The sequence below is a fragment of the Myotis yumanensis genome, unplaced genomic scaffold (genome assembly GCF_028538775.1).
Source record: "Myotis yumanensis isolate MYYU_CA2020_CCGP unplaced genomic scaffold, mMyoYum1.0.hap1 SCAF_23, whole genome shotgun sequence".
In the NCBI taxonomy this organism is placed as follows: Eukaryota; Metazoa; Chordata; class Mammalia; order Chiroptera; family Vespertilionidae; genus Myotis; species Myotis yumanensis.
In genome coordinates, this window is record NW_027223774.1 from 2988692 (window position 1) to 3049479 (window position 60788).

Consider the following 60788-nt stretch of genomic DNA (forward strand, 5'->3'; position numbering starts at 1 on the left):
TCCTGACTGCCCCCCTTTGGTCCACAGGACCAGCCCCGCAAGAGACGCTCAGGTGAGCAGGCTGCCTCCCTCGGGTTTCTGCATCTCAGCTTCTCCTCCAGGAGGCCAGGCGGGCGGGGCTTCCAGCGCTGGTGACAGTCCCAGTCCTTCCCTCTGGGCCCTGGCTCAGCCCCCACGCGCCTCCTCCCAGCCTCTCCCGCAGCGGGGACCCTGACACCGGTGTCCCCCTCTCCCTCCAGCCGTGGCTGCGGCTCTTCCCAAGAAGCCGACGTCGCCCAAGCAGAAGAAGGCCAAGGCCAGCAAGCGCCCGCCTCCGGACCGAGGGGCTGCGTGCTGTGCCCCCTCTCCGGCCGGCGCCCCCTCCAAGCCCCTCAAGAGCAGGTTCAAGTCCCAGGCCGTGGGCGACTCGGTGCCCCTCATCTGGTCGCAGCTGGAGCCCCCCAGCGCCAGGAAGAAAGCCTCGGAGAAAAAGTAGGCTCGGCCCGGTGGCCCGCGGCCTTGGGAGGGGGATGGGGACCGAGCCCAGTCCCACCGCCCTGTGCCCACAGGTCCCGCCCCGGCCCCGGCAGGCAAGGCTCTCAGACCAAAACCTCCGTCTCTGGTGAGCACACCCTCCCCTCGCCTCTGAGGATGGACCCCGAGGTGCTGGTCCTTCCCCAGAGCTCAGGCTGCTTCTCCCCCCTCCTCTCGCCACCCCCTCCCCACAGTGAGGGGCCCGGTCCCCTCCGCCCCAGTGAAGCCCAGCGTCACCATCAAGACCATCTTCAGCATCTTTTCCAGAACTTTCAGCTCACAGCTGTCCTCTCCCAAGGCACCTATATACTGGGGGCCAGGAGCCCAACTCTTAGATCTGAAGGGGGAAGGGGCTGGGCTCCTGGGTCTGAGGGAGGAGGGGCTGGGGGCCTGGGCTCCTGGGTCTGAGGGAGGAGGGGTTGGGTTCCCGGGTCTGAGGGAGGAGGGGCTGGGGGCCTGGGCTCCTGGGTCTGAGGGAGGAGGGGCTGGGGGCCTGGACTCCTGGGTCTGAGAGAGGAGGGGCTGGGGGCTTGGACTCCTGGGTCTGAGGGAGGAGGGGCTGGGGGCCTGGGCTCCTGGGTCTGAGGGAGGAGGGGCTGGGGGCTTGGACTCCTGGGTCTGAGGGAGGAGGGGCTGGGGGCCTGGACTCCTGGGGCTGAGGGAGGAGGCTGGGGGCTTGGACTCCTGGGTCTGAGGGAGGAGGAGCTGGGGGCCTGGACTCCTGGGTCTGAGGGAGGAGGGGCTGGGGGCCTGGACTCCTGGGTCTGAGGGAGGAGGGCTGGGGGCCTGGGTCTGAGGGAGGAGGGGCTGGGCTCCTGGGTCTGAGGGAGGAGGGGCTGGGGGCCTGGGCTCCTGGGTCTGAGGGAGGAGGGCTGGGGGCCTGGACTCCTGGGTCTGAGGGAGGAGGAGGTCTGGGGGCCTGGACTCCTGGGTCTGAGGGAGGAGGGCTGGGGGCCTGGACTCCTGGGTCTGAGGGAGGAGGAGGTCTGGGGGCCTGGACTCCTGGGTCTGAGGGAGGAGGGGCTGGGCTCCTGGGTCTGAGGGAGGAGGGGCTGGACTCCTGGGTCTGAGGGAGGAGGGCTGGTGGCCTGGACTCCTGGGTCTGAGGGAGGAGGAGGTCTGGGGGCCTGGACTCCTGGGTCTGAGGGAGGAGGGGCTGGGCTCCTGGGTCTGAGGGAGGAGGGCTGGTGGCCTGGACTCCTGGGTCTGAGGGAGGAGGGCTGGTGGCCTGGACTCCTGGGTCTGAGGGAGGAGGAGGTCTGGGGGCCTGGACTCCTGGGTCTGAGGGAGGAGGGGCTGGGCTCCTGGGTCTGAGGGAGGAGGGGCTGGACTCCTGGGTCTGAGGGAGGAGGGGCTGGACTCCTGGGTCTGAGGGAGGAGGGGCTGGGCTCCTGGGTCTGAGGGAGGAGGGCTGGGGGCTGGGCTGTGTCTGAGAGGCTGCCGGCCTGACCGCCCTCTCCCTGGCCTCCCTCTGTCTCCAGGGATGCTCACCGGCCGGGGCCATGGTGCTTGGCAGGTTAGTTGAGGCCCCTTCACACTGTGTCTCGAACAGCACTGACCTGTCCTTGCTGGTCTCCTACAAGCACCTGTATATGCGAGAGGCCCTGGGGGACCTGGCGGACCCCAACTCCAGCACCCTGTCCTCCAGCACCCTCTACCCGGCCACCCCCACCCCCAGCCTCTGCCAGACCGGCCGCACCTCCGGCCCCAGTCAGGACAGCCAGGCCTGGCCCCAGGACCCCGCGCACAGGCCACGGCCCCCGCCCTCCCCGAAGGCCCCCTCGGCCCAGGCCGCCTCCCGGAAGGCTCCGGCCACCCGTGAGCACCCCCAGAAGGTCCCAGCGGAACTGGCTCCATCTCGGGAGGCCCCGGCGGGACCTGCTGCCCCCAAGAAGACCCCAGCTCTAGCCTCTGCCCCCCGGAAAGCCCCAGCTGGCCGGGCCCCATGGAAGACCCCCCGGTTTGCGGCCATTCACCGGAAGGCCGAGTCTCGTCCTGTCCCCTGCCGGGACCCAGGGTCCCTGCCGTCCCCATCGCCACAGGCGCTGACCCCGGGCACCTGCTACCACATGGCCTGCGACTCTGCCCACTTGGGCGCGGGGGCCGGCGGGGATGGTGCTGGAGAGCAGCCAGCTCGAAGGGAAGACAGAGCCGCGGGTGCTGGTGGGCACCGGGGAGACCCAGGTCATGGAGGTGCGGGCCCAGAAGATGTCGCTGGAGCTGCCCAGCCACAGGGCCCGGAGGGAGATGGAGGAGGTGGTGGTGGGCAGGGCCCACGAGGTCGCCCTGGACGGCCTGAAGGGCAGGGCCCAGGCGGAGGACAGGCTCCGCAGCTCCAAGGGCGAGAGGCTGGTGGACCTGCCCGGCTTCAGGTCCCAGGCGACGGGGCAGCGGAGGAAGTGGGTGAAGACGCAGCAGCTGGCGGTGGAGGGAGCCCCGGGGGCGCCCAGGACCCCCTTCTCCGTGGAGGACCTCACCCTGGCCAGGATGGCGATCGTGGCCAAGGCCAAGGAGCCGCCTTTGAGACCGAGACTGTTCGGGCTGCCGTCCTGGCTCTGGTTCTCCCAGATGTTGGCCAGGTCAACCGGGGGCCCAAAGCCCCTCCGCCCCCGACAGGCGGCCCCGGTGGTGGCCCCGGAGCGGCCCCGGCTGGGGCCCTGGGTGAAGGGGGGCGTGGGCCTGTTGGTGGAGGAGACATTGAGCGCGCAGGCGGCGGCAGAGCCGGAGAAGCTGCCCTCGGTCCAGAGGGGCCCCTCCAAGGTGCGCCCCCGCTCCCCGCGCGTCCCCAGAAGCCCCAAGATGGACAGAGACTCCCAGACCCCCATCCCTCTGCCCGCGACGAGGTGGGAGGACGTTCCATCGCCCACCGTGCCCTCGCCCATCTCCGAGATGGAGGCCAGGGTGTCCCAAAAGCTCCACAGAGAAGCTGCGGAGGCCGAGGCGGGGTCGTCCTTGGAGAGCCTGGCGCCCACGCTCCTGGAACTTGAGAAGAGGAGGAACACGGCCAGCGCGGCAGAGCAGACAAAGGCGAGACGGGCTGTCTTCACGCCGTGGCCCAGGTACGTGGCGGTGGAGACCAGAGGGGCAGGCTTAGGGCCCCCGGAGAGCGGGGACTCACACTGCCACCCACCCTTGCAAACAGGACGCCCAGCCCTAGCCGGTTTGGCTCCGTGGAGAGAGCGTCAGATTCCGGTCAAGGGCACATGCCCGGAATGGAGGCTCCATCCCCAGTAGGGGCCGGGCAAAAATCAATAAAATAGATTTTAAAAAATATTTTTATTGATTTCAGAGAGGAAGGGAGAGGGAGAGAAAGAAACATCAAGGATGAGAGAGAATCATGGATCGGCTGCCTCCTGCGCGCCCCCTACTGGGGATGGAGCCCGAAACTCTGGCGTGTGCCCTGACCAGGAGTCCAACCGTGACCTCCTGGTTCATGGATGGACGCTCAACCACTGAGCCACGCCTGTCGGGCCATTGAGAATATTCTTAATGCCACTTTACACGGGTTACCATGGTCAATGTTATGTAATATGTATTTCCCGACCAGGCGTAGACACGTGGAGGGGACACCCGGACCAGCTCTGTCCCTGGAGTTTGCGGGGAGGGTGGGGGAGGGCGGGGGGCCTTGGAGAGGCCACTGGTGTACGGCGTGGGCGCAAGAGGGGCTTCTGAAGAGGAAAGAGATATTCGTGCACTTGGATGTGGGGGTGAAGGCTGCAGAGTCAGGCTTGACAAGAGCGAGGCAGGAGGACGAGCGCCCTCGGAGGGGACACGGCGAGGCGGTGGAAGCCCGATCCCAGCTCAGGCTTGCCTGTTCCTCCATTCAGTGTGCTTACTGAGCGCGCACTGTCCTCTCCCCAGCAAGCACGGAGCTCAGCGCTTTCAGTAGCAGGATCCGGGATCGCACTCAGTCGCTACAAGGTCCGGAGGGATCCAACGTGGCCAGGTAGCCCCCGACACCCGCAGACCCGCCTTCCCCCCGGCGCGGAGTCCCGGCGGCCGGACCCCACCCGCGCGCTCTTGGCTCTTCCCCGCAGGCCCCCGGCGCCGTGGGCGCTACGCTAAGAAGACGGATGCCGGCCAGGCCGGACGGGGGCGCCTCGGCTCCAGTAGAGAACAGAGCTCTTTGTACATTTATTTATTGGGGGGCGGGGGACGGGCCGGGGGAGCACCCGCGGGGCGGCCCCGCTTCGCAGACATTAAAAGCCCGAGTCGGAGACGCGGCAAACGTTGAGCCTCGAGCTTGTGTGCGCACCGGGTCCCCGGGAGCCGGCGCGGGGCTGGAGGCGGGGGGAGCGGGGAGGAGGCGGGGGGAGGGGCCACGCGGCGCAGCTGCTCCCATTGGCTGGGGTTCCGACGTCTCAGCCAATAAGGTGGAGGGGGCGTGGTTTGCCTGGACTGGGACCCTCGAGACTCAGAAACAAGGGGCGTCCTGGACGCAGCCACAGCCGCCAGCGACCCATCAGCCTAGTTAGGACGGGGGGGATGTGGAGTGGGGGGGCCGGGGCTGGGTTTCGGGGTGGCGGGGTGGGGTCAGGAGGTGAGTGCGATTCGGAGCGAGGGGCTCCCCCTGGGCCCCACGAAGCCCCTCCTCCCCGCAGGAGCATGCCCGACGCGGACAAGACCTCCAAGTGGCGAAGGCCCACGCCGCCCTTCGACCCGCGCTTCCCCAACCAGAACCAGACCCGCAACTGCTACCAGAACTTCCTGGGTGAGCCCGGGCGGGCCGGGGAGGGGAGCGGGGGGAGGCGGGGAGGCAGGAAGGGGGGCGCTCCCCAACTCCTGAGCACGGGATAGGGGCCGGGGCTCCCGGTGGGAGCGGAGACCGTTGGGGTGGGAGGCGGAGCGAGCCCGAAGGGGCGGGGACGATCGGTTAGGGGAGGGACCGCGTGGGCGGGGCTTGGCCGGGTGGGCGGGGCCTAGGAAGTAGAGCGGGAGATGGGGCCTGGCCAGGAGGGGTGAGGCCTGGTCGCGAGCAGGCGGGGCCTGTTGTGGAGGCGTGGCTGAGTCCCGTGGGGGCGGGGCCATGGGGAGCTGGGGCGGGGCCTATTCTGGAGGCACGTGACCAAGTCATGGCGGGGCGGGGCCTGGTCCTGGGACCGACCGAGGGGGCGGGGCTTGGGGTGGAGCCGGTAGGGATGGAGAAGGGGGCTCTGTCCTGGAGTGAAAAGAAGGGGTCCGGACGCGAGGGGTAGGGATCTGGTCAGGAGGGGCGGGGACCTGCTGGTGTGGCTCAGATGGTTGAGCATCAACCTACGAACCAGGAGGTCACGGTTCCATTCCGTCAGGGCACATGCGCTGGTTGTGCGCTCCATCCCCAGTACGGGGCGTGCAGGCAGCAGCCCATCAATAATTTTTTTTTCTTTATTTTTAAAAATATGTATTTGTATTGATTTCGAGAGGAAGGGAGAGAGAGAGAGAAAAACGTCAATGATGAGAGACAATCATTGATCGGCTGCCTCCTGCACGATTGGAGATGGAGCCTGCACCCCGGGCATGTGCCCTGACCAGGAATCCAACTGTGACTTCCTGGTTCATAGGTAGATGCTCAACCATTGGGCCACTGTGGCGGGCATCAGTGATTTCCTTTCACTTCTCCCTTCCTCTCTGAAATCAATTAAAAAATATATTTTGCCCTAACTGGTGTGGCTCAGTGGATAGAGCGTCCGCCTGCGGACTGAAGGGTCCCAGGTTCTATTCCCGTCAAGGGCATGTACCTTGGTTGCGGGCATATCCCCAGTAGGGAGTGTGCAGGAGGCAGCTGATCGATGTTTCTCTCTCATCGATGTTTCTTTTTTTTTTTTTTAATATATTTTATTGATTTTTTACAGAGAGGAAGGGAGAGAGATAGTTAGAAACATCGATGAGAGAGAAACATCGATCAGCTGCCTCCTGCACATCTCCTACTGGGGATGTGCCCGAAACCCAGATACATGCCCTTGTCCGGAATCGAACCTGGGACCTTTCAGTCCGCAGGCCGACGCTCTATCCACTGAGCCAAACCGGTTTCGGCTCTCATCGATGTTTCTAACTCTCTATCCCTCTCCCTTCCTTTCTGTAAAAAATAAAAATATATTTTAAAATATATATATTTTTTAAAGAAAGAAGGTGTCTGGTCGGGAGGGGGCGGGACCTGGTCAGGAGGGGCGGGGAGTTTGGCCCGGCACCCACGCCGTCTCCCCCGCAGACTTCCACCGCTGCGTCCACAAGATGAACCGCCGCGGGAAGAGCACGCAGCCCTGCGAGTACTACTACCACGTGTTCCACTCGCTGTGCCCCGTCAGCTGGGTGAGCGGGCAGAGCTGCCGCGGCGGCGGGTGCGACCCGGCGAGGGAGGCGGGCGGAGCTGAGCGACCCGGTGAGGGAGGCGGGCGGAGCTGAGCGGTGCCCTGTCTCCCGCCCGCGCCTCCCCAGGTGCAGCGCTGGACGGAGCAGATCCAGGACGGGACCTTCCCGGGGAAAATCTGATCGTCTGCGCGCGGCTCCTTCGAGGGACCGGCCAAGGGCCCCATCCCTTCGTCTCCCCGAGACCCGGCCCCGGCCCCCACCCCCAGGTCTCTGAGCCACAAATAAAGCTGTGCCGTTGCCGCCGGTTCTTCCTCTGTCTGCTCACCCCGCAGCCCCAGTTCTGATGATGAGGGCCGGCGGCGGGCTGGGATGAAGGGAGGACTGTCGGATCTCTGGGGTAGGAGCAAACCCGCCCGCCCCCCGCCCCCAGGCAGCAGCCGCCAGCTCTCCCGGTGCAACACTCGCCCACCAGCACGGCCGCAGGTGCTCCCGCCTCCCCACCGCCACACCTTCCGGTCACCTGAACCCGCCATCCCGGTCCTCAGCAGCTTCTCCTCTTACCTGGACTGCCTCCCCGACTCCGCCAGGCTTTCTCCCCAGGCCCCCCACCTCAGGTCCACCCGGCGCTAAGAACCCCATTCTCCTCCCCCACCCCCCACCCTTGCCCTGCTCCCAACCTGTTCCGGGCTCTCCTGCCCCCATGACTCCACTTCGCTCTCTGCGCCCCAATCCCCGCAGGTGAGCCCTCCTCACAGCTCCTCCCCCTGCTGGCCGCTCCCACAGCACCCTCCGCGGCCAGGCCAGCCTCCTCCCACCCGCTCCCACGTCACTCCCTTCCTCCCGCAGACCCTTGCAGACTGCGCTCCCGGACGCTCAGAGGCCCCACCGGAATTATTTTTTAAAAATATTTTTATTGATGTCAGAGAGGGAGAGATAGAAACATCAGTGATGAGAGGGAATCATGGATCAGCTGCCTCCTGCACGCCCCCCACTGGGGATGGAGCCCGCTACCTCCCAGCGTGGGCCCTGACCCGGAATTGAACCGTGACCCCCTGGTTCACAGCGACGCTCATCCACGGAGCCAGCCGGCGGGCCCCCTGAATTAGCCTTTGCTTCCCGCAGCCAGGCTCTCGGGTGACAATGCGGTGATGTGATTCCTCCTGACTTAGACACCCCCTCGCAATGTCACCTCTGCAGCCCCCTTCACCCCGGGCCCCAGGCTGAGGAGGGACCCTTGCCGGGACTGGGCGAGCCCCTGCCCCACCCCCGGAACATTGAATGGCAGTTTCTGCCTGCACCATGGCCTCCTCAGAGGCCCCTTCGATCCCAGCGTTCAAAGGTGGCTGTTGCTAATCACACAACTTTCTGGGTGACCCTGGACCAGCCCGTTGACCTGCCTGCACCTCAGCTGTAACCTGACCCAGTTTCCCCAGCTGTAAAGGAGATACTGCCAAGTCCCATGATCCAGAGAGACGACGGGGAGAGCCAGCTCCGTCCGGGCCCTTCACCCCCTCCATGCCCTCATCACCCCACCCTGGGCACACCCCAGGTGTGCCATCTCCCAGATGCCCCACCCCCGCGACCTTGGCCCCCAGGGATCCTCTCGGACCAGGACCAGAGAGGCAGGAGGACGAGGGCGCGGGGTAGGGTGCGCACTGGGCCACACAGACCTGGCCCCTTCCACAGGAGGGGCCTCCTGGGAACTCCCCGCACGGAGGCCACAGGGCTGCAGAAGGAAGCAGGCAGCGGTGCCACGCGGGCAAGGCAGCTCTGAGTCACAGGACGGGTGACGGCTGTCTGAGCACCCGGTGAGGTCACCCAGGTGGTGTGTGAGCACAGGGCAGACACCTGTGCCGCCCAGCCCGGCTCCGGACCTCAGAGCACAGGCCTCCAGCGCACCTGGCCCCGTTAGCCAGCAGCCCCTCCCAGTCTCCTCCTGTCACTCCTTCTTGGGCCAGGGACCCTCCCCACACCATCCCTCCATCACCTCTGGGACATTTAATTTTAAAGTGATTTATTTTTAAAATATACATCTAAAGCCATGTTATTGATTTCAGAGAGAAAGGGAGAGGGGAGAAAGAGAGAGAAACATCAATGATGAGAATCATTGATCGGCTGCCTCCTGCAGGCCCCACACTGAGGATCCAGCCCACAAGCGGGGCATGTGCCCTGACCGAGAATCGAACCGTGACCTCCTGGTTCATAGGTCAGCGCTCAACCACTGAGCCACACTGGCTGGGCTGGGCTATGATGTGCTGCTCTCACGTGAATGTTTCTCTTCCTCCCTTCCTCTCTCTCTAAAAATCAATAAAAAGTTTTAAAAACATAAAATGTGTTTCACCGACGCTGGGGGGAGGACGAGGTGGGTCCTCTTGCAGGGCGTGTAGGGTCTCTGTCTATACCAGTGATGGGGAAGTCTTTGTTTGACTATGGTTGCAATTATCAAAACATTTCTATATGTGACACGGCACCAGAGTTAAGTTAGGGTTTTTCAAAATGCTGACAGGCCGAGCTCAAAAGGTTCGCCATCACTGCTCTAGTGGGTGGAGGCCAGCAGCTGCTCCTCACCCTGGGAGAAGGAGCAGCTCGGATGGCAGCCGGGCCGGGGCCAGGCCTAACCGCCGGTGTCTAACCTGGCCTTTGGGTTCCAGACACTTGTGAGAATCGAAGGCCCCACACCCCCTCATCCCAGGACGCGAATGTGAGTGTGCGGTTCCCGCAGATAAAATAGGGTTTCGGGGTTCTCGGAAGCCCCTGCTCACGGAGGCCAGGGAACGCTTGCTGCCTATCATCTCTGCGTAGAAGCCAGGGATGGCTTGAGTTCTGGCTTGTTCGGAGGGACCAGATCTTTAGTGACTGCCTGTTGGCAACCTCTCCTCCTCCTCCTCCTCCCCGGCTTGCAGACTGGGAGGCCCCCCTCCTCATTTCTAACTTCACCGTGAAAACGAACAGGGTTCAGTGGGATTTGCGTGGGAGACACACCTTCTCAGTCCGAAAGGTACGCAACAGGCTGGCTGCCGGCAAACACCAGGAATTTCAAAGTCAGATGTTATGAGCCCTGGCCAGTGTTGCTCAGTGGTCAGAGTGCCGGCTCACACACCGAAAGGTCATGGGTTCGATTCCCGGTCAAGGGCACATACCTGGGTTACAGGTTCGATCCCCAGTCCCAGTTCGGGGCGCTTGCGGCAGGCAATTGATCCACGTGTCTCTCTCCCATCCACGTTTCTCTCTCTCCCTCTTTTTCACTCTCTCTCTAAAAATCAATGCAATAAGACATCCTCGGGTGAGAATTAACAGCAACAAAGTCAGCTGCTCAGAACCACGCAGGTCTTCCTGTGGCCTCACTCCCCCTGCTGAGGTCCCCGGTGCCTCAGGCACATGGCCTGGCCTCGCCAACCTCCAGCGTCAGCTTTTGCGAGGCCGGCCCACACGGAGGAGGTGGACAGGGCCTGCAGCCCACCCCTGCCCTCAGAAGGCTGCGGCCTGTCCTCCGTGAGGCCAGGGAGCCCTGGCTGGTTGTTCGCGGTTAGTATTTCCTTCTGTAAAACGGGGGTGAGGTGAGAATGAAAAGACAATGATGAAATCAAGATACTGAACCGGGCCCTGGACAAGCAGCTCAGTTGGAGCATCAACCCGATACGCCAAGGTTGCAGGTACTATCCCTGCTGATGGCACCTACATTCAACCAATGAATGCATGAGTGAGTGAGTGGAACAACAAACTGATCTCTACAAATCAGTTAAAAAGAAAAAAGAGCCCTGGTTGGTTTGGCTCAGTGGATAGAGCGTCGGCCTCCGGGCTGAAGGGTCCTGGGTTCGATTCCGGTCAAGGGCACATGCCATGTTGTGGGTTCTATCCCCAGTGGGGGGGCATGCAGGAGGCGGCCGATCAATGATTCTCTCTCATCATTGATGTCTCTTATCTCTCTCTATCCCTCTCCCTTCTGCTCTGAAATCAATAAAAATATATTTTTAAAAAAAGAGCCCTGTCCAGTATGCTTAATGGTTAGAGCATCGGCCCACACACCGAAGCGTCTTGGGTTCGAACCCCATCTGGGCTTGCGCAAGAGGCAACCAGTCGATGTATCTCTCTCACATCGATGTTTCTCTCTCTCTTTCCCCCTCCCTCCCTCCCTTCTTCCCTTCCTCTCTTTCTGAAAAAGCAATGGAAAAAACATCCTCCGGTGAGGATTAACAAAACATAGATACAGTATATACTGAACTGGATCTGAAGACACTTGAGAGGGTCTGTGTGGTCCCACCGAGCCAGGCCAACCAGGACGACACAGGTGGGGTGAGGGAGGGGCGCCTGACTCTGCTGGACCTGCTATCTCCCCTGGGAGACGGGGAGACCCCCTCCCGCTGGGGGTGGGGGGTCTGGAAGCATGCTTTCTCAGTGTGATCCGCAGGGGGTGGGATGCTGGCCGTCCCCAGTCATCGCCCCTTCACACGCCCAAGCTCTCGGGGCCCAAAGCCTGGACTGCCTCCTCTGGGCCTGGCGCCCCCAGCCGGGCTGAGGGCCGCGCCCTACCGATGGACACGCCCTCGAAATAGGAATAAAAAGGAAAGGCTTCCGCGGGTGTAGCTTGTAACAAGGTTTTAATAAAATAAAAAGTTCAAGTGCTTCCAATCCCCCAACATACCCCGTTCTGGTGTGGGGGAGGGGAGGGAGCCCCCCACACCCCAGTAGCACCAGGGATAGCACCATGAGAAAGATGAGGTCACACCCGGCCTCCCTGAGACCCACGGGGGTGGCGAGGGTGCGTGGACACCCCCACCTTGCCCCCCACCTCAGACAGTCACAAAGCTGAGAGCAGACCCACTCCCCCCGTGGGGCAGTCTCCACCCCCAAGTCAGTCCCCCTCCGCCAGAGGCTGGGCTTCTGGGGAGATGCCAGGGGTGGCCCCCACCCCTATGGCTTTGCTCCCTGGGCAGGAGAAGGTGGCGGGGGAGGGAATGGCATCTTCAGTCCTGAGGCTAGGGTGGGGGGCGGGGGGGGGGAGGGGCAGCAATGGCCAGGGCTCCCTGCTGGGGTTGGGGTGGCTCAGGGGTCAGCAGTCACAACAGGTCAGGGGTCTGATCCCCGGGGGTGTCCAACGCAACCCCACCCCCGGGTCAGAGCTGTGCTGGGGTCAAGGGTCAGCGGCCTCTTAGAGGCCCGAGAGCTCCTTCTGGAGATCAGTGAGTCCCGAGAACTCGGGCTGGGAAGCCAGGCGAGGGCCGCCCAGCCCCTCAGGGCCCGTCACTGTTGACATCCAGGTCGATGGAGCCGTGGCTGACCACCAGCCGCAGGCGCTTGGGTGGGGAGAAGGGGGCGAAGGCCAGGGCCTGCTTGGGGATGGGGATGGGGCCGGGGGGCCGGGCGGGGGCAGGGCGGGAGGTGGCAGTGGCGGGTGGGGCTGGGACCACGCGGCTCAGGCCCACCCGGCGCAGGTCCACCCGGCTCAGGTCCACCCGCAACACGTAAGGCAGCCCGTACCGCCGGGCCCAGTGCCAGTCCTGCTGGGGGCTCCAGCGGGCGCGGGGGGCAGGGCCCAGGGCCACCAGGGCCTCTGCCTGCAGGCAGCAGTGGGGGCCACAGCCTCCCCACCGGTGCAGGGACACGCGGGCAGCTCGGAGCACAGGGCTTGTGGAGGCCCGCCGGGGCTGGGGGCGCCTGCGCCTCCGGGGGCGCACCCATAGCTGGGGCTGCGGCAGCCACTGGACCCAGAGGGGCGCAGCGTCGGAGCCGGTGCCACAGGGCAGGGGGCGCAGGGGCTGGCAGGCAGCTGTGGAGGCGGGGGAGGGGGAGAGAAAGGGCGACCCTGTGAGCAGGCCCCCGGGAGAGGGGGAGAGGTCCTGGTCGGGCCATTCTCCACCCCACCGGGCGCCCAGGAACAGGACAGGAGGGCAGGCAAGGGATGGGGGCCACGGGGGTGGGGGGTACTGATAGAGACAGGCCGACGGGATGGGGGGTGCCCCGTGCTCACCGCAGAACGGGTTCTGGCGCGGCGGAGACGAGTGCGCACAGGCCCAGGGGCTCAGCCGGCCGCCCAGGCTCTGCAGCAGCCGCCGCTTGGTCTCGCGGAGCTGGTACTTGTCCAGGGACTGCGGCGGGCAGGGCTTCCGCGGCCTCAGGCGGAAGGCTCCCTCCCCTCTCCTGGGGGACGTGACGTGGGCCTTGAGGTTGTCCTTCCGGCCCGGCGGGATCCCCGCTCCCCTCCTGCCCCCCGCCCCCCACGCCTGCCCACCTCTCGCAGGTGTAGCATTCACAGTGTTCGTTCTTTTCCCCAAAGAAGCCTTCACCGTAGAAGCAGGTCACCTCGTCGCCGGGCTCGATGTCCCGCAGCACCTTCACGCAGGCTGCGTTCCCGTCTGCGGGCACAAACTGGGGGCCGGGCCGCTCAGTGCCCTGGCCCGCGGACCCCCTGGCCCCGAGGGTCTTCCCCGGGCACGGACAGCGGCCAGGAGCCCCCGGGGGGCGGCCGCCCTGCCCAGGGCCTGCCCTCTTCACGCCATCTCTGACCCCCTGTCCTCTGTGGCTTCCTCCCCTCCGGTGGGCAGTGCACAGCACCCTGGCCCTCCCACACACCCCCCTGGCTTCTGAGCCAAATGCCAGCCCCCCCGACCCTCCTCACCCGCCCCCTTGCTCCCTGCCGGTCTGCACCCTGCGGCCACCCCCTTCCTGGAAGCCACTCCACAGCCCCTACCTGCCTGCTCCTGCCTCCCAGGGGCCTGTCTCCGAGGGGCATGACTTCCAGCCATCTGTCTGTCCACCCACCCACCCACCGTCCACTCTAGACTGACACAAGCCACCTGCCTGACCCCAGGCCAACCGGCCGGGGTCTCCCCAGTGCACCGTGTCTTCTCCGTCCCTGAGACCTGCCTGGGCCCCACCCGCATCACCTCTCGCTCAGGATAAACCAGGCCGCACACCAGCCTCCTGTCCCTCCGCCTCCTGCCAAGCCGCCAGCTCACCAGCTGGCAGGACAGCTGAACACCGAGTCCCTCATTCACAGAGTGGGCGCTCCCAGGGGGCAGACCCGAGCTCACGCAGAACAACAGAGCGGAGTCGCCTCGCTTGTCACACGCCCCCTGACCCTCCCGTGACGGGTCCTGTCCGGGACACCCTAACCTGCCCCCGTTTTCCTGCGACCCCTGGGCCACCCTGCTCCCCCTGCAGCGCCTGCCCCTGTGCCCCAGGTGGCTGTCACCTGCCTCGGCACAGAGCCTCTCATGCAGCCTTGCCCGTGCCTAGGGCAGTGATGGCGAACCTATGACACGCGTGTCAGAGGTGACACGTGAACTCATTTTTTTGGTTGATTTTTCTTTGTTCAATGGCATTTAAATATATAAAATAAATATCAAAAATATAAGTCTTTGTTTTACTATGGTTGCAAATATCAAAAATTTTTACATGTGACACGGCACCAGAGTTAAGTTAGGGTTTTTCAAAATGCGGACACGCCGAGCTCAAAAGGTTCGCCATCACTGGTCTAGGGCCAGACTGGGGCCCCACGTCACGCACCCCGAAATCTATGTGATTACGGGGGGGCCTGCAGAATCACAGGAACACTTCCAACAACCATGCCTGGGCACCGTGCACCTGACCCTCACAGCCTGCTGGGAGGCAGGTTCTCTCTGGGTCCCGTCTCAGAAACCCGGCCCAGGACAGGGGGCTGGGGCTCAAACCCAGCTCCAACTCCAGCACCTGGGCCCCCACCATGCCTCCGGGCTCCTGCAGAGGCCCAGGCTTGGCAGGGAGCACCCCAGGGGCTGTCTCCCCTCCACTCCCACTCTTTTGGGCTCCGCCGCAGCAGCCACCAACCCCGCCTCACCCCCAACCTCATCCCCTGCGCAGGGAGCCCCGCCGCCTCGAGGGCTCTCAGGCCTCACCCCAGGGAGCATGGGCCCCAGGTTCCTGCCACTCAGTCCCCTGCTCCTGTGACCACCACTGCACCGGCGCTGCCGTGAGCGGCTCCTTGGGAGGCCCAGGGCTCCAGGCGCCTGCCCCTCCCTTTCTGTCTCCCATCACCACACACCTCCCTCCAACCGGCCCAGCCCCCAGCTCAGCGCAGAGAGGGAACAACACCGCCAGCAGGTGGCAGCCCGCGTCCCAAGGTGACTCTAGACCAGTGGTTCTCAACCTTCCTAATGCCGCGACCCTTTCATACAGTTCCTCATGTTGTGGTGACCCCCAATTTCATTGTTACAAATTGAACAAAATGAAAGCATAGTGATTCATCACAAAAACAATATGTAATTACATATGTGTTTCCCGATGGTCTTAGGCGACCCCTGCAAAAGGGTCGTTTGACCCCCAAAGGGGTCGCGACCCACAGGTTGAGAACCGCTGCTCTAGACAATCCCCCCCCTCCCCCTCCTCCCACAAGAACCGGCCTTGGGGAGACAGGGGACAGTGTGTGGCTATGCACCGGCCAGAAAAGCACACCCCCCCCCCCATTCTCCGCTGCCCATTCCTCCCAGGAGCCCCCCAGGTCTCACCTTGCAGTTGGGTTTGCAGTCTGGAGACAGTGGGGTGTGGGCGCAGGGGGAGAGAGAAGAGACTGTGAACCGAGCCGGGGGGGGGGGGGGGGGGGGGGCGCGCGTCACCCTCCCGGCCCCGCCCCTCGCCCGCCGGGCCCCGCCCCCGCACCGTGGTTGATGAAGGCGGCGGGGCCGAGCCACAGCTGCGCGCTGCGCTTGCGGGTGGAGTACATGATGCTGAAGTCGTTCTCGCCGGCCCGGAGCAGCCCCTCGTCCGCCTCGCGCAGCTCCGCGATGCAGCCCACCAGCAGCTCCAGCTTCTCGTTCTTCTTCCTGCCGAGAGGCCGGCCCGTGAGCGGCGCCTCCGTGACCCCCGGGCGCAGCCCGCCTACTAAATCTCACACCTGCCGGGCGGGGCGGGGCTTCCCAGCCAGAGGGCCCACGTGGGCAGCATCCCGCATCCGCTCCCCCCTCCCCTCCTCTCCGCTCCTCCAGGCCCCCCTCCTGCCTGGGACAGCCGGCCCTCCTGCCTGGACTCAAGGCCGCGACAGCCGCTGACAGCCCGTCTTCACCAGACCCTCATCCTTGGGGTCCGAGCTTAAGCCGGGCTCCCCTGAGCACCCACAATTCCTTGGCCGGCTCCTGAAGCTCGAGGCAGCTATGGTCAGTGCCTGCTTGTCCACTCGGCTACCATCTAGCTTCCCCTACAATGAGCGCGGGCAGCCCCCCCTCCCCCACACACACCTGCTCCATCCTGTTCCTACCTGCCCGGCAGCACCTGCTACGCGACAGGGCTCAGGTCGGAGCCAAACAAGGATGGCACAGTCCTGAGCCCAGGTCTGGCCTGCGGGGCCGCCCCGCGAACCTTGGGGGGGGGAGGGTCTGAGCCCCCGGCCAGGCCCTGGCTCCTCCTCCTCCTCCTCTCTGGAGAGAGCCTCCTGTCTGCTCTGCCCTCTTACCAAGCTCGCGTGGACACGATCTTGGCTCCATTCCTCTCCATGGAGTAGCGGGTACAGGGCAGGATGGTAAAGCCGCTCTCGGGCAGGAAGGCGCGGAGGTAGCGATAGATCTGGGGGAGGCGAGGGGGTGGGCAGGGTGAGGTGGCCGGGCAGGGTCGTCCTCGGCCCCCTCTCTCCTGGGCTCTAGCCCCGTCCTGCCACTGACTCGCTGTGCGGTCTCGGGGAACTCGCGTCCCCTTCTCGAAGGGGGGGACCCCCAGTTTCCCTCATCTGTCAGATGAAGAGGTCGGACTCCGTCTCAGAGGGCCCGCCAGCTCTCCTCTCCTAGGATGCTCTGAGCCCCCCATCTCTGGGGGGTCCCCACAGCTAGGCAGTCGGGGAGCCCCCCCTCGGGCTGTGCTGCGGCCGAGGGGCACAGTGCCCGGGGGGCTCCGAGGTGAGGTGCGGGGCGAGAACACACGGGGAGGGGAAGGGCGCCCTCACGTGGGTCTTGAGGGCAGCCTCCTGCCGCGGGCCCCGGCTCTGGAAGTAGTGGGTCATCCAGCCTCCCAGCGTCAGGGCCCGGTATGCAGCCTCCAGGTCCCGCTGCCTCAGGAAGGCCTCCAGCGCTGAGCGCAGGTGGTGCTGTCGCCGCAGGGGGGGCACAGGGCTGGGGGAGAGGGCATGCCTGGGTCCCAGGGCCTTGGCCTACTCCCTCCGGCCTTCCCGGGCCCCGCCCCCACCCGCACGGGGGCGCTGCGGGGGGCCAGGAAGGGAGCCCAGCCCTCCGGCCGCCCGGCCCCGGGGGGCCTCACCTGACGTTCATCTTATGGGTGCGGAAGCCCAGGTAGGGGTCCAGCACCAGGCTGGTGGCCAGGTCGTCGTTCTCGCACAGCTCGCGGGCGGTCACTCTGTCTGGCCCCATGGTGCCCCCCACACCATGCTGCCTCGGGCGGAGAGCGGGGAGGGCCGGCGCTGGCTCCGGGCCACTGCTCAGCTGCGCGGGCCTCTGGGGCGCCCGTCCGGACCCACATCTACACGTCGGGGAGAAAAGCGCTCAGTGCGGCCCGAACGCAACAAGTGCTCCTCATGGTGGGGGCGCCCCCCAAACAGGTGACAGCCCCCTTCATCAGCAGCGCCTTCGCACGCGCTGGAGCGCAGACACAAAGGCCCCGCGACACACGCACGCACGCGCGCGCACACACACACACATGCAAACACACGCACACACATGCACACACGCATGCAAACACCTGCCCACATGGGTGCACACACATGCAAGCACACATGCACACGGGAGGCCGATCATGATGGACTGCAAGTCTGCGAGGACCCTGAAGGCTGAGCCCTGCAGGAGCTGGGAGTCAAGAGGCTCACCCCACCTCTGGCCCTCCCTCAGGGCGGGGGGATCCCCCCTCCACCCACAGTCCCCAACTCCCCTCCCCAGCAGCCCAGGGAGCCGTCAGGAGGCCCCGGGTGCAGCCCCGGGCAGCCTGGAGGGGGTGGGGAGGGAGGCGGAGGAGGGCTCCCAGCACCTGCTCCCTCTCCAAGGATGCCATTCTGGGAGAAGGGGGGCGGGAAGGGGGGGGTCGGAAGACAAAGCGGGGGCGGGGGGGCGGGGAGAAAAGGAAAGGTCTAGGGAGGCAGAGTAAGTAGGTCCATAAAAGGGGCGAGAGAAGGGGGTTTGCCGTACGAAACAAAACATGACCCCTGACCCCGTCCGCGGAGGGCGGGCTGGGCACCCAGGCCGCGGGGCTTCGGGGAGACGACAAGGAAGGGCGAGCGGAGGGGAGAGCGGGCGCTGGGCGGCGGGAAGGGGGCCGGTGCGGAGGGCGCGGGGACGGCGGAAGCTGCGGGGAGGTGGCGCGGAGAGCGGGGGGGCGAGACAAGTACCAGGCGGGGCCCGGGGGGGCGCGGGGCCCAGGGAGGACAGCCGACGGGATACCTGGGGTGCGGGGAGAGAAGGCGGAGGAGGGCGTGGGGTCCAGGGAGGGTCCTGAGAGGAGCTTAGGGCCGTGGAGAAGCAGCGAGGCCGGGGAAGTCCTGGGGATCCCGGGAGGAGCGTGGGGAAGCCGCGAGGACGGAGCCCGGGGTGCAGGCAGGGTTCCCCGCAGGCAGGGAGGGTCCGGGGAGGAATTGGGGACGCGGCGGGCGCCTGGGAAGGCCTGCGGCTCCCGGGACCTGCGCAGGCAGCGAGCGTGCGGGGCAGGGCCCGGAGCGTGGGGGGGGGCCCGGGGAAGGCACGGGGTGCGGGAGGGGCCTGGTGAGGAGGCACCGGGGCGGCTGCGCCGAGCCCCGCAGGACGTGCACTGAGGCGCCCGGGCACGAGGGACCCGGCCGGCGGGGGACAGTCGGGGCTGGGGGCGCCCGGGAGCCAAGGCGGCGCGGGGCGGGGGGCCGAGAGGGAGCTCAGACGTCGGACCCCGCGCCGCCCCTCACCCGCTTCTCCTCCTCCGCCTCCGCCTCTGGCGCCCCGCGCCGCCGCCGCCACTACCTCCCACTGCCTCTTCAGCGAGCCTCAGGCTCGGCCGCCGCGCCTCCCGTCTGCCCCGCCGGGCCCGCCCCGCCGCGGCCGCCGCGGCCTGCCATTGGCTGCGGCCGCCGCCACTCTGCCGTGGCTGTGGCGCCTCGCGCCTCTCCCATTGGCCGAGCTCCGCTCTGGCCTCTCCGCCCGCCCCCACAAAACCCCGTCAGTGCCCCCACAAAACCCCGCCACGCCCGCGATGCCCCTCCGCGCCGCCAATTGCTGCGGTTGGTTCCCGCCGCTGTCCTTCCCGCGCTGCCATGGAGACGTATCCCCGCCCACGGCCCGCAGCCGGCCCCCTCATTGGCTAAAAGCGCCGCATTCCCGTTTGGGTCAGGTTATTCGGGTCCAAGTGGGAAGGAGGCGGGCTCCGCCGGCTCCAGAAGTAAGATGTGATTGGTTTGCCTTGGAAGGGCTCATCCTTCCATTGGCTGAAGTCTCCGCCCGTCACCAGAAGTCGCGACCCCCCTATTCTTTTCCTCTGGTGAGACCTTCAGCCCCCAGAGGCAGAAAGCAGGGGCGGGCTGGAGGGGTGAATGCGCGCGCACCCTCGTGCCCCGCCCCGCCGCCTGGAGAGGCAGGCGGTTGCCAAGGCGACAAAACTTTATTGACAACGCTGTCCGGGTACAAAGGGCTCTTAACTCTCCCTCCTGGTCGACCTTCTCTTTCCCCGAAGTCCCCCATTTAATTTCGGGAGTGCGCACAACAACACTCTGGGGGTGAACGGATCGGAAGGAGGGAGACAGGGAGGCTTGGGAGAAAATCCTGACTCATGGGAGCCTCCCCTGGGGCACCCCCTCCCCAGTTAGTATCACCCCCCCTCCCTGCTCCCATCCTAGAGGCAAACATAATTAGCAATGCATCCTAATTACGCCCAGAATAACGAGCTCCGCACTTGGGAGCAGGGGCGTCTTTGTTTGGTTGACGGCTGCGTGTCCTGCACCGAGTAGGTGGTTTCTCTGAGCCGCCGCTCTGTGTCATTGGGGAAGTGGCTTGCCCTCTCTGGGCCTCAGGCGCGCAGCTATAAAACTCTCGGAGGGAGTCCGCCTTAACGCCTTCCTGGGTGTCCTCCATCCGTGCTTCCAGCCTCCAGACCTCGGTTTATACTGTTTGCTGCTTTATCAACTCCCAGCTCGGAGACACACCCAAAGCCGGCACCCCACCCCCCAGAAACGGAGAAGGGGAGCCGGCCCGCAGAAAGGACTCTCCGCAAAGCTGAGGGGCCAGGAAAAGCCCGATCGGCGTGTCTGCACCTTAAAAGGTTTACCGCTTTGACCCGAGGGTGTACATAGCTCTCAGATGATGCCATTTCTAGGAAATATGCGGCACATGGCGTATTCATCACACAGGGGGCACTATGCCACCGCGAAAGGAGGCGCGGGCACCGCCTGCAGCAACCCGGACAGCCCCCAGCACATACTGCCGGTGGCAGAAGAAGTCTCCACAGTCAAATGTAGAAGTTGTGTGTGTGTGTGTGTGTGTTTTAATTTTTTAAAATGCATTTCTTTATTAATTTCAGAGAGGAAGGGAGAAGGAGAGAGAGATAGAAACAGCAATGATGAGCCCTAACCGGTTTGGCTCAATATGTAGAGCGTCGGCTGAGAACTGAAAGGTCCCAGGTTCGATTCTGGTCAAGGGCACATGCCCCCACCCCCCCAGTAGGGGATGTGCAGGAGACAGCTGATCAATGATTCTCTCTCATCATTGACGTTTCTCTCTCTCCCTTCCTCTCTGAAATCAATTAAAAAAAAAACAAAAACTAGGAAAGCCCAGCCAGCGTGGCTCAGTGGTTGAGCATGGACCTATGAACCAGCAGGTCACCGTTCGATTCTCACTCAGGGCACATGCCCGGGGTGAGCAGGAGGTAACTGATCCATGATTCTCACTCATCATTGATGTTTCTCTCTCTCTCTCCCTCTCCCTTTCTCTCTGAAATCAATAAAAATATATATATATTTTAAAAACCAACTAGGAAAAGTCTGAAAAGTCCAGCAGAAGACACCTGAATGGACCAACTACAACACATCCACCACTTGGCAAATGTCCCTGTGAGAGACGCTATTATCCCATTTCACAGATGAGCAAAGAGAGGCTGATGGAAGGGAGAGCTCCTCACTGGTCATCAGACTCTCAACCTCTGGGCTCCATGGCGCACAGGATCCAGCTGGTTCTCAACCTTCAGCCGGCACCGTCCGAGGCCCCTTCCAGGAGTGAAGCGGGGACACGAACCGGAGGAGCGTGGAAGGCGACGGACTCCTGACGTTGCACGCAGATGACTCCATTTCTAGGAAATACGCAGCACAGGCAGGTCCACAGAGACGGAAAGCAGGTTCATGGTGGCCAGAGGCTGGGGAGGAGGTGACAATGGGTGTGGGGCTTCCTGTTCTGATAAAGAAGTTCCGGAACTACACAGTGCATGGACATAATGCCACTGATTTTTACATTTTCTATCTTTTTTTTATTTTATTTTTTACAGAGAGGAAGGGAGAGGGATAGAGGCTTAAAAACATCGATGAGAGAGGAACATCGATCAGCTGCCTCCTGCACACCTCCTACCTGGGATGTGCCCGCAACCAAGGTACATGCCCTTGACCGGAATCGAACCTGGGACCCTTCAGTCCGCAGACCGACGTTCTATCCACTGAGCCAACAGGCTAGGGCTTATTGGTACATTTTCTTTTTTATTTTTTATGACTCTTTTTAAAATATATATTTTAAAAATATATTTTTATTGATTTCAGAGAGGAAAGGAGAGATAGAAACATCCATGATGAGAGAGAATCATTGATGGTTGCCTCTTGCACACCCCCTACTGGGGATTGAGTCTGCAACCCAGGCATGTGCCCTTGACCAGAATGGAACCTGGGACCCTTCAGTCCGCAGGCCGATGCTCTATCCACCGAGCAACACCAGCTAGGGCTACATTTTATTTACTTTAAATATATTCTTCATTGTTGATAGTATTACAGATATCTCCCATCTCTCCCTTTACTACCCTCCTCCCGGCCCCTACCCACCCTCAGGCCTTCACTGCCCTATTGCCCATGTCCATGCGCTATGCATTTACGTTTATAGGATCTTTGGTTTATCTCTTCTTGTCCCCCCGACCCCACATCGTGGTAGGTCACTCTGTTCCAGGCCTCCGTGCTTCAGGTCTTATTTTGTTGGTCAATTCATTTTGTTTATTAGATTCCACATATGAGTGAGATCATGGGATATTTGTCTTTCTCTGACTGACTTATTTCACTTAGCATCGTATTTTTCCAGGTCCCTCCATGCTGCCCCAAAGGGTAAGAGATCCCTCTTTTTTACAACAGCGTAGTGTTCCATGGTGCAAATGTCCCACATTTTTTATCCACTCACCTGCTGATGGGGCACTTGGGCTGTTTCCATATCTTAGCTATGGTAAATAACGCTATTGTGAACATAGGGGTCCATATGTTCTTTCTGATCGGGGGTTTTGGGTTTTTTAGGATATATTCCCAGAAGTGGGATCACTGGGTCAAACGAAAGTTCCATTTTTAATTTTCTGAGGAATGATTTTACACTTTAAAATGGTTAATGCAACCTTATGCATATTTTACCACAGAGAGAGGGAGGGAGCGAGAAAGAGAGAGAGAGGAGAATAAAGAATCGAGAGAGAAGAATAAAGAACCACTAGGGGGCGCCCTGGCGTGTTTTGTCTGGTGGATCGAGTACAAGCTCTGAACCGAAGGTTTGCAGGTTCCATTCCAAGCCGAGGGCACAGACCTCACTTGCAGGTTCCCCAGCCCTGGTAGCTCTGGTAGCGGCGGGTGCAGAAGACAACCAAACACGGTGTCTCTCTCACATGGATGTTTCTCTCTCTCTCCCCCCTCCTCCCTCCCTTCCCCTCGCTCTCTCTAGAACTCAGTGGGAAACATACCCTCCGGTGAGGATTGGAAACAAAGGAATCACTATGGGAATGTGATGAAAATACCAATTCCAAGACTCAGCCTTCAGAGAGCACAGTCGAGGATTTAATCATGAACCCTTTCACCCCAGCTGTGGCCAGGGAGAAGCTGTGGGTGTGGAGCAGCTGTGGCCCTGGAGTAGCTGTGTCCAGGGAGCAGCTGTGGCCCTGGAGCAGCTATGGGAGTGGGACAGCTGTGGGCGTGGGACAGCTGAGGCCAGGGAGCAGCTGTGGGGGTGGAGCAGCTGTGTCCAGGGAGCAGCTGTGGCCCTGGAGCAGCTGTGGGCGTGGGGCAGCTGTGGGCGTGGGGTAGCTGTGGGCATGCGGCAGCTGTGGGCGTGGGGCAGCTGTGGCCATGAAGCAGCTGTGGCTATGGAGCAGCTGTGGCCGTGGGGCAGCTGTGGCTATGGAGCAGCTGTGGCCATGAAGCAGCTGTGGCTGTGGAGCACCTGTGGCTGTGGAGCAGCTGTGGTCGTGGAGCAGCTGTGGCCGTGGGGCAGCGGCAGCGGCAGCCAGCCGACCCATGGGAGCTGGGCAGGAATGCAGAACCTTGGAGCTGAGGTGCGCTGGGACCCTGGAGAAGCCTTAGCGACACTGGGTGGCTTCCTCCGGTCCCACGTTCACAAGATGCAGGGACAGGATGGGCTGGGTGTCTCTTAAGGTGGCACATGGCTGCTGGTGGGAATATAAATTGATGCAGCTACTCTGTGCCCTGGCTGGTGTGGCTCAGTGGATAAAGCTTTGGCCTGCAGACCAAAGGGTCCCGGGTTCGATTCCTGTCAAGGGCAAGTGACTTAGCTGCAGGCTCCTCCCTGACCCGGGGCCCTGGTTGGGGCTCGTGCAGGAGGCAACCAACTGATGTGCTTCTCTCACATCAATGTTTCTCTCTGTCTTTCCCGCTCTCTTCCACCCTCTCTAAAAAATCAAAGGAAAAATATCCTCAGGTGAGGATTATAAATAAATAAATAAATTTGTGCAGCTACTATGAAAAACAGTATGGAAGTTCCTCAAAAAATTAAAAATGGCCCTAACCAGTTTGGCTCAGTGGATAGAGCGTCGGCCTGTGGACTGAAGGGTCCCAGGTTCGATTCCGGTCAAGGGCATGTACCTTGGTTGCGGGCACGTCCCCAGTGGGGAGTGTGCAGGAGGCAGCTGATTGATGTTTCTCTCTCATCGATGTTTCTAACTCTGTATCCCTCTCCCTTCCTCTCTGTAAAAAGTCAATAAAATATATTTTTAAAAAATTAAAAATGGAGCCCAGCCAGCATGGCTCAGTGGTTGAGCATCAACCTATGAACCAGGAGGTCACTGATTTGATTCCCCGTCAGGGCACATGCCCAGGTAGAGGGCTCGATCCCCAGTAGGGACCGTGCAGGAGGCAGCCGATCAATGAGTCTCTCTCATCATTGATGTTTCTATCTCTCTCTCCCTCTCCCTTCCTCTCTGAAATCAATAAAAATATATATTTTTTTAAAATGGAGCCCTGGCCGGTTTGACTCAGTGGTTAGAGCATCAGCCCCGGGACTGGAGGGTCTCAGGTTTGATTCCCAGTCAAGGGCACATATATCAATTGCAGGTTTGATCCCCAGGCCCCCTCAGGTCGCATGCAGGAGGCAACCAGTCGATGTGTCTCTCTCACATTGTTGTTTCTCTCTCTTCCCCTCCCTCCCTTCCTCCCTTCCATTCTCTCTAAAGACCAATGGAGAAAAATATCCTTGGGTGAGGATTTTTTTTTTATTATTTTTTAAATATATTTTATTGATTTTTTACAGAGAGGAAGGGAGAGGGATAGAGAGTTAGAATCATCGATGAGAGAGAAACATCGATTCAGCTGCCTCCTGCACACTCCCTACCGGGGATGTGCCCGCAACCAAGGTACATGCCCTTGACTGGAATCGAACCTGGGACCCTTTAGTCCGCAGGCTGACGCTCTATCCACTGAGCCAAACCAGTCAGGGCCTTGGGTGAGGATTTAAAAAAAAATAGAGCTGCTACTGATCCAGCAATTCCACTTCTGGGTGTATATCCAAGAGAAAATGAAATCGGGATTTTGAAGCTATAGCTGCACCCCCCCCCACCCCTTCCATGTTTATTTCAGCCTCATTCATAACAGGTAAGACCTGGAAACCACCTAAGTGCCCCTCCATGGATGAATGGCGAAAGGAAATATGGTTTATGTACATAATGAAACATTACTCCTCAGCTATGAGGAAGAAGAAAATACTGCCATTTCCATCAGCATACATGAACCCAAGGGCATTATGCTGGGAGAAATAAGTCAGACAAAGAAAGACAAATACTGTGCAATACTATCTATTGTGGAATCTAAAAAAAAATCAAGCCCGGCTGAAGTGGCTCAGTGGTTGAGTTGTTGACCTATGAACCAGGAGGTCACGGGTTTGATTCCCAGTCAGGGCACATGCTCAGGTTGTGGGCTTGATCCCCAGTGGAGAGTGTGCAGGGGGTAGCCTATCAATGATTCTCTCTCATCATTAATGTCTCTCTCTCTCTCTCTTCCTCTCTGAACTCAATAAAAATATTTTAATGCATATAATAGAATAAAATGTAAGTATTACATACTCTATGTTAATATACATATATCTCCATCTATGTATACCTATGCATACCCACACATATCTATCTATATCATCATTGCCATCATCATCATCACTACCATTTCTATCATCACCATCCCCATCATCATCATCATCACCATCATAATCATCAACTCACTACTATTATCATTATCACTATCATCACCACCACCACTATCACCAGCATCATCATTATCACCATCATCATTACCATCATCATCATCACCATCACCATCATCACTACCATCACCACCATCATCACATCACCAGCATCACCATCACCACCACCATCACCACCATCACCATCACATCCTCATCATCACCATCATCATCATCACCATCATCATCATCAACTCACTACTATTATCATTATCACTATCATCACCACCACCACTATCACCAGCATCATCATCACCATAATCACCACCATCATCATCATCATTACCATCATCATCACCATCACCATCATCATCATCACCATCACTATCATCACCACCATCATCACATCACCAGCATCACCATCACCATCACCATCATCACATCACTAGCATCATCACCACCATCATCATCACCACCATCATCATCACCACCATCATCACCACCATCATCATCACCACCATCATCATCACCACCATCATCATCACCACCATCATCACCACCATCATCATCACCACCATCATCATCACCACCATCATCATCACCACCATCATCATCACCATCACCATCACCATTACTATCATCACCACCATCATCAGCACATCCTCCTCATCATCGCGCAATGGATTCACATCTTAGTAGCCAGCCTCTAAGATGACCCTGAGCCACCGCCTCCTGTCCTGGGATTCCCACCCTCACGTAGCTTCTTCCCCTTGGATAGGATTGAGCTGGTAACCAAAAGCAAAACCGAGGGCATGTTCAAGGCTAGTCCATCAGAGACACGCGGCTTCCTCCTGGCTTCCTGGGACCAGCCCTCGGGGGGGACTTGGCGCCATGTCCGGAGGCCATGGAAGCCGCCTTCCGGACACGTCCACACGTTAAGGAACTGAGGCCTCGGGCCATCAGCCAGAGAGGAACTGAAACTCCTGCCAACGGCTTGGCAGTCATGTGAGTGAGTCAGCACGGGCACAGCCTTCCTCCCTCTGCCACACCTTTGGATGCCGATGCCCTGATGGACACCTCGGTGAGCGCGACTCCAAACAGACCCACCCACCTGAAGCCACTCCTGAGCGCCTGACCCACAGGAACCAGGGGAGATAAACGCTTACGGTTGCTTTAGGCGGCTATCGTTACCTGACACACACCTCGATGTCCTCGCAATGTCTCCCCCTCATTATTTGTCTGATTGTTTATTTTTTTTTATATTTTGTTTATTTTTTACAGAGAGGAAGGGAGAGGGATAGAGTCAGAAACATCGATGAGAGAGAAACATGGATCAGCTGCCTCCTGCACATTCCCTACTGGGGATGTGCCCGCAACCAAGGTACATGCCCTTGACCGCAATCAAACCTGGGACCCTTGAGTCCGCAGGCCGACGCTCTATCCACGGAGCCAAACCGGTTAGGGCTGAACTCCTTTCATTATTTATTCTAGTCGAGGAATGTGCACAAGAAATGCAAATATCATATTGTTATTCCCGAGGGTTAGGAAACTTGGGGAATGTTCACATGACTTGATGGTGTAAAGTCAGTGTTATGTTTAATGGTTGGGTTGTTTTTAATGTTTATTTACTAACGAAGACATCTAAACTCAATAAATAACTTAAAAATGTTCTGTTGGACAGCGTTCAGGCCCTAATGTGTATTTGGTCTGAGGGTATCTTGTTTCTACTGCTGTGCTGTTGCTCTTACCTCCAGTAATATATGGACTATGTCCATGAGGGTCCCTGGGAAGATGTGGGAGGGGCCTTGCTTGGGATTGATTTTAGTTTACATGTTTTCTGTGATCTCAGGCACTGTAAGTATGATATACCACAGCCCTGCAAGTGGGAAATAAAGCTGGCTCTTTGTTATGGACCAACATTCACGAGAAGAAGACCACCAACTCCAATTAGGTCTTAAACAGCAAGCGAGGACTTATTGAGCTGGCCAGCGGCTACAGTTACAGCGCCCTGCCTGCCGAAGCAGAGGCTGAACTGCAATGCCTACTGCAGGAGTTACATTTTTTTAAAAAATATATTTTATTGATTTTTTACAGAGAGGAAGGGAGAGAGATAGAGAGCTAGAAACATCGATGAGAGAGAAACATCGATCAGCCGCCTCCTGCACATCTCCCACTGGGGATGTGCCCGCAACCCAGGTACATGCCCTTGACCGGAATCGAACCCGGGACCCCTCGGTCCGCAGGCCGACGCTCTATCCACTGAGCCAAACCGGTTTCGGCAGGAGTTACATTTTATTATTAAGTTCTGTGGAGGCCCAGAGAAAAATGTGTCTTTCCAATTCTGGGCCCCCAATATGGAGGAAACTCTCTTTATTTGTATTTTTCCCGTCCTTTGTCTCCCAAATTTGGAATGAGAGTTCCGGGCCTTCTGAGAAAGAAGGCCTGCGTGCTGGGAAGGGGCCATGAGACCATATCTCAAGGCCTGGCCTGATGTCAGTACCTTCCTATCTACGTGTTTTAGGAACAGACAGCACAGCATGACCCGTCTGGCCAAAGCGCCAGATATGCAGCCCAGCACATCTTCAGAGAGAGAAAAAAAAAGAAAAAGAAAAAAATGAGCCATAACCGGTTTGGCTCAGTGGATAGAGCATCAGCCTGCGGACTGAAGGGTCCCAGGTTCGATTCCTGTCAAGGGCATGTACCTTGGTTGCGGGCACATCCCCAGTAGGGTGTGTGCAGGAGGCAGCTGATGGGTGTTTCTCTCTCATCGATGTTTCTAACTCTCTATCCCTCTCCCTTCCTCTCTGTAAAAAAATATCAATAAAAATATATTTAAAAAAACACAAAAACAAAAACAAAACTGATGTTGAGATCCTACCCACCAAAATTGCAAGGGAGCAAATTCCCGTTGTTGTTTAGCCACTGGGTTTGTGGGCATTTGTCACAGCAGCTGCTGGACGCTAATACAGATGGTCGGTTCAGTGAATGGGTCCATGGAAAGTGGATGGCTCATCTGACCTACGGATTGCAGGGTTCGTGGGAAGAGGGAACCAACAGAATGAGTTAAAGAAGGAAAGAACGGGGGTGGAGGAGAGAATAGTTCGATGGATGGACAGAGCCTTGGAGAGCCGGGGGGTGAACTGAATACAGGATGAGTGAATGGAGAGGCGGGGAGAGTGGGTAGGTGGGTGGCTGAAATGCTACTTGGCTGAATGCATACAGACAAGAACACGCTCAGACGAATGTGTTCCTGGAGAGCCGCCTGAGTCGGAGCGGGCTCCCCCCTCCTCAGCTCTTCTCCTGCTTGAAGGAAAGAATTCAGATGAGTGACAGAAAGCGGTGTTGAAATAAAGCAAGAGATTTTTAAAAATATATGTTATTGATTTTTTACAGAGAGGAAGGGAGAGGGAGAGGGAGTTAGAAACATCGATGAGAGAGAAACATCGATCAGCTGCCTCCTGCACACCCCCTACCGGGGATGTGCCCGCAACCACGGTCCATGCCCTTGGCCGGAATCGAACCTGGGACCCTTCAGTCCGCAGGCCGACGCTCTATCCACTGAGCCAAACTGGTCAGGGCTAAAACAATAGGTTTTGACTAAGGAAGCAAAGCAAGCGGGTTTATTAAAAATACGCTTGGCGCCCGGCTGGCGTGGCTGGGTGGGTGAGCGTCTGTCTATGAACCAGGAGGTCAGGGTTCGATTCCCGGTCAGGGCACAGGCCAGGGTTGCAGGCTCCATCCCATGGGGGGTCATGCAGGAGGCAGCCGATCAATGACTCTCTCACCGTTGATGTTTCTGTCTCTCTCTCTCTCTCTCTCTCTGTTCTCTCTGGAATCACATGACACAACATCCACCACTCCCACCGCGAGAAGGTGTGTGATTCCGTGACCTCTCGCTCGGGGACACGGTGACACGGTGACACGGTGACATGGTCCTGCCACTGTCACTTCTACCTGCTTCTACACCATTGTCATCTCCCCAGAGGAAATGACTAAGCAGTCATGGCCCGCTTCCCCCAGCCCCGGGCAGGGCAGCCAGCTGCCTGCTTTCTGTTTCTCCGGCCAGGGCCACGTGGGAAATCGTAGCGCCTCATCGGCCCAGGGGTGGGGTGGGTTTTTGCAGAGCTGAGCTACCATCTCCCTCCCCGTCTCCCTGTCCAGGCGGCTGACCTATGTCCCAGTCCGAAGGCTTTTCCCTGCCTGTTCCTGCTCCCTCCCCCCTTTATCTTCCTCTGGCATCATTCCCAAGAAATTCCTCCAGCTCTTCCTGGAGGACCTCAGGACAGGGCAAGCCGGTGAGGTCGAGGTGTGGGCAGAGCAGGACAGCCCGCACGCCCCCAGGTGGCTCCTTGGCGATCTTGAGCGTCGCCTGGAGGACCCGGGGATGTGCGCAGCTGGCTTTAGGGAGAACGTCCCGCCTGGACAAGTCCACAGCCACAGAGGGCAGGGAGGAGTGGCCAGGGGCTGGGGGGCGGGGGGGGCGGGGAGGGCCTGCTCCAGGGGTACCAGGCCGCCTTCTGGGGAGATGAAAAAGCTCTGGGACTGGATGGAGGGGAGGGGAGGTTGAACAACAATGGGAAGTCCTAAATACCACGGAATTGTCTATTTCGAAATGGCTAATTTTATGTTTTGTGAATTGTGTCCCAATTTTCAAAAGGAGCGGGTGGGAGGAGGGGCTGGGGGCCTGGACTCCTGGATCTGAGGGAGGAGGCTGGGGTCCTGGATTCTTGGGTCTGAGGGAGGAGGGGCTGGGGGCCTGGACTCCTGGGTCTGAGGGAGGAGGGGCTGGGGGCCTGGACTCCTGGGTCTGAGGGAGGAGGGGCTGGGGGCCTGGGCTCCTGGGTCTGAGGGAGGAGGCTGGGGGCCTGGGCTCCTGGGTCTGAGGGAGGAGGCTGGGGGCCTGGGCTCCTGTGTTAACATAAAAAAAAACACATTGAAACCTGTAAAGAATTTTTGGTGAGTTTATTTGAGCCAAACTGTCGACATATGCCGGGAAGCAGAACCTCAACAAATTGAGATAGTGCTCCGGAGAATGGCGGGGTTACATCCGTATTTATACATTCCAATCAAAGGAGGAACATAGGTGAGTTACATGAAATCCATTGGTGACAGATTAAGGAGGCGGGATAAAGCAAAGCAGGGAAACCCCTAGGATTGGATAAAAAGTAAAATGATGGACACACACTTAGGTGGGTGCAGGAACAATTAACATGATGATGAAGGAATCTGTGGTATCTGTCCTAGGGCCCAGCACATTCGGTTGTGCCCCAGGGGCTCCAGATACAGGGAAGTCACAAGTTACCCAGACATTTCAAGGGTATGTTATCATAGATGCAAAAAGACAGATAGGCTCCGTTAAGGTAAAGGTTGACCTTGTCAGTGAAGATATGGGCCCAGGACGTAACTGCTTTTAGTTAAAGTTTAATTTCAGACCATCCTTTGTGGTGACTTTAGGTCTCAGAGTTTGCAAGACCGCCATGCAGGCCTCCCCTGAGCCTGTCAGGTCAGCATGTGGCCCCTTTCATCCTCAGCTGGGTCTGAGGGAGGAGGGCTGGGGGCCTGGGCTCCTGGGTCTGAGGGAGGAGGGGCTGGGGGCCTGGGCTCTGAGGGAGGAGGGGCTGGGGGCCTGGGCTCTGAGGGAGGAGGGGCTGGGGGCCTGGGCTCTGAGGGAGGAGGGGCTGGGGGCCTGGGCTCCTGGGTCTGAAGGAGGAGGGGCTGGGGGCCTGGACTCCTGGGTCTGAGGGAGGAGGGGCTGGGGGCCTGGGCTCCTGGGTCTGAGGGAGGAGGGGCTGGGGGCCTGGACTCCAGGGTCTGAAGGAGGAGGGGCTGGGGGCCAGGACTCCTGGGTCTGGGGAAGTGGGTGGAGGCTGGGACCCCAACACCCAAGATTGGCGGGGGGGGGGGGGGGGGGGGGCGGGGGGGGGGTAGAAAGGAGCGGGAAAGTGCAGGGCTGCCTGTGGGAGCAGAAGTGGAGGAAGCAGTTGCTTTCTGGGAAGGCTCTCAAATGGAGATGTCATCACCGAGGTCTCCCTCCCTCCCTCCCTCCCAGGCCCCGCCGGCTGGGGAACCCGGCCCTTGGCCCCCCTGGAGGAAGGGAGAGCAGGGAGGGGGGTCAGCAGCTGGGAGGAGGCGGGGTCACCGGGCCCAGAGCCAGCAGCCCGCCCACAGAAGTGCCCTTGGAAAGGGCGTGGACCTGCGGGCCTGGATTCTGGGTCCCCCAGACGGTAGGAGCGCAGGGCAGTGGGACCCCCTGGGATAGGAAGGAAAGCATTTGCTCCAGGAGGGCTTGGGGGCCTGGATGTCTGGGTCCCCCCCCCCGCCCCCACTCCTGGGAGGAAGCGAGAGCTGGAGGCTCCGATTGGCGGGTGATTGGCGGGTCCCGGGGAGGATAAGGGCTGGGGGTTGGCATGTGGAACCTATAAAGTGGGAGGAAGGAAGTTGGGGGCCTCCAGATGCTGAGGAGCTGCCTGGTTCTGAGCAGGCGGAAGTGGCCCTTTGGGGGTGAGGTCCCTCCACAGTGGCAGCCAGACTCTCGTCCCGTCACTCAGCCACTCAGGTCGTCGTGTGTGTGGACTTTGCTTTTCTTTGAAAGCCGCCCACTGTCCAAGCCCCACCCCCAATGCCCCAGCGTTTCCTCTCTGAGCCGTTCACACCGCCCAGTGGCCCCAGTTGCCCCAACGGACGGACGGACAGACGGAGAGCTGGAGCCCAGCAGGTGAGCATCGTGGGGGGCAAGCCGGGGGGGGGGGGGGGGGGCAGAGGCTGGCAGGGGTGAGACTCTGAAGGCGGGTGAGGGGAGGGCAGCTGGGAGGCACCTGAGGATAAAGGTTGAAGGGCAGCTGAACCGCAGGGGAAGTGCCCAGGCTGAGAGCTGGCTCACCTGACCAGGCCACACCCCACCTCCCGGAGTCCCCCCACCCCATCCGCCCTTCCTTCTGCCTGGGAGCCAATGGGGGCCTCAGAGGCAGGCAGCCAAGATCTGATAGGCCTGGACCCTCCTGACACACACACAGACACAGACACACAGACACACACAGACACAGACACAGACACAGAGAGACAGAGAGACAGAGAGAGAGAAAGAGAGATTCATCAGTGGCCCTGTCTTCCTTGCAGAGCCCTGGGCATGTGGGGCTACCTGGCCCTGCTGCCTGCCTTCCTGGCCCTCTGGGCAGCCACAAGCATCTGGACTGTGTGAGTGTTATGGGTAAATGATGCCTGGGTCTGAGGGAGGAGGGGGCTGGGGGCCTGGACTCCTGGGTCTGAGGGAGGAGGGGCTGGGGGTCTGGGCTCCTGGGTCTGAGGGAGGAGGGCTGGGGGCTGACTCATGGGTCTGAGGGAGGAGGCAGTCTGGTTTCTGGGTAACGGAAAGAAAAGTTGCCTGGAAAGCAGCTGCTCATTGGACATCTTCCCCTCCTTCAGTTTCGCAATCGCTGTGGCCAACAAGACTGTGAACCTGACGGAAGGCATCCCCTATATCAGGTAGTGAGGGCGCCTGGGGGAGCCAGAGGGCGGAACGGGGGTCCCAGCTCCGTGGAGCCACAGGTGATCCCGTATCTTCCCCAGTCTCTGCGGATCCTTCCCGCCCCAGAGCTGCATCTTCAGCCAGCTGCTCAACATGGGAGCTGCTATGGGTAACTGTCCCAGCCCCTCGCCCCAGAGCCGCCCCCTCTCACCCCACAGGCTAGACCCCAGCCTCCTCCCTCAGACCCAGGAGCCCAGGCCCCCAGCCCCTCCTCCCTCAGACCCAGGAGCCCAGGCCCCCAGCCCCTCCTCCCTCAGACCCAGGAGTCCAGGCCCCCAGCCCCTCCTCCCTCAGACCCAGGAGTCCAGGCCCCCAGCCCTCCTCCCTCAGACCCAGGAGCCCAGGTCCCCAGCCCCTCCTCCCTCAGACCCAGGAGTTCAGGCCCCCAACCCTCCTCCCTCAGACCCAGGAGCCCAGGTCCCCAGCCCCTCCTCCCTCAGACCCAGGAGCCCAGGCCCCACCCCCTCCTCCCCTAAGTCCGGGATTTGCCCCCCACCCCTGCACCCCCAGCCTCTCCGCGCCACACTACCCCCCCACTTCCCTTTCCTCGCAGCCGCCTGGATCTGCATTCTCCGTTACCACCAGTTCCGGGACTGGGGCGTCGGGAAGTGGTTTAACCGGCTGATCCTCTCGTCAGGGCTCCTCTGTGCCTTGGGCACCTCCATGGTGGGCAATTTCCAGGTGAGTCGAAGTCGGCTCCTGGAGCCCAGCCCTGGGGTCCGGCCGGCCACCGTCTGGGACTACAACTCCCAGCATCCTCCGGGGCGGCCAGTTACTTCTTTGCGGGGGGGCTCGGCGCCGCATAGCCTCCTGGGACATGTATTTCTTTGCGGTTCTCGGGCCGTGAGCTTGCGGGGTGACTCCTTAGGGCGGCTGTCTGAATGGAGCGCCGCGTGGGAGGCGCTTTCTAGTGATTCCGCTGCACCCTGGGAGGTTGCACCCTGTCGTCCTCCGCCGCGTCGGTGATGAAAGGACTGATAGTCACTCATTTTGATGTTTGCCACGTTGGCGGAGTTTGCTCCAGGCTGTACCTTCTCTGCACGCGAACTCCAGGCGGGTCCTTCCCCGCCAGATCCCACGGGGAGGTGCTTTTCATGGTCGGATATGAACCCAGATTCACAGACTCGGGAACTCGCGTTGCTAACCGCGAAGCTCCGTAGATCTTTGCAGAATAAACGAATGCACACGTGATGGGAGACATGCCACTGATTGATTTAGTGTGATCATTTCATTTTACAATACAGTGGGGCCTTGACTTACGAGTTTAATTCGTTCCGAGACCGAGCTCATTAAGGAGCTCGTTAACTCAAAGTACTCAGTCAACTCAAAGCAAAAAATCGGCCGAGAGACAGCTGGTATCTCAAAAAACTCGTTAGTCGGGACACTCGTAAGTCAAGGCCCCACTGTATCTGCCTCCAGCCACAGGGTGTCGGACCGGAGGCTCCCTCCAGTTTGCCAGCAAATGTCCCCCCTCATATCTGCACATCCATGCATTCACGCATTCTCTCTCGCTTAAAAAAAAATTTTTTTTAAATTGATTTTCAGAGAGGAAGGGAGAGGGAGAGAGAGATGGAAACATCAATGAGAGAGAATCATGGATTAGCTGCCTCCTGCACGCCCCCTACTGGAGATCCAGCCCATAACCCCGGGCATGTTCCCTTGACTGGAATCGAACCCGGGACCTTTCAGTCCGCGGGCTGACGCTCTATCCACTGAGCCACACCAGTTAAGGTCAAAAACCAATTTTTATCCCCTTGGCGGCAACACCTACTGTCCCAAACCCCAGGTGAGAATAAGGGATTTATTGCACCAACATCTACCTGAGCCTCTGCTCTGTGCCAGGCACGGTTTTAGGGATTGAGGCCCCAGCGGTGAAGGACAGATTAAATGCCCGCCCTCCCAGAGCTGAGGACAGCTGACGCTTGTACTCAGGGACCCGATCATTGGGCGTGGCAGTTGTCAATCACTGTGCATGGGGTCGGTCAGGGGCCTGGCCTCTGCAGGGGTCTTCCCCTCACCTCTCCCTGCTCCTCCTCCTTCCAGCAAAAGATCCAGCTGCGCGTGCACCTCACGGGCGCCTTCTTGGCCCTATTCGTCGGCCATGTCTACTTCTGGCTGCAGCTCTTTCTCTCCTGGAGGATGAAGAGCCTGCCCCAGCCCGGGGCCCCGTGGATCGGGCCGCTCCGCCTGCTCCTCTGCAGCCTCTGTACCGTCCTCTTGGTGACCAGTATCCTTTAGGGGCGGGGCTTGGGGTGGTTCTAAATTGGGGGGGTCTGCTGTGTGCTAGTGTGGATGCGCCCCATCATAGGACAGTCATCAGAGAGTGCCGACCGGGGGGGCCACGCTGCCTGGGTTGCAACCCCACCTTGTCCACGTACAGCTGGGGGAGGCTCTGCTGGTTTTTTAACTTCTTATGGCCTCGGTTTCCTCATCTGACAAATGCAGAGCCAGCCCCAGGATTGTAAGGAATGAAGCTGATACATGTGAGTGAGGTGCTTGGATCGGTGCCTGGCGCATAGCGAGCAACCAGTTAATCCTGGGAGGCTGCTAAACCGATCATCTGGGGGGACCCGCTCTGGGGCCCGGCATCATGCTGGCTAAGACGGGAAACTGAGGTTCAGACAGGAGGAGTCTCTTGGCCAAGACCCAGCCTGGAGTTCAGGGGTGGAGCGAGTGTTGGGCTTCAGGCCCCTTGCAGGGACGCTCCCGGGCAGTGAGTCGCTTTGAATGGCGGTGGTGGGCGTATTTACACCACAGGAAGTGGCAGCGGCTACAAATCAGAGCTGGTTGTCGGACATTTACCAACACGCCACTAGGTGGCACCTCGATTCCAACTCACTTCTGAGTCACCCCGGAACCCAGCCCAGCAGGCCTCTGGCTGAGTCACAGCACTCTCTGCGCCTCAGTTTCCTTGTCCGTAAGATGGAGTTGTTGTTTTTTTATCAGACTGATGGTTATCACTGCCAGGAAGAGAGCTCTGAGAGAGGCAGGCGGGGCGCAGACTGGGCCTGCGGGCCTGTGTGGGGAGGAGGATGGAAGGGAGGCCGAGAGGGCGCCGGATCTCCACACCGGAGGGCCCCAGCTGAGGCCCCGGGCCGGCTGCATGAAATTGATCCGTTCGTTTTCCGGAGCAGCAGCCTGGTTTGCAGGGAGTAGGTGGGAAAGGGCTGCTCCAGCTGCAAACCAGCCGCTCGCCCCGGCTGGGCCCTGTCGATGCCGAGATCCCCACTCGGCTGATGCTCATTTTGGTGGCAGGATCCTCATTCTGTGAGGCTCGGACGTCCCCTCAGCTGCAGAGAAGCAGGATGGTCCATATCGGTGGCCAGCTGAGTGTGCTAAGGGCGGGACATCTGCAAAGATGGCTCTCAGAGCTTGCAGATGCTTTAAAAAATATATATATAGATAGATAGATAGATAGATAGCCCTGACCGGTTTGGCTCAGTGGATAGAGCGTCGCCCTGTGGGCTGAAGGGTCCCGGGTTCGATTCCGGCCAAGGGCATGTACCTTGGTTGCGGGCACATCCCCAGTCGGAGGTATGCAAGAGGCAGCTGACCGATGTTTCTCTCTCATCGATGTTTCTAACTCTCTATCCCCTTCCCTTCCTCTGTGAAAAATCAATAAAATATATTAAAATATATATATATATATTTCAGAGAGGAAGGGAGAGAGATAGAAACATCAACGATGAGAATCATGCATCCGCTGCCTCCTGCACACCCCACACTGGGGATCAAGCCCGCAACCCGTGCATGTGCTCTGACCGGGAATCGAACCGTGACCTCCTGGTTCATAGGTCCACGCTTAACCACGGAGCCACTGGAGCCGGGCTGGAGGGGTGTATCTTTAGGACACGCTGCATATGTGGAGGTAGAAGCACGGTGCCTGGCTGTCTGCCTGGGCGAGTGGGGGATGGTGGAGCCTTCGTGGGCTCAGGGAGGCTGATGGGAGCTAAGACCCTCGTTCCAGAATACTGAGAGCGCCCTTGGAACAGAAGGGACCCGCCTGGGGAAATATCTGGGAAACAGTTTGAGAGGCAGGCAGGACTGGAGGGCACCCCTGGGTGAGCGTCTCTCCACCGAGGAGGGTGGCGCGGCCCCGCCTGCCCGGTCTGGGGGCCTCCGGGGGCGCCAGGACCCTTGTCGTGGCGGAGTGCCCTTGACCCTGGGGTACAGTGGTCATCCTGCACACCAGCCTGCAGCGCTCCGCCGCCGCCGTCTGCGAGTGGGTCGTGGCCATGCTGCTCTTCCTGCTCTTCGGCCTCCTGGCCGTGGACTTTTCCGGCCTGGAAGGCTGTACCCTGTGTCTCCGGCCTGGGCCCAGCCTCAGCCTGCAGCCCGCCTCCCCCATCTCCCTGCAGACCTCGCCGCCACCGCTGCCGCAGCTGCCGCCGGTGGCCCAGGCGCTCTGACCCCGGCCCGGCCCTCCCGGCAGAGGACAGAGACCGGTCCCGGACTCCTCCGTGCCCCCAAGATGCATCGCTGGGGACGAACCTTCAGGGATGGACCCTTGGGATGGACTTGAAAGAACTTTGCCAGGCGCTGGCCGGTGTGGCTCAATGGTTAGAGCGCCGGCCCCCCGGACCCAAGGGTTGCCGGTTTGATTCCGATCAAGGCCACGAACCTGGGCTGCAGGCTGGATGCCTGGCCCCAGTTGGGCGAGTGTGAGAGGCAACTGGTCGATGTGTCTCTCTCACATCGATGTTTCGCTCTCTCTCCCCCGTCCCTTCCACTCTCCGTAAAAGCAATGGAGAAATGTCCTCGGGTGAAGATTGCCAACAACAAAAGAGAGAATGTGCCATGGCTGCCCGGCCTGGGACCGAGTGGTGTGCACGTGGGGCCGGGCTCCGAACAGCTGCTGAGCTGGCATCTTCCTACCCGTCCGCCGCCCCTGCCCTGCGGCCCCGCCCCCGCCATCGGGGCCGCCCAGGAAGCGAGAGGCCAAGGCCAGCCAGCTGTCCCTGATCAAGGCTATTTATTGTTGTTATTATTAATTTTTTTTTTTTTTTTTTTTGCCACCGGCGGAATCAGAGACACGGACGCAGGCAGGATCACGCGAAACCAGAATTCCTTCCGGAGAGCAAATCCGTACAGAAGGTCGTGGGGGAGGGGGAGGGGGATGGGGAGGGCCAGGGGGCGGGGGGGCCCAGGAAGGGGGAGTTGGGGATGACACAAGGACAGATGGTCCTGTCCGTCCGGATCTGCTAAGCCACCCCAACCAGCCCCTGTCCCTCCCCCGCCCCATCCCACAGAGAGGTTGATCAATAAATAAAATAATAAATTAATCAATAAATAAAATAGAAACAGCTCCCACCCCCTGGACCCCCCTCCCCCAGAACCACCCCTCCCCGTTGGGCACGGCCCCTGGAGCCCCATCCCTGCAGGGCGAGGCTGGCTTGGTTGTATCTCCCCCTCCCTATGTACTCCTTGGGCCCTATTTACAGATTCACAGTTGGGGGGGCAGGGAAGGGGGGTGGAGGGGGCTCCCCTCCTTCCCCGGCCCCCTGGGGTCAGGGCAGAGGGGTCCCGTTGGTGGCCAGGAGCTTCTTGTCCTTGGGGGGGCCTCGGCGGGGAGAGCTGGTCAGCTCCGGGTCTGGGCGGCCGGGCGGGGGCTGCAGGCTTCGGGGCGGGGTGCTGGCAGGCCGGGTCTGCGCCCCGTTCTTCTCGTCTGTCGGGGAGGAAGCGGTTTGCCATCCAGGGCCTCAGCAACCCCAAGGCCGGCCGGGCCAACTCCAGCATCGTGTGTCTGGGCCCCCTCCCGCCCTCGTGGCCTCAGAGATTGGATGGGACACCGGTGTGTGACCACAGAGAAGATTCGAGCACCCCAGGTCTCAGCCAGAGGGTCCCCCTTCCCTTCCACTGCCCTGGTGGTTAGGGGGGATGCTCCTTGGTCATGGGGTTTGGAGCCCCTACCACAGGTTGTTTGGGGGGGTCTCAGGCCCCCCCCTCCAGGCAGGCTTGCCTGACTGGGGTCACCCCTTTGTGGGGCCACACTTCTCCAGACTCGCAGTTTCTACAGGGCCCAGAACAGTGCCTGGCGTCCCCTAGCAGGGACCAGCCCCCATAAAAGTCTCTGATTGTTGGGTTTTGTTGTCATAGCAACCAGGATGGCTCTCTCGTTCGGCGGACTGGGGGTCACCCCTGCCCCATTCCTCTTTATAAGATGCCGGGCTAAGCCCCCAAGTGCCTGTTGGTCCTTCCTTTTTGAGGGTGTGCCCTTTGGGGAACCCCCGTTGCTAAGGTCAGCTTTCCTTAGCAACCGGGTCTAGCAGGGTTCAGGGGGCCTGGCCTGCATTCTGGTCACCCCGGGCAACCAGGCCTGGTGGGGACTCCTGGAGCAGGAGGTCAGAACGCCTTGCTGTGGGGGTGTCCTGTGCACCCTGCGCCCCCAGCCCCCCAAGATGGACACAAGCGGAAAGGACTCCAGACAAGGTGTCCAGCTCCTCCTGCTGAGAACTGGGACCATGTTACACTACAAGGCACAGGGGACGCCGGCGGTGACTGAGGCCGAAGCCCAGCGGTGGCCGGTTCTTCTGGATCGTCTGGGTGGAGCCTTGAAGGAACCTTCCCCAGGTGAGGGCAGCGTCCAGGGAACATGTGCCCTTCAGGGCGGTGGCCCGTCACCAGCTGTGCAGAGGGACCGTGAGCGAAGGAACTCGGGCCTGTGGCCTCTGGGGAGGCGGAACGGATACCCCAGCCCCCAGCCTCCAGGAGGGAGCCTGGCCTGGCCCTCCAGACACCTTGAGAGTCGCCCCTTCGGTTCTGACCTTGGGGAACGGTTCTGACCTTGGGGAAACGGGCCCCAGGCTGGAACTGCATCTCTCCAGCAGATGTGACCCTGGGCTTTGGCCTTCTCGGGTGACAAGGCCACGCAGGCGTCTGCCCCCCTGGCTGGGGTCCTGTCTGCCTGCTCCATTTCTCCCTAGACCAGTGATGGCGAACCTTTTGAGCTCGGCGTGTCAGCATTTTGAAAAACCCTAACTTAACTCTGGTGCCGTGTCACATAGAGAAATTTTTTGATCTTTGCAACCGTAGTCAAACAAAGACTTACATTTTTGATATTTATTCTATATATTTCAATGCCATTTAGCAAAGAAAAATCAACCGAAAAAATGAGTTCGCCTCTGACACGCGTGTCATAGGTTCGCCATCACTGGACTAGGGCCTAGGGACCCGTTCCCACCTATCTCAGGAGTGGGGCTGAGCAGGGCTGTCTTGACCGAGGAGTTGTGGTGGCCCCTGGTTGCTAGGGAATTCCGCTTCCTGACAACAAGGCTAGCCTCCAGGGAGCCCCGCCCCCTGGGGGACCGCAGAACACAAGCTCCCCCGTGAGGCCCATGCCCTGGAGAGGGAACCGGCTCTCGCAGGTCTGCGGGTGAGGCCTCAACGGGGTGACAGGCGGGCCTCGCTTCCCCACAGCTGGTCTCGCCTGCGAACCAAAGGCTGCAGCCCACGGTCGCTGGGAGTCTGCTCTCCGCCCCACGGGACAGAAGATGGATGGACAGACAGCCGGCACCCGCCATGGCCCGTACCCACCTGCCAAGGCCTGCACGGAGGGCTGGTCGTGAGTGCTCAGCAGCTGTGCCTGGATGGTCTCCACCACTCGCTTGAACCGACGGCTGGGACCTGGGAAGGGGCCGGGAAACAGTGATGTGGGGACCGCCAGGGACAGGGCCGGGAAGGCCCTCCCACCCTGTGGAAGCCGGTCCCGCCACCCAGGGAAGGACTCTCCTCCTCTTGGTTCAGTTCCAGCTCCTCTCCTGGAGCCAGGCACCAACCCATGGTTTGCAAATGGAGATAAGAAAAGTTGGACTTACAGTAACCATGGGTGCTGTTTTCTATTTATTATTTTTTAATATATTTTATTGATTTTTCTATAGAGAGGAAGGGAGAGGGACAGAGAGTTAGAAACATCGATGAGAGAGAAACATCGATCAGCTGCCTCCTGCACACCCACCACTGGGGATGTGCCCGCAACCAAGGTACATGCCCTTGACCGGAATCGAACCTGGGACCCTTCAGTCCGCAGGCCGATGCTCTATCCACCAAGCCAAACCGGTTAGGGCTGTTGTCTATTTAAATGGGGTTTTATTCCTTGTCAGTTTCTGCTGGAGGCCATGAAGAGCCAGAAATGTAAGAAAAATCACTGGGAAGGAAAAAAATCTTAAAATTGAGAAACTGCCTATTCGTCTTTTTTATTTAAAAGAGTTTTAGAGAGAGGGCAAGAGAGAAGCATCCACGTGAAGGCCAAACATCGAAAGCTGCCTCCTGCAACCCAGGCATGTGCCCTGACTGGGAATCAAACCGGTGACCTTTTGGTGCACAGGACAATGCTCAACCAACTGAGCCACAGCAGCCAGGTCTGCCTCTTAGTTTTTAAGGAAGAGAAAAAAAAGTGCCATAATTCATTTTGGTGATGCAACACCCCAGTGTTCCACGGCAGCCCGGTTTGGAAACTGGGAGCAAGCTCATCTCCCATTGCGACATGTTAAAATGGTGACAAGGACAGCAAACAGAGGTATCCCTCATCCTCCAAACTCGTTCTCAGGACTCAGGAACTAAGTAGGATTGGAAACAAGGCATTTCTGTGGTTCTCATTTCTTGTGCCAACTCTTTAAAAAAAAAAGTTTTTATTTATTTTAGAAAGAGGAAGGGAGAGGGAGAGAGAGAAACATAGATATGTGGTAAATATATCAATCGGTTGCCTCCTATTGAACCCACAACCTGGGCATGTGCCCTGACTGGGAATTGAACTGGTGACCTTTCAGTGCCTGGGATAACGCTCAACCAACTGAGCCACACTGGCTGGGGTTCTTGTGCCAGCTCTTGATTGGCCAAGGCTGCCTGGAGTGTGAGGCTGTGGCTGAGCTCACGGATGAATTGCTGTGATTGATTGGTGATGTCTGCTCTGGGTGTGGGAATGGCCTGAAAGCAGCACCCCACGTCCTTGCTCCTCAGTCTTAAAGTCGTAGGAAGAGCTCTGTGCTGGGAGGTCAGGAGGCCTTCGTTGAGCCCAGCTCTGTCACCGTGTACAGTGTGACTCCGGTCAAATCCATTTACCTCTTTAGACCTCAGTTTTTCTCTCTGTCAAGTGGGTGATTACTAACCCATCAAAGGAAATAGTGCGATTAAGCACTAGGCACGTTGTAAACAATATGTTACGAGGTTAAGTGTGGATGAGAAAAGGGGAACGGAGCCCTGGCTGGTTTCGCTCAGTGGATGGAGCATTGGACTGCGGACTGGAAGGTCCCGGGTTCGATTCCTGTCAAGGGCACATGCTCGGGTTTTGGGCTCGATCCCCAGCAGGAGGTGTGCAGGAGCAGCCGATCCATTATTCTCTCTCATCATTGATGTTTCTATCTCTCTCTCCTTCTCCCTTCCTCTCTGAAATCAATAAAAACAGATTTAAAAAAAGAAATAAAGAAAAGGGGAAAGGAGACCTGGCCAAGGTGGCTCAGTTGGTTGAGCATCATCCCATGCACCAAATGATCACCAGTTCAATTCCTGGTCAGGGCACATGCCCAGGCTGGGGGCTTGATCCCCAGGAGGGGTGGTGCAGGAGACAGCCAATCGATGTTTCTTTCTCACATCAATGTTGTTCTCCCTCTCCCTTCCTCTCTCTCTCAAATCAGTAAACATGTTAAAGAAAGGCGGGGAGGGAAGGAGAGGGTGTGGGGGGTCTGAGTAAGGAGGGGCTCACACAGTCAGGCCCAGCTGAGCACTCTCTCCTCCTCCCTCATGCCGCCCTCCGGGGTTGCTATCCTATCTCAGCTGTCGTGAGCATCCCAAACACCAGGCTGGGTGGGGGCAGTCTCGTCCAGGGAAACGTACCGGAGAGGAGAGTGAAGGTGACAGAGTAGATGCCACCTCCGCCACCGCCGCCATCCCGTCGCGGGGAGGGCTCTGGCCCCTCAGAGGAGCTGATGTCCACCTGGAAGCGGACGGGCTTCTGGAAGACGGAGGGGCCACCGCTGGCCTTGTACTCGGCCCTGAAGCTGGTCTGTGACAGCACGCTGTGACTCAGGCTGGGGATCTGAGAGAGACGGGGGGAGCACAAGGAGGAGGTGACCCCAGGGACCTGGTTTGCAGGGAATGGATAAGCACCCCTACAGCGAGCGGCCTTTGCCCAAGGAACTACAAGTCCCATCAGACACTGGAGCAAAAGTAGTATAAGGAAAGGCATCAGAATGCCCCATTGCCTGCTGGGATTTGTAGTTTTCCATCCTACCATGAATACGTTGTATAGGGATGAATGGCTGAGCGACTAACGTAATAATAGGGGAATGTCAACTCACCAGTCCTCAGGGGACACTGATACGAGAACTGTAACTCACGATCCTATTCCAGGGCCCAGGACACAAGCCTCTCTTGCCTCCCTGACTCCACAATGACCAAACCCAACTCTGGCTGAAAAACTACAAATCCCATGAATCTCAGGGAGGACTCAGGCCAATGCAAAGGTGGTGAACCCCAGGGGCTGCTGTGGTTCTGAGGTGGCCAGCGTGGGTGCGCGCGTGCGTGGGGACCCAGACCCCTCACCGACAGGAAGGCATGGACGATGTCCGCTTTGATGCTACTGAGAGGTTTGTCCTTTAGCACGAGAAAAATTTGTTCTTCTTTGTCCAAGGAGATGAAGTTCCCGAACCAGGAGCGTTTTGCCAGCCTGAGTAGGAGGGGATGGTTGGAGGCGGGTCAGGAGGGGGCTGAGGACATGAAAAGCCCCCTCCCTCCCTTCCCTTCCCCGTCTCACTCACTCTGGAGAGGACTCCGGCGTCAAACTGGACATCTCCTCGGCGGTGGGCACTGGGGAGGGGAGAGCATGGTCGACACTTGTCCACCATCCTCGTGCGCAGCGCAACCAGGGCGTCCAGACCCAGTGTCCATTCGCCCCGCCCAGGAGCCAAACCCCAAATGGCAAGCCGCCTAATGTCCCTTCTAGGGATGCGGCCAGGCCCATTAGGCCACGCCCCTGTGGGTGGGGCTTGCTTTGCATGAGCCAATGGGAAGGTGATCCAGAGCACCGAGTGGGCGTGTCTTTTAGAGGGGGCGGGCCCACTTCCTCTACCCTATGCTTGCGTCTCTGCTCAGCCCATCTCACCCCAGGATGTGGGAATCCGGGCCCCAGCCCCTTGCTCCCGGGACCCACATGTTAGCTCCAGGTCGCCTTCCTCCATTAGGATTCAGGAGTCTGCCCCCTCCACCCCCGGCCCCTGCGCCACCAGGGACCCCGTACCCTGCATCTTGCGCCGATGGAAACGAGGGGAGCCCAGGAAGCTGTTGCGGATGGAGTTGAGACGACTCCTCCAGGCGGCTCCCCCGACACCACCGCCTGGGCTTGGAGGCGGCGTCGTCCCCGGGGTCCCGGTGGGGCTGGCCCGGGGAGTGTGCAGAGGCGAGTGCAAGGGGGTCCCCCCGGAGGAACGTGGGGAGCCTGGGGGTCCAGGCAGGGGAGTGGAGCGGGCACTGGGGGGTGGGGGCTGCTCCCCGGCGCCCCCACCCCTGGGGCCTCGAGAAGGCAGCGTCTGCGTTTTGGAAGTCGGGGAGCCTCCTCCCCGAGCCTCATCTCCAGCCCCAGGCTCCGGTGAGAAGGAAAAGACAGGACTCTGCGAAGGAGAGGAAGAGGGTGAGGCCGGACTACAACTCCCAGTAGGCTCTAGGCGCCCCACTCACACATACTCAGGCAGGAGGGCCCGATGCATGCTGGACCTTGTAGTCCTATTATCCGCCCCCTCCCCCCAATGTTAGGGAAGCAAGGATTTTTCCTATCATGTTTACAGCTGCAAAACCAGTAAACAGCGCTAAATTAGCTTCTGTTAAATGAGTAAAGGAACCCTTCTGGGACCCTGAAAAAACCCAACCCTATGAAGGTGCAAGTGGCCAATGAATGTACTAAAATACTAATGAGAAAAAAATAAAAAATAAAATAAAATACTAATGAGGCCTTGGGTCTTTAGCCCATTTGGGGACAAGGAGGCAACAGATGTCTCTAGACTTGATGCGATTGTAGTTTCTGCTGCTTGATCTTTGCTCCACCGGGTCTTCACCTCCTTACCCCTCCTCCCTTCACTGGGGTCTGGCCTTACCCGCGGACTGCTCAGAGGACTGGAGGACAGGCCGGTGGAGGCTCCACTGACGCTACGGGATCTGTTTCCAGGATAAATTGTTAAAAATCAGGAGGGAACGGTTTCAAAAGGCTCAGCGGTTCTCTCCCTTCCACACTCCTTCAAGATAAGGAACCGAGGCCCAGAGAGGGCAGGTGACTCGGCCCAATCACACAGCACCTTGGAGGGTGGCGCTGGGGTTAAAACCTTGACCTCTCTTCCCACCCAGGACTGGGGGTCCCACTGCAGGGGCAGGGTTCCCACCTCTGACTGTGCTGGGCCATCTCCAGGGCCCGCCGGGTGGGCACCGGGGAGCCGCCGCCGCCCGCATCGGTGATGCTCAGGACTTCCATGGACTTCCGCTCTGGCCGCCGCTTCCCGTGCCGGCTCAGCATGGGGGAGTCCACTCGCTTCCGAGGGGGGTCTGGGGGAGATCGAAAGACTGATTTGTGCCCTAAATAGTTTGGTTCAGTGGATAGAACATCGGCCTGCGGACTGAAGGGTCCCGGGTTCGATTCTGGTCAAACGCACAAGCCAAAGTAGCGGGCTCAATCCCCAGTAGGGGGCGTGCAGGAGGCAGCCAATCGATGATTCTCTCATCATTGATGTTTCTCTCTCCGTCTCTTCCTCTCTGAAATCAATAAAATATATTATTTAAAAAAAGAATCTCTAGGGTCAGGCTCAGGAGCTTGCATTTAAAAAGAATAAAAAGACGGATTTGTCCAACTGTACGTGGCACTCAGACAAACGGGAAACTGAGGCCCGAGTAGAGAGAGGTATTGACAGCTCAGGTCCTGCAGCCCCGCCCCACCTCGGGAATCTGGGGCCCAGAGTCCCAGCCCTGCCTTCTCACCAACATCATTGCGGGGAGGCAGGTCCTGGTCCTCACAGCTGGGGTACCGCTCCTTCCGATCCAAAAGCAGATAATAGATCATCTTTTCTTGGTTCTCCCTGTGGGGGGGCAGGAGATGATTGGGGTCAGAGGTCAGGCCCCAGAGGTGGTCTCAGCCCCTCCCTGCAGCTGTGGCTCTCTGGGAGCTCGGTCCACCCAGCATCTCTATATACAGTTCCATTTTCCTAGGTATCCACATGGTGGGTTCCTTTGTCTTGGTGTACAGATCAGTTTCACTTTCCTCAAAAACAATATTATATAACATGTGAACATGTACTCTCGGTAAGTACTATGGGAGGCACCGTCTAAATCTGTCTCAACAGCCCTAGCTGTTTTGGTTCAGTGGATAGAGCATCAGACTGTGGACTGAAGGGTCCTGGGTTCAACTCCGGTCAAGGGCATGTGCCTCAGTTGCAGGCTCGATCCTTGGCCCTGGTCAGCCAGTGCAGGAGGCAACCAATCAATGTGTTTTCTCTTTTTTCTTTTTTTAAAAAAATATATTTTATTGATTTTTTATAGAGAGGAAGGGAGAGGGAGAGGGATAGAGAGTTAGAAACATCGATTCAGCTGCCTCTTGCAAACCCCCTACTGGGGATGTGCCCGCAACCCAGGTACATGCCCCCGACCGGAATCGAACCTGGGACCCTTTAGTCCGCAGGCTAAGCTCTATCCACTGAGCCAAACCGGTTTCGGCAATGTATTTCCCTTACATTGATGTTTCTCTCTGTCTCTCCCCCTCCCTTCCACTCTCTCTAAAAAATAAATGGAAAAATGTCCTCAGGTGAGGATCAAAAAGTAATGATAAAATAAAATTAGGGCATTACATAAAATAATAAATCTGGCCCTGGCTGCTTTGGCTCAGTGGATAGAGCATCGGTCTGTGGACTCAAGGGTCGCAGGTTCGATTCCGGCCAAGGGCATGTACCTTGGTTTCAGGCACATCCCCAGTAGGGAGTGTGCAGGAGGCAGCTGATGGATGTTTCTCTCTCATGGATGTTTCTAACTCTCTATCCCTCTCTCTTCCTCTCTGTAAAAAAAAAAAAAAAAATCAATAAAATATATATTTTTAAAATAATAAATCTGGCCCTGGCTGGTTTGACTCAGTGGATAGAGCGTAGGCCTGCAAAAGGGTTTGATTCTGGTCAAGGGCACATGTGTGGGCTCCATCCCCAGTTGAGGCATGCAGGAGGCAGCCAATCCATGATTCTCTCTCATCATTGATATTTCTCTCTCTCTCTCCCTCTCCCTTCCTCTCTGAAGTCAATAAAAATATTTTTTAAAAAATAACAATAAAATCTGTCTCAGTATCTATTAATAGTGCTTTCCAGCTTCAATTCTGCCTTTTCCCTGCTGGTCCTACTGCCCCCTTGTGGTTCCTCCGGGACAGGTCCACGCGGGAGTTTTAAGTCACCTGGTCCAGGAGAGTGAGTGTGAGTCTGCGCATGCGCGAGGCTGGGCGCGCCCCCAGCCGCCCATCCCCGGAGCCAAGGCAGTTCCCCACCCTCCGTGGGCCGCGGATCTGTGCTGCCCGCGGGGTGCCTTACTCCTCGCTGCGCAGCTCGCGGTGCAGCCGCTCCCGGTCCCTGAAGCAGCCCAGCGAAGCCATGCTCTCCAGGACGTCGGGGTCCAGCTCCCCGTTGGACGGCAGGCTCCGCATGGCCACCCTGCGGCCGGGGGTCGGCTCCAAGCACGGGTCCGGCTCATGTTTCCCACCCCTGGGCGGGGAGAAACAGCAGAGGGAGCCCCGACTCGAACCCTCAGGGGTCCTGGGTCCCAGTCTGTGCCTTTCCGGGGGAACCCAGGAGTCCTGCCCCCCACGCTCCCGCAGACCCAGGGGTCTGGACCCCCAGCGCCCCCACCTGTGTCTTCTCCCCTAGGACCCAAGGGTCCTGGTACCCTGGCCCCTCCTCATTCAGGATCCGCGGCATCCCACCCCCTGGCCGGCTCTGGCTCTCCTGCTTGGGGGGCCTTTGATATCCGGGCCCCTCTCCCTTCCTCCCCCAGGGACCCAGGGGTCCAGCCCCCCCATACTCACAGGTACCAAGGATGTTTCTGGATTTGCTCCAGCTGTGGGAGATGGGGGGGGGGGGGGGTTGTAGAGAAGCAGAATTGAGGTCATATGATCACAGTTGGACGCCATGAAAGTTGACGGGGAGGGGTTGGGGGGGTCCCTAACGGTGCCCCCTACTCTCCCCATCACCAAGGGCGGGATGACGGCTTATGTCTCCCCCAAGTGGCCAGTGAGCGTATTGCCTCGCTACATGGCCGCCTGCACAGTGGCATCCTGAAGGGGTCTTCCTCCCCTTTTTGGAGTGACTGTGGGCTCACCCAGGGACTCCCCTCCCAGCTGTCACCCGAGGGACAGACAGGCCAGTCCCGGACTCCCCTAGGGAGCCCGACAAACGTGGCTATGAGCCAGGAGGTCACGGTTCGATTCCCAGTCGGGGCACATGCCCGGGTTGCAGGCTCGGTCCCCAGTGGGGGGCGTGCAGGAGGCAGCTGATCCAGGATTCTCTCTCCTTATGGATGTTTCCATCCCTCTCTCCCTCTCCCTTCCTTTCTGAAGTCAATAAAAATATATTTTTAAAAAATATTAAAACCCTAGCCGGTTTGGCTCAGTGGATAGAGTGTCGGCCTGGGGACTGAGGGGGTCCCGGGTTCGATTCTGGCCAAGGGCACATGCCTGGGCTGCAGGCTCAATCCCCAGTGGGGGGGTGGGGATGTGTGCAGGAGGCAGCCAATCAATGATTCTCTCTCATCATGAATGTTTCTATCTCTCTTTCCCTCTTCCTTACTCTCTGAAATCAATAAAGAAATATATTTTTTAAAAAATTTAAAAAGGAAATATATTTTTAAAAAAGACTGCCCTAGGGTTTCTGTCCTCATCACCCACTGTCCCTTGCCCTGTCCCCATTCCAGCCCCCCCAACTCACACTGAGCCTCTTCTCGGGCTCCACCTCGATCATGCCCCGCAGGAGGCTCTGGCAGTCGGGTGGGATGAAGTGGGGCATGTGGAAGACCCCCCGTTTCACCTTCTCCAGCAGCTGGCGGAGGTTGTCATCATCGAAGGGCAGAGCCCCCTGGGGGACAGATGACCGGCCGCTGTCCCAAGCCCTCCAAGGGCTCCTGGCTGCCCCGTCCCACTCGGGGACCCCCTGGGCCGTCCCACACTTCTGGGGCTGAACGGTTAGCTCCGGGATCTCGGTCAACTGGCGAATACCCCTCACACCTTCCTGATATCAGTTAAATGTGTGGAAGAGCGACCTCTGAGCCAGGAGGTCACAATTTGATTTCCGATCAGGGCCCATGCCCGGGTGGCGGGCTCGATCCCCAGTAGGGGGCGCGCAGGAGGCAGCCGATCCATGATTCCCTCTCATCATTGATGTTTCTCTCCCTCACCCTCTATCTCTGAAATTAATTTAAAAAAATACAAATTTAAAAAATGGAACCAGGTTAAAAGGAAAAAAAAGGGGGACAAATCCTGGGGTGAGGCTGGAGCTTCGGGTCCCGAGCTCCCCCAGGCGGGGTTGCTGTGGAGCCGGGCAGGGGCGGGGAGGGGCGCCTTACCACCAGCAGGGCGAAGAGGATGACCCCGCAGCTCCACATGTCCGCCCTGCGGCCGTCGTACTTCTCCCCCTGGACGGGAGGGAGCAGGACCGCGTGACCATCACACCCATCTCTACCAGCCCCCCTCTTACCCCCCACACCTGCTCCACACTCACCTTAATCACCTCCGGACACGCATAGTGCGGGGACCTGAGGGAGAGAGGGGGTGAGCCTCGGCCGCGTCTCAGCCCGCCCCGGGCCCAGGCGGCCGCCGGACTCACCCGCAGCTGGTCTCCAGGAGGCTGTCCCCCACCTGCAGGGACGCCATGCCGAAGTCCGCGATGCGGATGTTGTTCTTCTCGTCCAGCAGCAGGTTCTCCGGCTTCAGGTCTCTGTGGCTGAGACAGGCGGGTGGGCGGGGCTCAGTTCCTAGGGGGCGGGGCTCGGCAAGAGGGGGTGGGGCTCCGCTCAGTGGGGCGGGGCTCGGATCAGAGGGGGCGGGGCTCAGCACACAGGGGGCGGGGCTCGGCAAGAGGGGGTGGGGCTCCGCTCAGCGGCGGGGGCCGGGTCAGCTCAGAGGGGCGGGGCTCGGCTCAGAGGGGTGGGGCTCGGCTCAGAGGGGGCGGGGCTCAGCACACAGGGGGCGGTGCTCAGCTCAGAGGGGGTGGGACTCGGTTCAGAAGGGGCGGGGCTCAGCGCAGATGGGGCGGGGCTGGCAGCCTGGATGATAGACAATTTCAGGCAGGTCCCATCCCCCCGGCTTCCCCTTTATGAACTCAGGGCGAATCTCCCCTCCACACCCTCACATCCTTCTCCCACTGAATTATTTTTGCGAGAGACCCCAGATATCATATTATTCTTCCTACAAATATTTGAATATGTAGGAAGTGAGAGGGTTTTTAAAAAAATAATTTTTAGCCCTAGCTGGTTTGGCTTAGTGGATAGAGTGTCTTCGGCCTGTGGTCTGAAGGGTCCCGGGTTCGATTCCGGCCAGTGGCGCATGCCCAGGTTGCGGGCTCCATCCCCAGTAGGGGGCGTTCGGGAGGCAGCCGATCAATGATTCCCTCTCATCATTGATGTTTCTATCTCTCTCTCCCTTCCTCTCTGAAATCAATAAAAATATATTAAAGATCATTTTTATTTTTAATTTATTTTTATATATATTTTTTAATCCTCCCTCGAGAATATTTTTCCATTGATTTTTAGGGAGAGTGGAAGAGAGAGGGAACGACAGAGAGAAACATGGATGGGAGAGAAACACATTGATTGGTTGCCTCCTGCACGAGCCCCGACCAGGGCCCTGGTTCAGAGAGAAGCCTGCAACCAAGGTAGGTGCCCTTGAGCGGAATCGAACCCGGGACCCTTCGGGCCGCAGGCCGACGCTCTATCCACTGAGCCACACCGTCCAGGGCTGGAAACCTTGATTATTGACAATTTTCTGCACGCCCCAAAGTAGAGAGAATATAGGGGAGCCTCCTGTGCCTCTCTATCCCCCCGCTTCCCCGTTATGAACTCAGGGCGAATCTCTCGTCCACGCCCCTCCATATGCTTTCCCTCTCCCACTGGATTATTTTGTCAGCGACCCCAGATGTCATATTACTTTATCCACAAATATTTGAATACGTATGAAGTGGGAGTGTTTTGGGTTAGGTAAGCAGGGCTGATATTGAGCTAGCTCTTTAAATATTAAAATTATTTCCCTACTGAATAATAAAAGAAATACTGCCACCCCAGGCTTGGGACAAACTCTCTCTCTCCTCCCTGGCCAAACGGCTCAGGATTGAAGGGTTTAATGTCTAAGGGAAGGTGGGGCCCGAGGATTCCACAGTTTTCAGTTGAAAGTGGTAACTGGGTCATACTGGCTGTTACATGCGTTGCTACCGCCCCCTAGAGGTCAGTGTTTTTAATGTCAGGGTTTTGACAGTCTTGTCAATAGGGAGGTGTTGACAGTTCAAATGAGCTGCCTTTTATCACCCAGGTTTATCCAGAGTCTGAGGCCCTCCAACCCCATCCCAGAGAGGGAGGGGTGCAAATAGATGAGGTTGAAAGATGAGCTGAAGGCATCCTTTTTTGCCCTGTCATTAATCATAAAAATGCCGCCCGTTGCCCTAACCGGTTAGGCTCAGTGGATAGAGCGTCGGCCTGCAGACTGAAGGGTCCCAGGTTCGATTCCGGTCAAGGGCATGTACCTTGGTTGTGGGCACATCCCCAAGAGGGGGTGCGCAGGAGGCAGCTGATCGATGTTTCTCTCTTATCGATGTTTCTAACTCTCTATCCCTCTCCCTTCCTCTCTGTAAAAAATCAATAAAATATATATATTTTTAAAATGCAGCCTGTTTAATATCTTGTTTTGTTTTTGTTAATCCTCACCCGAGGATATTTTTCCACTGATTTTTAGAGAGAGTGGAAGGGAGGGGGAGGGAGAGAGAGAGAGAAACATCGATGTGAGAGAGACACATCCATCGGCTGCCTCCTGCACGTGCCCCAATCGGGCCCAGGGTTTGAACCTGCAACCCAGGTACATGTCCTTGACCGGAATCAAACCTGAGATCCACTGATACATGGCCCGACGCTGTAACCACTGAACTATACCAGCCAGGGCTGTAATATCTTGTTTTGAGAGCACAAGGCAATTCCGTGAGTAAAGGACATATGGGCGCTCATATGCCAAAAAATGCACCTCAACCCTTACCTCCCACCAGACGCGAACAGGAATTTGAAATGGATCCCAGGCCTGTGCCCAAGAACTAAAACTATACAAGCCTGGAAGCACACAGGAGGAAACCTTAGCAACCTTGAGCTGATGCCTCAGATAGGACAGAAAAACCACCAACTACTAAGGAAAAAAATTCAACAAGCTGGAGTTCATCACATCGTAAAATGTTGCTTTTTTAAAAGATGACTCCCATTTAAAAAATTGATTTTAGAGAGAGGAAGGGAGAGAGAGAGAGAGATCAGAGAGAAGCATCTATCGGTTGCCTCTGGCACCAGCCCTGGCCAAGGATCGAACCTGCCACCTTTAGGTGCATGGGACGATGTTCCAACCACCTGGGTCCCGCTGGCCAGGGCTAAACCTTTGCTTTTCATGAAACAGTGTTATGGAGCCTGGCTGGCGTGGCTCAGCGGTTGAGCATCGACCCCAAACCAGGAGGTCGTGGTTGGATTCCCGGTCTGGTACATGCTGGGGTTGCAGGCTCCATCTCTGGTGGGGGGCATGCAAGAGGCTGCCCATAGGTGATTCTCTCTCATCATTGATGTTTCTCTCTCTCTCTCCCTCTCCCTTCCTCTCTCTGAAATCAATAAAAACGTATTTAAAAAACAAAAACCAAACAAAAAACACACCATTATTATAGAAAGGCAAACGCATGTCACAGATGGGAAGAAAATACTTGAAAAAAAAAATACAGCCGAAACCGGTTTGCCTCCGTGGATAGAGCGTCAGCCTGCAGACTGAAAGGTCCCAGGTTCGATTCCGGTCAAGGGCATGTACCTGGGTTGCGGGCACATCCCCAGTGGGGAGTGTGCAGGAGGCAGCTGATCGATGTTTCTCTCTCATCGATGTTTCTAACTCGCTATCTCTCTCCCTTCCTCTCTGTAAAAAAATCAATAAAATATATTTTAAAAAAATACATCTGGTCACAGATTTGTCCCTGGAATAAGTAACTCTCACAGCTCAATCATAAAGAGACAGAGAATGCAATGAAAAACCGGGACAGGATCTGCACGGACGATTCTCGTGAGAAGATCTACCAACGGCCAATCAGGCCTGGGAAGAAGTCCTCCCCACAGGGAGGTCCCAGGTCACACCCACTAGGACGATACCGTCAAAAGGTCAGGTGATGATGCCCTAACCCTGTGGTCGGCAAACTGCAGCTGGCGAGCCACATGTGGCTCTGTGGCCCCTTGAGTGTGGCTCTTCCACAAAATACCACGAGAGGGTGCGCATGTACAGTGCTATTGAAACTTCGTGGCCCATGCGCAGAAGTGGGTATTTTGTGGAAGAGCCACACTCAAGGGGCCAAAGAGCTACATGTGGCTCTCGAGCCACAGTTTGCTGACCACTGCCCTAACCGGTTTAGCTCAGTGGATAGAGCGTCGGCCTGCGGACTCAAGGGTCCCGGGTTCAATTCTGGTCAAGGGCATGTACCTTGGTTGTGGGCACATCCCCAGTGTGGGGTGTGCAGGAGGCAGCTGATGGATGTTTCTCTCTCATCGATGTTTCTAACTCTCTCTCCCTCTCCCTTCCCCTCTGTAAAAAATCAATAAAATATATATATTTTTAAAAAAGGTCAGGTGATGTTTTAGAGAGAGTGGAAGAGAGAGAGAAAGACAGAGAGAAATATCGATGTGAGAGAAACACATCAATTGGTTGCCTCCTGCACGAGTCCTGACCAGGGCCCGGGCTGGGGAGGACCCTGCAACTGAGGTAGAAACAAACCTTAGACCTTTCAGTCTGCAGGTCCAGGCTCTATCCACTGAGCCAAACCAGCTAGGGCTAAGCATGTATTTTTCAACAGAAAGAAAGAAAAACAAAAGATCCTAAAAATGAGATAGTGGTAATTGTTAGATTGTACAACTCTAAATATAATAAAAACCACTGAATTGTACATTTTAAAAAGGTGGATTTTATAGTATGTGAATTATAGCTCAATATAGCTGTTATTTAAAAAAAAAAAAAAAAGTCAGATTGCTCTAGCTGGCTTGGCTCAGTGGATAGAGCGTCAGCCTGCGGACTGAAGGGTCCCAGGTTCGATTCCGGCCAAGGGCACATGCCTGGGTTGCAGGCTCGATCCCCAGTAGGGGGTGTGCAGGAGGCAGCCGATCGATGATTCTCTCTCATCGTTGATGTTTCTATCTCTCTCTCCTTATCCCTTCCTCTCTGAAAGCAATAAAGAAACATATTAAAATAAAATTAAAAAAATTTTTAAAAAGTCAGATGTTGCCAAGGATGTAGAGAGCCTGGAACCCTCAGAGGCTGCTGGCGAGGATGTGGGATGGTGCAGCTGTTTCGAAGGTGGTCTGGCACCTCCTCGAAGGCTAAACAGTTACCATATATCCCAACAATGCCCTTCCTAGGCAATGCACCCCAGAGGGCTGAAAACATAGGCACACGCCAAAACCTGGACACACGAAGTCCATGCTATTCATCACAGCCCCAAAGGAGAACAACCAACATGTCCCTCCACCGTGGTGGATAAACAGTGGAATATTACTCGGCCATGAAAAAGGATGGTGCTGGCTACAACATCTAGGACACTTGAACATGTTTTGCTCAGTGTAAGGAGCCAGTCTCTAAAGGCCACCTACAGTAGGATTCTATTCCTTTTCTTTTTCATCCTCACCTGAGGACATTTTTCCTATTGATTTTTAGAGAGAGTGGAAGGGAGAGGGAGAGGCAGAGGGAAACACTGATGTGAGAGAGACACATCGATTGGTTGCCTCCCTCATGCCCCCAACCAGGGCGGGGAGCCTTCAACCCAGGTATGTGCCCTTCACCGGCATGGAACCCGGGACCCTTCAGTCCATAGGCAGACACTCTATCCACTGAGCCAAACTGGCTAGGGCTTCTTATCCTTTTATTGGTTGTTAATCTTCACCCCAGGATATCATTTCCATTGATTTTTAGAGACAGTGGAGGCGGGGGGAGGGGGGGGGAGTGTGAGAGAGATATCGATTAGTTGCCTCCCACCCAAACCCGCCGGACCATGATGCAGGGCCCGAACCTGCAACCCAGGTACCTGCCGTTGACGGAAATCGAACCCGCGACCCTGAGCCACCCACCCCAGCCAGGGCCAGCAGGATCCTGTTTCTATGAAAGGTCTGGAAGGTGAGTCCCTAGATACCGCAAGCAGATGGGTGGCTGTGCCCCTCACCAGATGGAGTAGCTGTGGCAGAAGTCCAGCGCTGACACGATCTGGCGGAAGAACTTCCGGGCCTCCTTGGGGGTCAGTCTCCCCTTCTTCACCAGGTAGTCGAACAGCTCACCTCCAGAGACATGCTCCAGAACCAGGTACCTGCGGGACACGGAGGGGGCGGAGGGCTGGAGGGGGCATGCGGAGAACCAAAGAGCCTGGTCCCCTCAATCCCACTGGCCCCTGCAGGCAGAGAACCCCAATTCCCATGAGTCCCCGGAAAGAGGAGGAGGAGGAGGAGGAGGAGGAGGAGGAGGAGGAGGAGAAGACTCCAATTCCCATGGGTCCCTAGGAGGAAGGGTTTCCAATTCCCATCAATCCTTGGAAGAGATTCCAATTCCCATCAGCCCCTGAGAGGAAGAGACCCTAGTTCCCATCAGCCTTTGGGAAACCAAAATTCAATTGCCATCAACCCAGGGCAGCAGACAAGCCTATGTCAACGTCGGGAGTATTGACACTTTGACTCAGTTGTTTCAGGAGATAAGGCAACTGGGTTAGAACCTGGAGGGCGGAGACCCCCCCAATTATCATAGGATTCTGGGAAATAAAGACCCCTCCATGGCCACAAACTCATTAGTCCCTGGAAAGCCATGCCTCTTACTACCGGAGACTCTCTAGGATGAAGAAACGTAAATTCTCACTAATTCTTGGCAATAATGATGGATGGCAGTGTGCACCAATCTAAGTCAACTTCTGCGAAGAAAAAGACTACAACTCCCATCAGCCCCAGGGAGGTGGAAAAAAAAACCTCCCAACTCCCCTAAGGCTCACAGCGGTTCTCAACCTGTGGGTCGCGACCCCTGAAAAATACATCCTGCCGATCAGATATTTACATGACGATTCATAACAGTAGCAAAATTACAGTGATGAAGTAGCAACACAAATAATTTTATGGTGGGGGGGGGGTCACCACAACACGAGGAACTGTATTAAAGGGTCGCGGCATAAGGAAGGTTGAGAACCACTGCCCAGGACCACCAGCCACCTGGATTCTAAAGACTCCAAATCCCATGAGGCTCTGGGAGGTTAAAACTCTAACTCCCATCAGCCCCTGGAAAACAAAAGCTCAATTTCTATGACCCTTTGGGAGGCTGAGCGTCCTCTGGGAAGCCGAACTCCCATTGAGTGGGAGTGATGATAGCACCTGCCGCCACAGCAACACCTGGGGAAGCCGAGGAGGACTACAATTCCCATGAGCCTCTGGGGCCACGGCAGCCGCCTGCCTGGGAAACCCACCTCCCCAGCATCTGACCGGTGTGGGAGCCAGTTCCTCCTGGACACTGTGTGGCGGGGTCAGCGGGGCTGTCCTCTCCCCTGCAGCCCAGCTGTCCCTTGGGTCACCAGAGTCCAGACAAAGGCCTATTGTCTGAAGCCTGGACAGCTGGACCCCACCCCCAGCCTTCCTGGGGGGTTGGGGGTGGTGATTGACTTTGAAATAGGGACTCAGAACTCCCAAGGAGTCCTATTGTTGGGGTGTCCACTCATAGCACTTAATAGTCACATTGGGGGGCAAAGGGGGCCTCCAAAGCTACAGAGTGGGGGTTTGGGAGGAGGCAGGAGTCCCTGGGCCCTGTGGCCTTAGCAATTGGGGGGGATCTGCTCTTAGCTGGGGGATCCAGATTACCCAGTCAGTACAGTGTGCCCTGCAGTTCAGGAGGGCCGGGGTCGGGGTGGCCTGCAAGGGGGCTGGATCGGCCTCTGCCCCCCACTCGGGGCTCAGGCTTGGCAGTCCTGTCTACCCCCAGCATCAAGCCAGGTCATTGTGGGGACATTCAGGGCTACGTGTGTGCAAGGGAGCGGGGGGTCCCTGTGCGGTAGGGAACGGACCGGGCCTTCGGCGGCCCAGCCTGGAGACCTCGAGTTTCCCCCAGGCCCCTCCAGGTCTTGTTTCCCGAAAGGTGCCGCCCTAGGAACTGGGGGAGGCGCGTGGGGGGCTGGGTGTCTATAAATACCTACAAATATTTCTTGTTCTCGTAGACGTCGTGCAGCTTGAGGACGTGTGGGTGTTCGATGAGCTTCAGGATGGCGATCTCCCGCTCCACCTGGTGGGGGGTGGGGGGGGGTGGCGATGGTGACAGAGGAATGGAGGTCAGAACAGCCCGTGTCCCTCGCCCATGTTCCCAAAGGGTCCCCCTCCCCCGAAACACACACGAACACACACACACACACACACACACACACACACACCTTCATCAGCACCGACTCCGACAGCTTCTCCCGGTTCACGATCTTGATGGCCACCTTCTGGCCTGTGATGCAGTGGACGCCCAGCTTAACCAGCCCTGGGGAGCGGAATTGAAAGTGTGGGTGCTGCCCTGGCCCGTGTTGCTCAGTGGATAGAGCGTCGGCCTGCAGACCGAAGGCTCCCTGGTTCTATTCTGGTCAAGGGCACATGCCCCGGTTGCAGGCTCGATCCCCAGTAGGGGGCGTGCAGGAGGCAGCCGATCAATGATTCTCTCTCATCATTGATGTTTCCATCTCTCCCTTTCCCTCTCTGAAATCAATAAAAAACATATTTTAAAAAAGAAAGAAAAAGTGGGTGTTGTTCTATAGCACCTACCCCACTCTGGCTCCTAAGCCACCCCCCCCCACCACGCCTCCTCCCCCTCCGCCGCCTGGCTGGTTCCGGTGGCCTGGATCACCCTGACCTGAAGTCCCGTGGACCACCAGCCGCCAAACCGCAACCCAGCTCTCTCCCACTCACCGAATTCTGTTCCTCCTGATGGTCCATCCACCCACAACCGCCCTTCCTCTCACCCCGAGTCTCTGCCCTTCCGGGCCTGTGTAAGTTCATCTCTCCACGGTGTCTCCATAGTTTGGTCTCCCGCATCTGCCTCCTTCCACCCTCTCTCTCTCCCTCACCCCTCCCTTCCTTGAATTCTCTCAGCATCAATCTTCTGGAGACTCTATGTCTCCCCGGGGAAGATAATTTCATGTTCCCTCCCTCCCCAAAGCATCCCCTCCACTTTCTCCCAATCCTGACCTCCCAATTCTCTTCTATGATCTGCTGCTCATTGCGCCTGTAGCTGGGAGCATGCAAACCCCAAGGAAACCCCAACACCACAAACCCAGGAGCCCAGGCCCCCAGTCTCCTCCCTCAGACCCAGGAGCCCAGGCCCCCAGCCCCTCCTCCCTCAGACCCAGGAGTCCAGGCCCCCAGCCCCTTCTCCCTCAGACCCAGGAGCCCAGGCCCCCAGCCCCTCCTCCCTCAGACCCAGGAGCCCAGGCCCCCAGCCCCTCCTCCCTCAGACCCAGGAGCCCAGGCCCCCAGCCCCTCCTCCCTCAGACCCAGGAGCCCAGGCCCCCAGCCCCTCCTCCCTCAGACCCAGGAGCCCAGGCCCCCAGCCCCTCCTCCCTCAGACCCAGGAGCCCAGGCCCCCAGCCCCTCCTCCCTCAGACCCAGGAGCCCAGGCCCCCAGCCCCTCCTCCCTCAGACCCAGGAGTCCAGGCCCCCAGCCCCTCCTCCCTCAGACCCAGGAGTCCAGTCCCCAAACCCTCCTCCATCAGACCCCAGGCCCAGCCCTTCCTCCTCAGACCCAGGAGTCCTGGTTCCCCCTTCCTCCTCCATCAGACCCCAGGCCCATGCCCCCCCCCCCCCCCCCTCCATAACTCAGGAATCCAGGTCAGCAACACCTTCACACTCTCCTCACTAGGATCTGCGGTCTCTCCCCTCCTAACCCCCACCTCGGGCCCTGACCCTCCGTTTCACAGACACCCTGGACCCATCCCTCGGACCCAGGAGTCCGGCTCCCACCCCACCGGGCAGGAAGGAGGCCGTGTCTGGCGGCCGGTGTGCAGCAATCTGGAAGGATGCGCCCCTCCACAGCCGCTGCTGGGGGCCTGCCTCTCTCTCCTTAACCTCCCCCCCAACCCCCCGCCCCGTCTCCCTCTCTGAGCCCCGGTCCCCCACGAGGCCCGCAGCCTGGAAAAGGGGGCGGCTGCTGCAGACCCCGTCACCCCGGCCTCACTCCCGGTCTCCCAGGGCCCCGAGGCCGGAGGGCAGCGGCCCCGGGAGCGCACGGGCCGCGCATCCCCCCGCCGGCGGCCGCACTGCGCCAAGTGCCTCCGCTCCCCGTGCACCGCCTCCCGGCCGCGGCCCCGCTGCAGCCCCGCCACCCCGTGCCCCAGCCCGCTCCCCGGGAGCCCAGCTCTGAGCCCTCCCCACCCTCCGTCCTGGGGACCCTGACTCTGGGGTTCCAGGAGGCAGATGGGGGAGACCAAGCTATGGAGACAGCGCGGACCCCAGGTCCCTCCTGGGCGCGGGACCCAGGGGTCCGGGCAGCCAGCCCGGCCCGTGAGCACCCGAGTCCCGCCCTCTGCCCCCCTGCGCCCCCGCCCCGTGCGCCCCCCTGCTCACCTGTCTGGCCTTTGCCCAGCGTCTTCTCCAGCCGATAGGGCCCCACATACTGGGCGTGCTGGGGGGGATGCGGGTGCGGGTGCGGGAGGTGGTACGCGGGGGAGCCCCCGCCTCCCTCCTTGGCCCCGGACGACATGCTGCCCTTGGTCCCGGCCCGCCCGGCCCCCCGGCCGCCCCCCCTGCGGCCGGTCGACCCGTCTCTCCGGTGGGGGCCGGCGACCGCTCCGTCCCGGCCCCCCCGGCTGCCCCCCACGTCTCCGGGGGTCCCCAGGGGGCTGGGCTGGGCCCCCCCCTAGTCGGCGGGCCGCGGAGCTGGGGGAGGGGGGGCGGGCCCCGGGCGGGGGGGGGGGTCAGGCCCCGGGAGTCAGCATGGCCCGGGGGGGCTGCGCGGCCCCCCCTCCCCAGCCCGTCCCTGGCCGGGCCCCCCTTCCTGTGCCTCCCCCCGCCGGGGGGGGGTCTGCGGTGCGGGCCGGCGGATGCTGCAGGCCGAGGTCCCCCCCGCCCCCCCACGCGCCCTCTCTCCTCCGCCTCCTCCTCCTCTCCGCCTCCCCCCGCCACCTCGTCCTTTCTCTCCGGCACGCTGACATCACCATCCGGGGACTCCGGGCCCTTCCCCAAAGTTAACCCTTTCGGGGGGCGGGGGGGAGCCGGAGGGAGGGCGGGGAGGTGGGAGGACGCGGGGAGCCGGGGCGGGATGCGGGAGCCGGGAGGATGGAGGGATGCGCGCCGGCAGCGGCGGGGATGCGGTTGCACCAGGGGAGGCCCGGTGCCCCTGCGCGCGCGGAGACGGCGGCGGGAGGGATGGGGACCGTGGTCGGAGCCCCGAAGGGATGGGCAGAGGCTGGGGAGGAGGACGGGGTGGAGAGCGGAGGGTGCGGGGAGAGTTGCGGGAAAGCGGAGAGGGGGGTCAGGTGGAGAGAGGAGAGGTGGCCGAGGGTCATGCCGAGGAGGAGGCAAGTGCGGGGACAGGATGGGAAGCAGCTGGAGGGGAAGGGGGAGATGTAGAAAGAGCCACAGAGAGAGGCGGGCAAAGGCGGGGAGAGAAGGGGTGCACACCTGGGGGGGGGGGGGCGGCTAGATGCTGGGGAGGTGGGGGCAGAGAGAGG

General features: G+C 59.0%; 4 protein-coding genes across 10 annotated transcripts; 2 read left to right on the forward strand and 2 right to left on the reverse strand.

Moving 5' to 3' along the window:
• Positions 1 to 4907: 4907 nt before the first annotated feature.
• On the forward strand, positions 4908 to 7098 carry COX6B2 (cytochrome c oxidase subunit 6B2). Of its 2 annotated transcripts, XM_070402138.1 has the most exons (4): positions 4908 to 4983; positions 5115 to 5224; positions 6701 to 6801; positions 6928 to 7098. In XM_070402138.1, the coding sequence occupies exons 2-4, from the start codon at positions 5119 to 5121 to the stop codon at positions 6979 to 6981; spliced, it is 261 nt and encodes an 86-aa protein (XP_070258239.1). In that variant the 5' UTR covers positions 4908 to 4983; positions 5115 to 5118; the 3' UTR covers positions 6982 to 7098. The 2 variants fall into 2 exon arrangements, with proteins under 2 accessions (XP_070258239.1, XP_070258238.1); XM_070402137.1 differs by lacking the exon at positions 4908 to 4983 and having other exon boundaries at positions 4999 to 5224.
• Positions 7099 to 11382: 4284 nt separating this feature from the next.
• Positions 11383 to 18739, reverse strand: KMT5C (lysine methyltransferase 5C). Its single transcript, XM_070401570.1, has 9 exons — positions 18644 to 18739; positions 17020 to 17238; positions 16709 to 16874; positions 16226 to 16335; positions 15436 to 15599; positions 15285 to 15304; positions 13031 to 13167; positions 12770 to 12939; positions 11383 to 12568 (listed from the first exon to the last, which is right to left on the reverse strand). The coding sequence occupies exons 2-9, from the start codon at positions 17127 to 17129 to the stop codon at positions 12033 to 12035; spliced, it is 1413 nt and encodes a 470-aa protein (XP_070257671.1). The 5' UTR covers positions 17130 to 17238; positions 18644 to 18739; the 3' UTR covers positions 11383 to 12032.
• An 11527-nt stretch (positions 18740 to 30266) lies between these two features.
• TMEM150B (transmembrane protein 150B) lies at positions 30267 to 42257 on the forward strand. 5 transcript variants are annotated; one of them, XM_070402583.1, is made up of 10 exons: positions 30267 to 30435; positions 30807 to 30855; positions 31834 to 32067; positions 32469 to 32546; positions 32775 to 32834; positions 32919 to 32986; positions 33431 to 33558; positions 34921 to 35104; positions 37051 to 39447; positions 40294 to 42252. In XM_070402583.1, exons 2-9 carry the CDS (start codon positions 30830 to 30832, stop codon positions 37284 to 37286), a joined length of 1014 nt encoding a protein of 337 aa, XP_070258684.1. In that variant the 5' UTR covers positions 30267 to 30435; positions 30807 to 30829; the 3' UTR covers positions 37287 to 39447; positions 40294 to 42252. The 5 variants fall into 5 exon arrangements, with proteins under 5 accessions (XP_070258684.1, XP_070258685.1, XP_070258686.1 ...); XM_070402584.1 differs by having other exon boundaries at positions 31945 to 32067; XM_070402585.1 differs by lacking the exons at positions 30267 to 30435; positions 30807 to 30855 and adding an exon at positions 35323 to 35360 and having other exon boundaries at positions 31283 to 32067; positions 37236 to 39447.
• Positions 37928 to 60173, reverse strand: BRSK1 (BR serine/threonine kinase 1). 2 transcript variants are annotated; one of them, XM_070402580.1, is made up of 19 exons: positions 59683 to 60173; positions 57513 to 57607; positions 57282 to 57367; positions 55287 to 55427; positions 49695 to 49811; positions 49590 to 49623; positions 49435 to 49503; positions 48801 to 48947; positions 47903 to 47934; positions 47412 to 47582; positions 45829 to 45926; positions 45240 to 45399; positions 44958 to 45018; positions 44108 to 44477; positions 43629 to 43677; positions 43414 to 43537; positions 42706 to 42907; positions 40411 to 40500; positions 37928 to 38542 (listed from the first exon to the last, which is right to left on the reverse strand). In XM_070402580.1, exons 1-19 carry the CDS (start codon positions 59816 to 59818, stop codon positions 38385 to 38387), a joined length of 2340 nt encoding a protein of 779 aa, XP_070258681.1. In that variant the 5' UTR covers positions 59819 to 60173; the 3' UTR covers positions 37928 to 38384. The 2 variants fall into 2 exon arrangements, with proteins under 2 accessions (XP_070258681.1, XP_070258682.1); XM_070402581.1 differs by lacking the exon at positions 59683 to 60173 and adding an exon at positions 58030 to 58442.
• Positions 60174 to 60788: the final 615 nt, after the last annotated feature.

Excerpts from the sequence above, each read along its gene's own strand:
- COX6B2 (XM_070402137.1), top strand. The coding sequence starts at position 4,999 with ATGTGGAGTGGGGGGGCCGGGGCTGGGTTTCGGGGTGGCGGGGTGGGG. Across the intron at positions 5,225-6,700 it reads CTGCTACCAGAACTTCCTGG|ACTTCCACCGCTGCGTCCAC; the intron begins GTGAGCCCGGGC and ends TCTCCCCCGCAG. Across the intron at positions 6,802-6,927 it reads CGCTGTGCCCCGTCAGCTGG|GTGCAGCGCTGGACGGAGCA; the intron begins GTGAGCGGGCAG and ends GCGCCTCCCCAG.
- KMT5C (XM_070401570.1), bottom strand. The coding sequence starts at position 17,129 with ATGGGGCCAGACAGAGTGACCGCCCGCGAGCTGTGCGAGAACGACGAC. Across the intron at positions 15,600-16,225 it reads ATCGTGTCCACGCGAGCTTG|GAAGAAGAACGAGAAGCTGG; the intron begins GTAAGAGGGCAG and ends GCCTCTCGGCAG. Across the intron at positions 12,940-13,030 it reads GAATGCTACACCTGCGAGAG|GAGAGGGGAGGGAGCCTTCC; the intron begins GTGGGCAGGCGT and ends CACGTCCCCCAG.
- TMEM150B (XM_070402582.1), top strand. The coding sequence starts at position 31,805 with ATGCTGAGGAGCTGCCTGGTTCTGAGCAGGCGGAAGTGGCCCTTTGGG. Across the intron at positions 32,547-32,774 it reads GCCACAAGCATCTGGACTGT|TTTCGCAATCGCTGTGGCCA; the intron begins GTGAGTGTTATG and ends CCCCTCCTTCAG. Across the intron at positions 33,559-34,920 it reads CCATGGTGGGCAATTTCCAG|CAAAAGATCCAGCTGCGCGT; the intron begins GTGAGTCGAAGT and ends TCCTCCTTCCAG.
- BRSK1 (XM_070402580.1), bottom strand. The coding sequence starts at position 59,818 with ATGTCGTCCGGGGCCAAGGAGGGAGGCGGGGGCTCCCCCGCGTACCAC. Across the intron at positions 49,504-49,589 it reads CGTGTCCGGAGGTGATTAAG|GGGGAGAAGTACGACGGCCG; the intron begins GTGAGTGTGGAG and ends CCTCCCGTCCAG. Across the intron at positions 40,501-42,705 it reads CACCTTCACTCTCCTCTCCG|GTCCCAGCCGTCGGTTCAAG; the intron begins GTACGTTTCCCT and ends GCCCCTTCCCAG.